The sequence below is a fragment of the Schistocerca nitens genome, chromosome 1, assembly GCF_023898315.1.
Source record: "Schistocerca nitens isolate TAMUIC-IGC-003100 chromosome 1, iqSchNite1.1, whole genome shotgun sequence".
Classification (NCBI taxonomy): Eukaryota; Metazoa; Arthropoda; class Insecta; order Orthoptera; family Acrididae; genus Schistocerca; species Schistocerca nitens.
This window is the reverse complement of record NC_064614.1, coordinates 1073797605-1073869693: the sequence shown is the minus strand read 5'-3', so window position 1 is coordinate 1073869693 and position 72089 is coordinate 1073797605.

Sequence of the window (72089 nt, the reverse complement as noted above, 5' to 3'; positions counted from 1 at the left end):
TGTTTATGAATTGTAAATTAAACCTGAATAATTTGCAGAAAGGTAGGATACATGAGGAAATGGAACCTGGATAAACTGAAAGAAGCAAAAATTTTTCTGAAAAGGGGGAGTCGAATAAAGTAGAAGATGCATGGTTAGTTTTGAGAGAGTGATGGTGCCCGAGGCTCAAACAGACATGAAGACAAATTCCAGTAAAAGAATCGTGTATGACACACGATATAATTTAATTTAGGTAATGGAACTACAACATCGGTGTCAATCCGTTCCCAAAAGCAGCGTGCTAAAATGTAATTTTTCTGGAGGAAGACTGAACATACTTTACCTTTCCTACAGTGCAAGGTCAAAATTTACACACTACACACTTCCTCCAGTCTACGCAAATTGAGCAAATCGGTTGGTTCATTTGCATTAAGTATAGTCTAAGGTGGACCGCAGTTGAATTATAAAAGCACCATTTGTTCGTTGGCGTTTCCTAAGAAAATCCCGAAAAACAATGAGTTTTGGTTAACAAAAGTGTAAGTTGTGGGATGGCCACGTCTGTAATTTCTATTCATAGCAAACCGTCGACATTTTCACAATATGTACTTTAGATGATATTTTTGGAGAATTTTGAAACTTATTTTGATACCATTATTCGGTTGGTTGGTGGTTAGTGTTTAACGTCCCGTCGACAACGAGGTCATTAGAGACGGAGCGCAAGCTCGGGTTAGGGAAGGATTGGGAAGGAAATCGGCCGTGCCCTGTCAAAGGAACCATCCCGGCATTTGCCTGAAATCACGGAAAACCTAAATCAGGATGGCTGGAGACGGGATTGAACCGTCGTCCTCCCGAATGCGAGTCCAGTGATCATTATTCGTTCCCGAGATACAGGGGTTCAAATTTACCTTATTTATGCCCGAAAATGTGCACGTAATACCCAGCCTGAGACTTAAATGTAGTTTTAACTGACATAGTGAAGACGTGGTAAGGGTTCTAGGGTCATCGTAGGGGTTCTGATGCAAACAAATTATGTTTTAGTCAGCATTTTTCACCAATAAAAACTTTATAAGGCGGTCTCTCTTGACAATGTGCACTTCACCCCTGCACAAAAATGACCAAAGTGCTATTACTGTGACAATAAATGGGTCGAGAAAGATCTTAACAGGCTCGAAGAGAACGTATAATAATTGCCAGAATTTACGTAAAACTGGAAACACTGCAACTTTGGTAAACTACTCCCAATAACATTTTTACTCTTTAAAGATACAAATCACAAGCCGTGCGTTTTAGATGAACTGGAGTCGGTGGTCAAGGAACCCGGAAGAAACGTAAAGGAAACAAACGTTCAACTGTGTGTGAAATCTTATGGGACTTAATTGCTAAGGTCCTCAGTCCCTAAGCTTACACACTACTTAACCTAAATTATCCTAAGGACAAACACTCACAACCATGCCCGAGGGAGGACTCGAACCTCCGCCAGGACCAGCCTCACAGTCCATGACTGCAGCGCCATAGACCGCTCGGCTAATCCCGCGCGGCACGTAAAGGAAACGATTTTGTATTAAACCTATATTATGCATACTGATTTGTTGTTCAACTTTGTCAAAGTATTTAAATATGTCGAAGTACATAAATAAACTGTCAGAACTTTCCTGACTTACAGAATTAGTTTTGTACAAACAGCACGCCCCACTGTAGCAGAGAAAGTATGGAAACCAGTGGAAAAATGCTCCTATCGACCAGAAAAACGGAGAATATGTTCCTCTTTAAAAGAATGTCACTGAAAATTGGCTAACGGGCTGCCTAATTCTCGTTCTGCGTTCCTCACCAAACATTTTGGCATGTTAACATGTTCGCGCTTTTTGTGCTAAAAGAGAGTAGTAGAGAGGAGAAGGAGAGAGAAGAATGAACTGCGTAGTCTACCACAACTTCAATCAGCGCATATAACGTTCATACAAATATGTGAAAAAAAAGTTCTTCCCTTGGATACTGTTCAACATGCGCGTCACACTGTGAATGCTGAATATGTAGAAAAAGCACTGACACATCATGTGAATTGCGGCACCTCGTGCTTTTGTTGATAAAACCAAGTCTCGTCACCCATGAGTATTTTTCCCAGAAAGAACTGTCCGAGTTATGCATTTCAGTCAAGTCGTGGCAAGCCTCCACGCGCCGTTGCTCTTGTTCTTGGAGCCAAGATGCACAGGAAAACTATACGTACGCTTTCTTGCTCTTCAAAACATTCTGGCGAGTGTCTCGAACACTTGATTTGGACATGTTGCTTCGTTGGGATTTGTGACACTAAAATGTTGACACACTACGGCCGCACGTCCACTGCTTAACACTCCTGCTTACATCTGCTGTTTACAGTTGTTAGTTCAACCTGCCTCTTAGATACTGCGCTGACGTCACTTGTACGCCTGCAATAAAAACTGCCTCTAATATTTTTGAATGGATGGTGTACATGCTGCGGACTGATTTTCAACATCAGGGTCGTGGACCAACATTGGCCTCATACAGCATTCGTGTGAAAATCGTTCGGTCATATATTTTGAGGGAGCAATGCGAGTGTGTATTGTCGTTTGAATGCTCCTAGGTATTTCACAATGCTGTGGCAGTTCGTGAAAACCATTTTCCCAGTACCTGCACTTTGTTTTGAGACCTGACATTCGTATCTGAACGTGCAGAGATGCATCTGAAGTAAAACCGGAAAATATTTTAATCACACGTATGTATGTAAGTTTCAAAAAGGTTCTCTACCTTTGGCACTGTTCTTGACGGTCGTACCGTTATAACTCGTATCATGCAATATATGATGCTTTACTTCGTACGTAAGGACGTGCGTTCAAACATTTCTCGGTCCAGTCAGAGGAGCACACGGAAAGATTAAGCACAATGTGCTGCATATGATTAATTACACTGTTTTCCTTTTAACCACTAAAGTTTTTATTTACCTTTGTCATTGGAGTGTAGCAAAGAAATAGATAGCTTTAAATAGCATTTACGTTAAGAAAACCAGTTAAATTATTTTAAGTGATTGATTAATATACGAGTAATATAATCATTAACAGTTATTTTAATATAAGCTAGGCGAATCAGAAGTTTTTCAGACTATCTCATCCTTGTCAAGGAATACGATTTGCTATCTCCGTTGTTTTAAAAAGCCTGTGACATATTAATCGCAAATACGTCGTGGCTTAACTGAATTCGCCTTTTTTGCGCCGGAAATTATTGAAAAATTTTCTCTTCTCATGAAAGGTTGACTGTGAAATTTTTTTCATGTCATTTACAGCGTTTGACATTGTCAATACATGTCACATACAGATGTTATTATCTGATTTGGTTCCTCTGTTTTGTCAGACTTGTATTGTGCTTGTTTGCCGCGTTTTAATCTGCTTGCCTGTGAAAGTAATAAAGTAGCGACATGAAACCTACAAGCAGTTTATTGGCATTCTATAATGTACGTTATTAACAGTAAAACAGGCAGTTTATCCAACAGGAAATTAACATTTTATGTCAGGCTCACAGAGGAACAATTTCATGTAGATGTCGTAAACGAAGAACTGGGGGAAAAACGTTTGCCCTCTTCAGCACCAGATGCACCACAAAAATCCGCCACAAAAACTAAGATAACTTTCTCAAATCATGTTTTGTGTCTATTTTAGAAGAGAATGCCTTTAATTCAATGCAGGTACCGAAAAATTGTTTCCATTCCTCAACATATGCGAGATGCATATATCACAATTACAACAGACTGATTTGTTAAACTGTCAACAGGCATTTGAACAACAAGGAAATGACTTTCCCGCACAGAAATGTATTCAACCAGAGAGCAAATTGCATCTAGTAAATAACTACCGAGTGGTTGTAATTAAAGTGCAGCTAGGCACAGGTGTCCAGTGTGGGCTGTAGCCGGCCGTTGTGGCCAAGCGGTTCTGGGCGCTACAGTCCGGAACCGGGCTGCGCTACGATCGCAGGTTCGAATCCTGCCTCGGGCATGAATGTGTGTGGTGTCTTTAGCTTAAAGTAGTTCTAAGCCTAGGGGACTGATGACCTCAGATGTTAAGTCCCATAGTGCATAGAGCCATTTGAACCATTTTGTGGGCTGTAATTATCGTAGGGCAGCGAAATTTGGTAGTTATTCTTGTGCGTTAATGTGGAACTGGTTTTTGGTAGAAAAAATTAGTTCCAATTTTGGGCACCAGATGCTAATCTGGCGCTGCGAATTTAAGAACGACGTATAGATATGTTTTTTTACGTAATGGAATAGGAACCAGACGTGGGCAGAAAACGTCAAACAAGTGAGGAAGACATAATGTTGATTTCATTATTATCCTCCGCTTCCTCAATTCGTTCAATATCAGCACTGGAGAGACGCTGCATCCATAAAACTACGAGATGAACAGTGGTGGAATTTAAGCAACCGCGGTGGAATTTGAGCAGCATGTTCTTGTGTACTGGTCTTCAGATCTGGTAGAGACCGAATGTGTCCCTTGTAAACAGATTCTTTTAGACTCCCCAGAGCCAAAAGTCACATGGATTCAGAGCAGGTGATCTTGTAGGCCATGCATCTCGTAAAACTCTGGAAATAACACTTTCGTGGAAGCTTGCATTTAGCAGATCTTTCATTGGACTGGCGACATGAAGTAGTGTCCCGTCTTGCACGAAAACAGTGATTTCCACACAGCTGCGATCTTCCAAAGCAGGAATCACATACTGTTCACGGAGGTCTCAATAACGTGCAGCCGTGCGGGATTAGCCGAGCGGTCTCAGGCGCTGCAGTCATGGACTGTGCGGCTGATCCCGGCGGAGGTTCGAGTCCTCCCTCGGGCATGGGTGTGTGTGTTTGTCCTTAGGATCATTTAGGTTAAGTAGTGTGTAAGCTTAGCGACTGATGACCTTAGCAGTTAAGTCCCATAATATTTCACACGCATTTGAACATTTTTTGATAACGTACAGACGCCACTTGTTAGTAGCCTGTTTATATGTTTGTATGTTGGCAGCACTATAGACTGTAACTAATATCACGGACAGCGCTCAGCGCCCTCGGTAAGAGACTCTGTGGTTGGACGGATTAGCAGTTAACAGTTAGCGAGTGGACGGCTTGGACATGTATCCTTTTTGGAGACTCACTGATGGTAGGACATGCATTGTAAAATGAAGATGGATGTAGGTGGTAATGTTTGGGTAGCGGAATTATTGACGACTATATAAATTTTGGAACTGAATGTCACATGAATACGGTAAAATCCGCTAAATACATTGTTTGCTCTTCAACAAAATCTTTCTTTTGCTAACCATATGCCTCCTAGTCGTTAGAGCCTACAGTATATAGAATCTTTTTATTTAGCCGACTGTTGTTGCTGATTGCTGTAATTTCTGTAGTTAGTGTTATGAATATTTTCTGTGAGGTATGTGACTTATGAAAATGTGTGGATTATTGTCACGATTTCTTCCAATACAGGGCTATTCTTTTGCGTTAATTATTTGAAGTTATGATGTCATTTTAGAACAGTGAGATTGCGTTGGGCTTGTATATTATGAGTAATAAATGGAGAGGTTAAGTTTGAGCCATCGTTGTCAGGGAAAATTCCGTAGTTCAGTGTTGAAATGGGAAAAATAAGTAGCGAGACAGTAGGTTCAGTAGCTCTCAGGAGTCAAAGTAAACACTAAGAAGTTACACCTACTCTGTTATTTCAGTAGACACAAACAAAGAAGTTTAACACTGTACACCTGTCAGGTCCTTGTAACATCATAGATTAAGGGTCGACCTGCGACAGCAATCGCACAACTTGCGTACGGGCCGCTAGACGCCGCCGCGAGTGCATTGCGATCGCAGGCGTGCGTGTTGCGTACGAGCGCAACCGTATATGAGTGCCGACGGAGTTCGGCCAGCTCTCATTTTGTTGACATCTCATTTTTGCCTATTCTCTTATTTGCTTAGTTGCTTAGCTCTTATTCGTTTATGGCTCTTGTTACTGTGCTCTCTTTCAGCCATTCTGATTGTTTTGATTTACCCCCAACTGAGAAGTGCCCATTTTGGCATTTCACTTTTGCATATTTCTCATTTTGCTAATAATATGATCCTTAGCTTTTTAGAGTTGATTTGATTAACATAATGTCATGTTCTGTTTGTTCATCTCAGCCCGTTCATATTTTGATGTTCGTTAAATACTGTAATAATTATCGGAAGCATTTCTTCCCTTAAACGTGTGTAAAGTATTCTCGATGTAGAATTTGTTCTGAGACACAGGTGTAAGGTTTTGAATATAACTTATATACGAAACTGTGCTTTAAAAGGAATTTATTTTTTCAGTTTGTGCTACATCAGACGACAATTTTGTGATATGAGGGAGAAATTTGATGGGCGAACTCATGGAAATAGTCTTAAGTGATCCCCTTTAAAAATAAAAATTTGTGTGACACTGAAAGACGTGACACAGTAGGCACTGAATATATACAGGGTGAGTCACTTAACGTTACCGCTGGATATATTTCGTAAACCACATCAAATACTGACGAACAGATTCCACAGACCGAACGTGAGGAGAGGGGCTAGTGTAACTGTTTAATACAAACCATACAAAAATGCACGGAAGTATGTTTTTTAACACAAAACTACGTTTTTTAAAATGGAAACACGTTAGTTTTGTTAGCACATCTGAACATATAAACAAATACGTAATCAGTGCCGTTTGTTGCATTGTAAAATGTTAATTACTTCCGGAGATATTGTAACCTAAAGTTGACGCTTGAAACCTCCGACGTGCAGTTGCGTGTTGTAACAAACACGGGCCACGGTCGGCGAGCAGCATCTGCAGGGACATGTTTACGATGACGACCGTGTTTACGAGTGTGGCTGTAGTGCAATGTTGTGGTTTGGTCTAGCTGTCGCAGTGTCCGCACGTAGCGCTTGTGGCTATTGTTATTCTGCATTCGTCTCCGCACGCAGACCAACTGTAGAACACCGTGTTACCAGACGTCTGTGATAGTGTAGTGTTGTAGGAACTGTGACCATGGTGTATTCGAACTCTGAAAAGGCGGAGATGATACTCATCTATGGCGAGTGTCGACGAAATGCAGCTGAAGCCTGCAGGGTGTATGCAGAACGGTACCTGGACAGAGAGCATCCAACGTGCCGCACATTGCAAAACATCTACCGCCAACTGTATGCAACAGGTATGGTCGTAGCACGCAAACGGGTCCGTAACAGGCCCATCACAGGAGAAGCGGGTGCAGTTGGTGTGTTAGGTGCTGTTGCCATGAACCCACACATGAGTAAACGGGACATTGCGAGAGCCGGTGGACTGAGTCAAAGTAGTGTCATGCGCATACTGCATCGTCACTGCTTTCACCCGTTTCATGTGTCGCTACATCAGCAATTACATGCTGATGACTTCAATCATCGAGTGCAATTCTGTCAATGGGCATTAACAGAGAATGCGTTGCAGTTCTACCTGTTTACCGATGAAGCGGGTTTCACAAACCACGGGGCAGTGAATCTACGGAACATGCATTACTGGTCCGTGGACATCCTCGCTGGCTCAGACAGGTAGAGCGACAGCGACCGTGGACTGTAAATGTATGGTGCGGAATCATTGGCGACCACCTCATTGGTCCTCACTTCATCGCAGGGGCCCAAACAGCTGCAACATACATCGCGTTTCTACAGAATGATCTGCCAACGTTGCTCGAAAATGTCCCACTGGAAACGCGTCGACGTCTGTGGCATCAGCATGATGGTGCACCTGCACATTCCGCAATTAACACTAGGCTGACCCTTGACAGGATGTTCGACGGGCGTTTCATAGGACGTGGAGGACGTATAAATTGGCCAGCCCGTTCTCCTGATCTTACACCTCTGGACTTCTTTCTGTGGGGTACGTTAAAGGAGAATGTGTACCGTGATGTGCCTACAACCCCAGAGGATATGAAACAACGTATTGTGGCAGCCTCGGCGACATTACACCAGATGTACTGCGGCGTGTACGACATTAATTACGCCAGAGATTGCAACTGCGTGCAGCAAATGATGGCCACCACATTGAACATCTATTGGCCTGACTTGTCGGGACACACTCTATTCCACTCCGTAATTGAAAACGGAAACCACGTGTGTACGTGTACCTCACCCCTCATGGTAATGTAGATGTGCGTCAGTGAAAAAGACCAATAAAAAGGTGTTAGCATGTGGACGTAATGTGCTGTTCCAGTCTCTTCTGTACCTAAGGTCCATCACCGTTCCCTTTGGATCCCTACGTAATTCGGTGCTCTCCGATACACACGATCGAACAGCGGAGGAGTGGTACTCAAGCGTCAACTTTAGGTTACAATATCTCCGGATGTAATTAACATTTTACAATGCAACAAACGGAACTAATTACGTATTTGTTTATATGTTCAGATGTGCTAACAAAACTAACGGGGTTCCACTTAAAAAAACGTAGGTTTGTGTTAAAAAACATACTTCCGTGCATTTTTTTATGGTTTGTATTAACCAATTACCCCTCTCCTCACGTTCGGTCTGTGGAATCGATTCGTCAGTATTTGATGTGGTTTACGAAATATATCCAGCGGTAATGTTAGGTGACTCACTATATATATAATTATACGTCACACCCTGTCTTCGAAGAAGACTGAACAGAGAGTAAAATGTGCTCGTGAATCCATACCAAATACTCACCTATGGCGAGTGTAATGGCTCTTTGTGCAGAACACGCGGTTTAATAGTGTCCAAAATTCGGCAGTTCTGCGTTTTCACTTTATCCTGTAGTGTAAAATGTGCCTTGTCACCCCATAGAATATTTCCTGGCAAAGTATCATGAGCTTCGACCCGCGCCAGAAACTGAAGAACAAATTCAGAACATTGCTAGAGATCATCAGGTTTCCAGTTACTGCACCCTCTGAATTTTGTATGGGTATCAATGTAAAATAGGGCGCAAAACGTTCCGTGCTGTTGACCACTGGATGGACAGTTCTAATGACACTGCATGTGCACTAGCACAACCCGGGGCAAGTGCTGTATGGTCAGTTACAGCAGTAGCAATGTCGTTAGTGACTTTCGCTGGGATAGGACTCCTCCCTCTTCCAGGTGACGCAATCATCTTATTTAAACTGTTTAATGGCGTCGGGTCTCTTCTAACATTTGTCAGTCGGTGACACTCTCCCAGTGCAGCATTGTAGTTGTTGCCGTTCACATAAAACATTTCCACCAACAGCGCACGGGCTCTCTTCTCGATAGCCATACTGTTCACTCGCATTTATGGCTTGACATTTGACAACGCGGATGTCACACAATCATAAGAAACAGTGCACGGCGCCAAAGTGTGAAAGCTGTTTACGAATTACAGAAACGTGTCCTACACAAGCTCGACGATATGCTGAAACGAGATCTGATGTGTTTATGTTCTTTTTTTTTTTAATTTTCCCTTTTTTCCAGGAAATTGCGTTTTTCTAGCGCTAGATGATAAATCCGTGTTGTTTGTTATTTTTACTACAACATCCCTCTGTTTCTCGTTGCAATCAACATTTTTCGAAAAAATTCTGAACTAAACATTGACAGTTTCTGTTTTGCTACAGGTAACGCGGTTACGATCTTAACAGACCAATATTACTAGGAAACCTACCGTAGTCTACTGTTTCATATGGTAGTCTACGGTAGTTTTGTATCACAAGAACTTATAGACACTTATTGAACGTATGGCAATGGCGAATCAGTGTACAATGAAAAATATCCCAACAAGCGTGATTCTCATTGGAAGAAATCTCTCAACAGAACTTGAGTCGTCCAAGAAGCATGGAAATACTCGACAGACAGTTGTTCGAACAGTGGAGTTTGAGGACATGGTGTTGGATCATATGGGAGAAGATTTCTACATGAAATTAATACTTCGATTGCATCAAAACATTTTAAAGATGTGGGGATAAATGATTTTGACCCTAGTGATCAGTTTTTTCGGTGCATTAGGTTGTAATGTATGCAGCAACACTGAATATCTTCACTTTGGACAGTTGCTAGAAACTTAATCTATTGGTATAAAACGTAAATCGTACATGTCAGAAACGAATGAATTATACATTTCAGACAAGTTTCCCTTATCCACAACTTAGCAGCTTTCGATTCGCTATTATCTGTTGAAACGTCACCTTAGAAAAATTGAGTGACAGTGCTGGTAAAGTTCTATGTTGTTTGATTTATAAACAGCTGAGCAAAACTCAACGTACTCAAACAGTTTTCTCTTTACTTATTCCGATCATCACTAAACTGGCATACAATATTTTTAGCGCAACGCAATCTGACTTTAAAAAATCCCTACAAAAGAATGGCCCTGACTAACAATAACCTATACCTTTCATGAACGCTACGTGGCGTTACCAACATAAAAACCTATTCAACCTACTTACACTGTATCATGAGGGATCAAGGTCTGGGATAACTTATGCAGAACATTCATGTTTGTAGAAATTTGTTCCAGACTGTTAATGAATCGGTGGTAGTTACTATTCTCGACTGACTGAATTTCCTACTGCGTATAGAATAATTTGAGGCCTCTGGATGTGTCTTCCCTAGGCTTTCCGTTGCTCGTCAAATGGAGAAGGCACAAATTTTTACTGCTTCTGATAGGAGGGAGCTGGACCATCGGCCTCGATACATGGCGCACTGTCTCTAAAGCCGTTTAGACTTTAAGCTTTTCATAGACCAGAGTATCAGGAATCTTTAGTATGGACCAGTTTTATGCACTGGATAGGCTAGCCGACAGAGCAGCTGACTTAGTGCACAACAATGTACTGTCCAAACTACTATCTCAGGATGGTGTACAGGATCCACATTTTTGCGTAACTGTCTCTGTTAGCATCCGTTAAAAATCCAAAATTTTAATACGGGAACACGAACACAACCACAGGTGCAACAACTGTAGCGCTCTATCATGTCTGAAAAGTGGTATCATACCTTAAGTGAGACTGAACCAGTAACATAAAAGCAAGTTCAGGGGAATTCATCACGATCTGCCAAGCGCGGTGAAGTAGTTGTTAAAAAACTGGAGTAGGATTCGGGAGGGCGACCAACTTCCAGTCCTGCCACCCATATTTACGTCTATTGAGAGACAAATCACGCAATGGTTCTGAAAAGGACACGTTCAACTCCCTTCCAAAACTTTCTACATTCAAAACTCGTGAACAGTATCCAGTGACCTCTTTGTGGACAGAACGTTAAACTCTAACATTCCTTCGTTTTTAAACGCAAGAGAGTACAGGAATTATCATCTTCCTTGGAACAAAGCGTACATCAGAATCCATCTCAGGGCTATACCATTTTTGCGGAGGTCATTGAATTACACATTTTCGTTACTACAAACTCCACAAGACTTCCTAGTACGTTGACTGACCCTTCTCGAGAATGCAGAAATGCATATGCTCCCCCGCCCCCCACTGCCCAGGCGATATGTTCTAAACCGCAGTGATGCTTTGTCTGCAAAAGATCACATGGACACATGGCTTCTAGTGAATATTAGTTAGCAACTAGGACGTGAAGAAAATAGCGCGACAAAACATTCTTCCAACATAGTATAGCGTAGGCTGGTGCTGGTATCCTCTGGCATGAAGTGAGATTCCACTTACAGATTCCCCTTACGTCTGAGTTCGTCACTCACAGTCGAATTATTAAATGATCGAAAGGTACATCTACATGGTTACTCTGCAATTCACACTTAAGTGTCTGGCAGAGGGTTCATCGAACCGTTTTCATACTACTTCTCTACCATTCCACTCTCGAACGGCGCATGGGAAAAAGGAACACCTAAATCTTTCCGTTCGAGCTCTGATTTCTCTTATTTTATTATGGTGATCATTTCTCCATACGTAGGTGGGTGTCAATAAAATATTTTCGCATCCGGAAGAGAAAGTTGGTGATCGAAATTTCGTAAATAGATCTCGCCGCAGAGAAAACAGCCTTTGTTTCAGTGACTGCCACGCAAACTCGCGTATCATATCAGTGAGACTGTCACACCTACTGCGCGATAACACGAAACGAACTGGCCTTGCTTGCACTTTTTCAACGTCAACTACCTGGTAAGGATCCCATACCGCGCAGCAGTATTCCAGCAGAGGACGGACAAGTGTAATTTAGGCTGTCTCTTTAGTGGGTTTGTCGCATCTTCTAAGTGTTCTGCCATCAAAGCGCAGTCTTTGTTTCACCTACCCCACAGTATTATTAATGTGGTCTTTCAAAATGTCTCTAGGCACTATAAGACTTAACATCTGAGGTCATCAGTTCCCTTAGACTTAGAACTACTTAAACCTAACTAACCTAATGACATGACACACATCAATGCCCGAGGCAGGATTTGAACCTGCGATCGTAGCAGCAGCGCGGTTTCGGACTGAAGCGCCTAGAACCGCTCGGCCACAGCTGCCGGCCTGTGGTACTTCCAATTTAAGTTGCTCGTAATTGTAATTCCTAGGTACTTAGTCGAATTGACAGCCCTTAGATTTGGGCGATTTATCGTGTACCCAAAATTTATCGGATTTCTTTTAGTACCCATGTGGATGACCTCGCACTTTCCTTTGTTTAGTGACAATTGTTACTTTTCGCACCATACATAAGTTCTCTCTAGATCATTTTGTAATTTTAATTGAGCGTCTGATGATTTTACTAGACGGTAAATTACAGCGTCATCCGCAAACAATCCAAGGGGGCTGCTCTGATTATCACCTAGATCATTTATGTAAATCAGGAACAGCAGAGGGCCTATGACTCTGCCTTGCGGAACGCCAGGTATCACCTCTGTTCTACTCGATGATTTACCGTCTGTCAGTATGAACTGTGACCTCTCGTGATAGGAAATCACGAATCCATTCACACAACTGAGACGATACTCCATATGCACTCAATTTGATTAATAGTCGCTTGTGGGAACGGTATCAAAAGCCTTCTGTAAATATAGGAATACAGAATCGATCTGAGATCCCTTGTCGACAGCACTCATTATTTCACGGGAATAAAGAGCTGGCTGTGTTGCACAAGAACGATATTTTCTGAATCCGTGTTGGTTATGCATTAAGAAGTCATTTTCTTCAAAGTGATTCATAATGTTGGAATACAGTACAGGTTGATCATGTTTATTAATTTGTTGCCCTCAGCACATCCCGAGGGACTCGTACGTTCAGCACTCGTGTACCACCTCACCGCTCCCAAACTATCAGACTGTTTCAACTATCACTACGGATCCTCTCAGTTACTTTGTGCAGTTCTATAGTTCTAAGAGCAACATCTCAAGTACTGCGTAGGGGTGCGTGCCTTAAACGTTGGTCCAACCCATCTCTATGGGTTCTTTCCACAGGGAAGGTTTTAAGGTAAATTTATATTTACGCAGAAATTTTAAGAGACGTGAAAACATGTCATGACTGGACAAAGTACCCAACCTTGACATTAAGTAATTTAGAGAAACTTTGGATAAATAGAAGTAGGAGGATCCTCTCAGTTACTTTGTGCAGTTCTATGGTTCTAAGAGCAACATCTCAAGTACTGCGTAGTGGTGCGTACCTTAAACGTTGGTCCAACCTATCTCCATCGGTTCTTTCCAGAGGGAAGGTTTTAAGGTAAATTTATATTTACACTGAAATTTTAAGAGACGTGAAAACATGTCATGATTGGACAAAGTACCCAACCTTGACATTAAGTAATTTAGAGAGACTTTACATAAACAGAAGTAGGATGGTCGCTCGGAAATTTGAATCTTGTTCCTCCCACGGTATTGTAACCACTCCTAGAACTTACGTGATCGCAAGTAGCTGCGTGCTTTCTGTCGTGATGTTCCCTCTCATTTCCATTTGCGATTATGTTCCATTCTTTTTTTTACCCCGCTGACTGCTTTTATATTTGCATTTATTTCTGTACTACTCAGCGTTCTATTCTATTCTATTTAAGAAATGTTATAAATATTATATTATTGGAGTTTTAGCTCAGTCCCCGTGATTGTAGAAAAATAATTATGAATTAAGCATGGGCCTGTGTTTTTGCAATTACACAAAGTATTGTTTTGTTTTATCAGACAAACATGTTTCATCACAGCTGCGGCGTCCTCAGTGGGTTTCTTATTAATTTCCTGAAATACTTACACATGATCGCCATACCTGAGCTTCACTGAACTTTTATCGATACCCGTAGGTTCAACTCAGCTATACAAAAACACGTTTGGTTCATAAAAACGAACTTCTCCATGCTAAGGACTAGCAAAACACTGCAATAGTAATCCCAAAAACTGGCATATGGCACGAATTTCACCAAAACGTACATGTTAAAGATTGAACAATAATCCAAAAGAAAAAAGTCAATGCAGACGCCTTTCTAACATTCCTCATGTTTGGAGATTATATGGTGTAGTAACTAAGACCTGTGGCTGGTTTCGCTTGGCAGACACAGGGCACACACAATGTAAAATAAAACGTGAAGTTCCCATGCAGTCTAATTGACAAGAAGGTCTAGCCGCAGTGGCTACACCGGTTCCCGTGAGATCACCGAAGTTAAGTGCTGTCAGGCGTGGTCGGCACTTAGATGGGTGGCCCCAGGCCGCCATGCGCTGTTGCCATTTTTCGGGGTGCACTCAGCCTCGTGATGCCAATTGAGGAGCTACTCGACCGATTAGTAGCGGCTTTGGTCAAGAATACATTCATAACGACCGGGAGAGCGGAGTGCTGACCCCATGCACCTCCTTTCCACATCCTCCACTGAGGATGACACAGCGGTCGGATGGTCCCGGTAGGCCACTCATGGGCTGAAGACGGAGTGCTTTTTTTCTGCTGTATCATATTCTTTAACCTAAAAATGTCCTATATGTATGTAAATGTACGAAAATTAAAAAAAAAAAAAAGAAGACTGAGGATAGCACAACGGTGGCGAAACAAGTTTTAGTGATAAAACGAAACATTAACGTGTGTACTTGCAAAAGTGGGACCCAACCGTAACTAATTATTGTTATAAGTACTCTTTACGTTATACTTAAAAGAGGTGTAACATCTGTGCATACATACGCTTGCCAAGTGTGCTGTGCATTAACTCTTACTTTATTCCATCCGTTGCCTCTTCCATGTACAATTTGAGATGGTTATAATTTGCATTCCTATTTGAAATTTTGCTGACACGGTCTTACCTTGCTCGCTAACTTCACTTGTGCAGTTCGGTATGCGTTAGTTCGATCATACCAGTCTATCTCTGTATTTCTCGCTGCTCTCCAACATCTAGTTCAGGATAACAGTGTCGACAGCTAACTGTGGTTCGGAAGATGGTTTTTCTATTCGCGTGAAATTGATATAGCGTCAAAAGCACGAAGGAAGACGAATTAGAAAGACACTGTCTTTCTCCTACTTTTTATGGTAAAACAACTTAATGTACAAATGAATCATTTAGATAATACACTATAGTTCATCATAGTAGCAAGCGTGCAAAGTAGTGATGTTCGTAATTAAATCTGACGAAACGTAAAACGAGAAAATGTAGGCAAGAAATAAAACAAATCTTTGAATCACTTTAGTTATATTTTGGCTTGTGGCCGAACCGATTATCGATTCTATCATTTCCATTTCGCCCTGTCTTTCGTGTTACAACCGAAATACTTTTCACGTCAAGAACAGGTTAAAGGCAGACGTGAAAATCGAAGAGAACGAAAAAAAAAATTAATCGAAGGTCGCAGCCAGTTGTGCAACTTTGCTTGATTTCCAGAATCGCGAAATAACCCGAAGCGTGCCGTTGATTAATAACAATTAGAATATAAGCCTTCCCCCAAACAGACAAGCAGCTGTCAGTACCACATCTGATCCTCCGGTCCGGTTGGGTGGGGAGCGGTGAAGAACGTGGCCGTCTAACAGAGAGGGTGAGGCAGGGAGGGTCCTCCTGAAACCCTTCCGCCGGGATGCCCATCAGCCGGCGGCCCCTGGCCGTGACAAGGCGAACGGCCGGTGCGAACCGGCAAAAATTCCGCCGGCGCCCTGCTGCTGACACATTTCTTGATCCGCCGCTAGAGAGCAGGAGCGACGAGAGGTGGGGGGATGGGGATGGGAGAGGGAGGGGCGGAGAATGCGGAATGAGGGCGGTGCCCGGCCGGTACCTCACAGGAGGAAAAATGAAAAAAAAAAAAAAATCAGCTCGGGCCGCCGTGTATATACCAACAGAATGATTATGAAGGCTGGCAGAACCACCGCCCGGGCGGGCCCGGTCTGTTCCCGGAACACCTTTTGAGAGCGGCTGAGATATGTATCAGACATCATATAGCTTTTATTTATCTCTCTAATTTTTTTGTCTGCGGCCGCGGTAGGTAGGTAAAAAAAATAATCTCCGCTTTATTAAAATACTGGCGGTAACAAAGGAAGTGTTGGTAAAACGCGCTCCGGCGAGGGCAGAGGGCGCGGTGGGCAGCTTCCGCCGTACTGCGCATGCGCGAGGTCGGGGCCGCCCGTCTCACTTGCGATGACAAGTTTAGAACTATTGCTACTGACAGTCGTACTCAAACATTTTCCCTTACTACCCGCCGCTGCGCCGCTGCTACCTTGCGCTGGCGAAGGAATACCCTGGCGAGAGCTGGGCGGGAGAGGGGGAGGGGGGCCAGCAGGGAGGCAACCATACAAAAAAAAAGGGGGAGAGTGGGAGGAAGGGAGCACCAGCACACTACGTGCAGACAAAAAACGCTAATTAGCTTTTTTAAATGATACTGTACGTGAAAGATAAGTGGCTCGACATGCGTTTCGCCAACTTTTTGAATAAATTATAACGGAAGCCTAGATGTGCGCCGAGATGGGCGCAGCTACCTGGCCGCGCGGGCATCGGCTACCGCCTGCCCCTGACAGCCCGATCTCTACTTGGGCGCCAAAGAAAAAGCCGGATTAAAATTAAATACCCTGATCTCGCCGCTGTCAACAACTCTTTTCTCTCTTGTGCGCCGCATTTAATATACCGCGGGCGTACTTCCCCTCTGCCTCTTTCTCTCTCTATCTCTCTCAAGACACTCGCCGCATTCTGGCTTTCCGGTCGCGCTTCTTTTTCCTTTCACTTTTTTTTTTGTTAAAATTGTATAATTTCGCTCCGCTACGGAGCGAGAATCCAGGACTCAGCCTCTGAGTCCCTGTTGACTGGAGAAGCAACAACATTGCTCCCAGTGTGATCACCGTCTGTGTAGGGGAAACAATGAAACGAGTGCAAAATTTCATTCCATTACTAGTGGGCAGGCAGTATCATCGTTTTCCCTCTTTTGTCAACAATTGTTCACGCACCGCTTTTGGCACACTGTAAGAGGAGGACGATTCCACTGCAAAACCGCATATAATAGGCCCGTTGGTCATTTCATAAACCATCTACATCTACATCTACATGGATACTCTGCAAATCACATTTAAGTGCCTGGCGGAGGGTTCATCGAACCACCTTCTCAATTCTCTATGATTCCAGTAACAAATAGCACGCGGAAAGAACGAACACCTATATCTGTCCGTACGAGCACTGATTTCCCTTATTTTATCATGGTGATCGTTTCTCCCTATGCCGGTCGGCGTCATAAAATATTTTCGCATTTGGAGGAATAAGTTGGTGCCTGGAATTTTGTGAGAAGATTCCGCCACAACAAAAAAACCTTTGTTTTAATGGTTTCCACCACAAAACCTTTATCATTTCAGTAACACTCACTCACCTAGTTGGCGATAATACAAAACGTGCTGCCCTTCTTTGAACTTTTTCCGTGTACTCCGTCAATCCCACACTGCACAGCAGTATTCTAAAAGAGGACGGACAAGCTTAGTGTAGGCAGTCTCCTTAGTAGATCTGTTACATTTTCTAAGTGTCCTGCCAATAAAACACAGTCTTTGGTTAGCCTTCCCCACAACATTTTCTATGAGTTTCTTCCAGTTTAAGTTGTTCATAATTGTAATTCCTAGGTATTTAGTTGAATTAACGGCCTTTGGATTTGACTGATTTATCGTGTAACGGAAGTTTAACGAAATCCTTTTAGCACTCATATGGATGACCTCACACTTTCCGTTATTTTAGGGTCAATTACCAATTTTCGCACCCTACAGATACATTTTGTAAATGTTTTGCAATTTGTTTTGATCTTCTGTTGACTTAATTAGTCGATAACCGACAGCGTCGTCTACTAATTACCTAAGACGGCTGCTCAGATTGTCTCCCACATCGTTTACATGGATGAAGAACAGCAAAGGGCCTACTACACTACCTTGCGGAATGCCAGAAACCACTTCTGTTTTACTCGATGACTTTCAGTGAGTTATACGAGCTGTGACCTCTCTGACAGGAAATCAGGAATCCAGTCACATAACTGAGACGATATTCCATACGCTTGCAATTTCACTACAAGCCGCTTGTGTGGTACAGTGTCAAAAGCCTTACGGAAATCCAGAAATACGGAATCTATCTGAAAACCCTTGTCAATAGCACTCAACACTCCATGCGCGTAAAGAGCTAGCTGTGTTTCACAAGAACGATGCATTCTAAATCCATGTTGACTGTGTGTCAATAGACCGTTTCCTTCGACGTAACTCGAAATGTTCGAACCCGATATATGTTCCAAAATCCTGCTGCATGTCGGCGTCAATATTATGGGCCTGTAATTTAGTACCTTTCTTGAATGTTGGTGTGACTTGTGCAACTATTCAGTCTTTGGGTACAGATCTTTCGTTGAGCGAAAGGTTGTAAATGATTGTTAAGTATGGAGCTATTGCATCAACATACTCTGAAAGGAACCTAATTGGTATATAGTCTCGTTCAGAAGACTTTCTTTAAAAGTGGGTATATGTATGTGCTTATGTATGTTTCACATCTCCTCCTTAAACAATGGAACAGTTTCAACCAAGTTTGGTACACGTAGCCCTTACTATTACGCAAACAATTGCTGTGTGCGAAAGAACCCTCACCCATCATAAGTCAGAAGATATGACGTCCTAAACCTGAGATGCGCGAAAAACTGCTACATCATGCTTGATGTTTAAATTTATGGCTTCTATGGTTCAAATGGCTCTGAGCACTATGGGACTCAACTGCTGAGGTCATTAGTCCCCTAGAACTTAGAACTAGTTAAACCTAACTAATCTAAGGACATCACAAACATCCATGCCCGAGGCAGGATTCGAACCTGCGACCGTAGCGGTCTTGCGGTTCCAGACTGCAGCGCCTTTAACCGCACGGCCACTTCGGCCGGCTGGCTTCTATGCTACCAACTCTATTAGCAATAAATTTCGCAGACAAAAATGGTTCAAATGGCTCTGAGCACTATGGGACTCAACTGCTGTGGTCATCAGTCCCCTAGAACTTAGAACTACTTAAAACTAACTAACCTTATGACATCACACACACCCATGCCCGAGGCAGGATTCGAATCTGCGACCGTAGCAGCAGCGCGGCTCCGGAATGGAGCGCCTAGAACCGCACGGCCACCACGGCCGGCATTTGGCAGACAGTATCCACTTATGTCACTAAGTGCACATTCAAAATTATATCATGGTACCACACGTCATTCAGGAGGTATGACATCATAAACGCTGAAATGCGTGAGAAACTCTCGCATTATGCGTGAAGTTTAAATTTATTACTTCTCTACAGACAGTACCCTCATATGTTGCTGAGTGTACGTACAAAATAATGTAATGATGTATGAGACATAGAACAGGGAATGAGACGACATAAACTCTGAGATGCTTGAAAACATGCTGCATCATGCGTGAGGTTTCATTACATTTACTCTTTACCACCAAGACACTCCTACAGTCGACTCAACGTGGGCAAATCCCTGACACATGGCAGCACTTTTGACAGCTTTCAATTGTGAAGCGCCAGCGGCTTCAGGCGAAAACAATATCCGTCTATAGACCTACTGTACGAAGAGGCGTTTCCAAAGAGACGTTAAAAAAATAGCGTTGTAGACAAGCGAAGTAGCTACGCCCAGCATACATAAACTGTCTAGGATCACCTCATATCAAGCCTGTTGCAGGAGTATATACTGTACACGATTTCGTTTCTAATAGAAAACTCGCAGAATGAATACCCGGGCAGTTTCCTGGTTTGCAAACTAGTTACCTTGTACAAGCTGATACGAAGTTGTTCAAGAGTAAATGGTACCTGAGCGCACATTTTCCTACCTCCGGCGAGTTAACCATACCAAACTTCTCCTCTGGGAAGATATGGATTACTAAAAGGTATCACAGTAAATAGAGAATATGGGCAGAAGGTAAAGTATACGATAACGGAAGAAGAAGCGTTCCAGTAAACATGGGTGTGCAAACGAACTGTGTAATTACGAGCTGCCACTAACTGCAGCTTGAAATACTGTCCTACGTTGTATAAACGTAGTTGAAATATAAGTTTTTAGTCCCCATCCGGTTGACTCAAATTTCACCAGTGGGCTACATAAGCAAGAAATACTATATTATATCAGCGTGTTACATGTTACAATTGACTGGACTCTGATATCCATTAAAGGAAGTGTTCCACGTCGCGTTCCACGTGTTGTCCTCGCATCTAAGCGAAATAGTGTACTTGTATCTCTACTGCGTTACAAATTCTTTGACGGCCGTTGTGGCCGAGCGGTTCTAGGCCCTTCAGTTCGGAACCGCGCTGCTGCTACGGTCGCAGGTCCGAATCCTGCCTCTGGCATGGATGTGTGTGATGACCTTAGGTTAGTTAGGTTTAAGTACTTCTAAGTCTAGGGGACTAATGACCTCAGATGTTAAGTCCCGTAGTGCTCAGAGCCATTTGAACCATTTTGAACAAATTCTTTTAGACGACCCCGGGTCTGTACAGTTCGCTGCTACAGGGCTTGTTTTACGTGTCCATTACGTCTTACGTCAGCAGCGAAATCTGTGGCTTGCCTTACCGCTTATCTACGTATCACATTCCCTTAGGTTGTGCAATGTGATCGTTCTCAAGCAATCCTGTGACATCCTGCCACAGCAACTGAAGGTCTTCCAAGTTTTCTTGGAAGAATTTGTGGCCTGATGAAACTATGATCTACTACAATTATCCACAGAGTCAATGAGAAACTTTGGTGGTCTGATGTCACATGAACAGCAAGTCGACTTAAACCAAATTAGACAGCAGCTATATGGGGACTTACTCGAAAAGTTTATATTTTAAAGAGATTTGTAATGGCTAAGGCAATATTTTACATTGTAGCTGTGGCGGCTCGGAACCGCACGATCGAAAGTACCTTGAAAGCGGCTCAGTCGCGGACTCGTATTAAATTCGTTGTTTTTCTTTTTTTAGTTTATCATAAAAAAGGCCATACCAAGAGGAGCCGTTGTGGAAATTGACTTTTACTTCATTTTTACGATTAATCAACACTCTCAATTGCTTTGGACGGAATTACCTCGAAATTTATTCGATGATGGTTCAAATGGCTCTGAGCACTATGGGACTTAACTGCTCAAGTCATCAGTCCCCTAGAACTTAGAACTAATTAAACCTAACTAACTTAAGGACATCACATACATCCATGCCCGAGGCAGGATTCGAACCTGCGACCGTATCGGTCGCGCGGTTCCAGACTTTAGCGCCTAGAACCGCTCGGGCATTCCGGCCGGCTTATTCGATGACCACGAATCCTTGACATCAGCTGCATTAGGTATAGATTTACCACACAATAGCCGCATATGAAAATTTCAGGTGGCCAGAGCTCGCAACCGATTTCCTGCCTGCCGCGAGGAGTCACTTTAAAAATATCAGCCATCCGCGCCCGTCCGGCACAAATTTTCATGTGTCACTATTGAATAGTAAACCTATACGTAATGATGTCAAGCGAACGCGGTCAGTGAATAAATTTCGAGTATAATGATGTGTTTATAGCACAGGAATCTGCTATCCCATACCATATCTTTTACGTACAGAAACAAGAACATAGTTTCAGTCAACGGAACATATTCATTTAACACAACTAACCTACAATACTTAGATAATGGGCAATACATGGTACAATTAATAGAGACAGGCACCTTCTTAAAAACCCGCCCAAGAAAAATTGTAGACTAAGTACTGAGGCTATCAGTGATACAATGTAGGTTGGAGAACAGGCTCATCGCAGTAGAAGAAGGATAAGCAAGATGATATTACACACACAGTAGTTTGGTTCAGCATTAGATAAGATAGCCCATCGGTGAACTGCAGTATACAGAGGGGTCCAAAAAATGTATCCACTGTTTAAAAGTTCATAACTGGCAAATTAATTGACGGAGTCGTCTCATCTTTGGTAGTGTAATAGTTTGTAGTTCCGGCAATCGCCACACAAGCGTTGTATTGCGTTGTTTTGTTTTGTCAGATGACAGTCGCCAGATAGTCAGTGTTTTGTTCTTAGTTGCACCTAGTTACTTGAGTAAACATGGCTGGCGCAAGGCTTACATTCGATGAAAGGAAGTTCAAGTACGAAAACACTAATGAGGTTCAACGGCAATGGCGAAATGAGTATCAAACAGAGCCACCGACACGTTTACGATTCGTCGCATTCGAGACAAATTTGAAGCCGAAGGCTATGTTAAAGATGTACACAAACAACGATCTGGACGACCTATAACAGTAACAAGTCCGGCTAACTCCCGTCGTGTGTTACAACAATTCACTCGCTCACCACAGAAGTCTGTGAGACAGTGTGCCCGTGAAACTGGAGTGAGTCGCTCAAGTGGTCGGCGAAATTTGAAGACAGCAAAGTGGAAGTGCTACATCCCACTACTGCTACACGCAATAAACGAGGACGACCCGTAAAATGGAGTACTTACGAGTGGTTTACTAACATGGTGCGCAACGATGAAGAGTTTGCAGAGATGATTGTGTGGTCTGATGAGGCACAGTTCAAATTCAATGGTAGAGTAAGTCGCCACAATTGCATCTACTGGGCCGCCGAAAATCCGAACTTCCATGTAGACAAAGCCGTGAATTTGCCAGGAATAAATGTGTGATGTGGGTTGTCTTACCGGGGCTTGATTGGGCCATTCTTCTTCACAGTTACCGGTGAGGTGTACCTTCAAAAGCTTCAGACATCCATTTTACCTGCCATCCGAGACCTGTATGGAGACGGAAGAGTTTACTTTCAACAAGATAGTGCCCCAGCTCACTACCAAAATCGTGTTAGGGCGTATCTCGACGAAAATCTACCAGGAAGATGGATAGGCCGTAGAGGTGCTGTGGAGTATTCACCACGTTCCCCAGACCTAACTCCTCTGGACTTTTACCTGTGGGGAACACTAAAGGACGTCGTTTATCGACAAAAGCCACGCGCATACGATGAACTTAGAGAATCCATAGCACATTCATGTGCAAATAACCAACTGAACACGTTGCAATCAGTAGTTCGTGCTGCAGTTCGGCAGCATCGTTTGTGTGTGGATGTTAATGGTGACCATTTCGAACACCTACAGTGATATCTTTAAGTTGGACTTTAAGCTACACTTTCACCAAAAATGAGACAACTCTGTAAATTAGTTTGCAAGTTATGGACTTTTAAACAGTGGATATAGTTTTTTGGACCTCTCTGTATAACAACTACAGAGCAGTGAATAGCAACAGTCCACATGGATTATTAGACAAAGAAAAACCCAAAATTGATCAGTTAAACTCACAATTCATAGAAGTATAGTAAGCAAACTCCTTTCTACATCGTATGGAGAGGAGACACCGTGAAAGCACTTACCTGGCGTGGAGTGCATCTGACTGCAGTCAGAGCACGTCGTTCACCATACAAGGAGACAAAGTCGCCCATAATAAGAAACCATAAGGTAGGTCACACATTCCATTAATTTAATTGGCAGTAGCCGAGATATTAAAATACCTTGCCTGAGAGTTCACCTTCGCGATCAACAATCGAAAATCACGTAAAATTAACCCATCCTCATTTATGAATGATCTTAAATAGGAGTCCTACATTATCATTTATTCATGCAACAGCTTAAACAATCCACAGAAGGGAATACCGGTTTGTATGTGATTCTGACACAAAGCATATACTTCCGCACGAATAAAGTGAGCGTTCACCCTGGAAGCTCCTTCGACAGCATGCATTCCACACGTTAGCCCTAGTTCCCCAGTGGTGAAAGCTTCCAACAGAAAGTGCCACTCAGTTTGTGTAAAAAACAGAGCCAGAGACAAATTACCAGATACTTTGGAACTAACTGAATACTAGCTAATCCCACCAACTCGGGTCTCTTGTTCGGGAGCCAGGCAATGCCTCCAACACACCAGAACAAACCAGTAGTGATAAAGGAGTATCACCTTAAGAACCCTTGGTGCAGTTGACACGACTTGTAGTTAAATACAACGGCCCATTGACGTGGCTACAGTTAAGACCTAAATTTCTTTCAGAGTTGCAGAACGATACACGAAATGAGGTTGGTCCTACCTCCTGAAGAGATCGATAAACTTTGTTTCGGATAAGAGTATAACAGTCAGTGTCTTGGCAACATAATCCATACATACTGTAAATGTGGTTGTATGTATGTGTGTTCCACATCTCCTCATAAACCACTGTATGGATTTCAACCAAACGTGGTACACGAATCACTTACTGTCCGTAAAGAAACACTACGGATGTAAGAACCACCTACCTCACAAAGGAAGGGGGGAGGGGGGGTGGGGATGATAAGAAGCATGTCTTACGAACTGCAAATAGCCAGACTTTATTCATCAATTATTTGAGAATGAGAGCACTTACTCACTTGCAACAAACTTTACACATAATTTCAAATCTTTACGAGGCTTTTTCTCGCTCAACCCCCCCCCCCTCTCCCGTCCCCCATAAAATGATGAAATGGGTAAGTTTATCACTTACTACATTTCCGTTGTTTATGCAGTAAAACTGCCGCATCAGGCATGACGTTTTAATTTGTTACTTCTTTACTAATACCTCTACTCATAACAAATTTGCTGACGATATTCACACACATATAACATCGTATGACACGTAGTTGAGGAGATAGAACGTCATAAAAATTGAACTGCATAGAAATAAAGCTATAGTATGAAATTCACTAGAGATGCAGATGAAATATATATAGAAATATGAGTAAAATGTGTTAAATGTATGTGAAAAATACGTGACATGTGTGTATGCGGCCAAAGCCATGGGTAAACAGCTCCTCCCAAACCCATGGATGGATTTTAACCGAATTTTGTACAAATGTTTCCTACTATCTGGAAAGAAATATTGTTAGTGTAAGAGGCAGGAACCTTCTTTTCAGGGGGGAGGGGTAGAGTGATAACGAGGAGAGAGAATATATATATTCTCTGTTGTCTGTCCATCTCCTCCTCCCCCTTCTCTCCCTCCATCTCCTCCTTCCCTTTCTCTCTCTCTCTGTCCAACTCCTTCTGCAGTTCTCCCTGACCATCTTCCATTGCCGCCTCTTCCTGTCCGTCTGCTCCTTCCCCCTCTCTGCTCTCCGTGTATCTCTTCCCCTCACCTTCTCTCTCTCTCTCTCTCTCTCGCTGCTCTCTCTCTCTCTCTACATATATCCAACTCCTTCTGCAGTTCGCCCTGACCATCTTCCACTGCCTCCTCTTCCTGTCCGTCTGCTCCTTCCCCCTCTCTGCTCTCCGTGTATCTCTTCCCCTCACGTTCTCTCTCTCTCTCTCTCTCTCTCTCTCTCTCTCTATATATATATATATATATATATATATATATATATTTTTTTTTTTTTTAAAGCTCCGTCTTTAGGCCACAAGTGGCCCTTCCGGGACCGTCCGGCCGCCGTGTCATCTTCCGAGGAGGATGCGGATAAGGAGGGGCGTGTGGTCAGCACACCGCACTCCCGACCGTTAGGACGGTATTCTTTGACCGAAGCCGCTACTAATCGGTCGAGTAGCTCCTCAATTGGCATCACGAGGCTGAGTGCACCCCGAAAAATGGCAACAGCACATGGCGGCAGGATGGTGACCCATCCAAGCGCCGGCCACGCCCGACAGCGCTTAACTTCGGTGATCTCACGGGAACCGGTGTAGCCACTGCGGCAAGGCCGTTGCCCTATATATATATATATATATATATATATATATATATATATATATATATATATATATATATATATATATATATAGAGAGAGAGAGAGAGAGAGAGAGAGAGAGAGAGAGAAGAGAGGGGGAAGGAGCAGATGGACAGGAAGAGGAGGCAGTGGAAGATGGTCAGGGAGAACTGCAGAAGGAGTTGGACAGAGAGAGAGAGAGGGAAGGAGGAGATGGAGGGAGAGAAGGGGGAGGAGGAGATGGACAGACAACAGAGAGTAAAACACCGTTACAGTATGACAACACGATTGAAGAACAACTACTGGAAGCACTTACTTCCATAAAATATCTAGAAGTATAGATAGAGAGCGATTTGAAATCGAGTGATTGCATGAAACTGATTGCGGGCAAGACGGATGCGAGACTCAGATTCGTTGGAAGAATCTTCAGGAAATGTTGTCCATCAAAACAGTAAGTAGCTTACAAAATACTCGTTAGACCAGTACTAGAATAACGCTCGTCAGTATGGGATCTGTACCAGATTGGACTGATAGAGGCTAGAGAGAATATCCAAAGAAGAACAGTGTGTTCCGTTACAGGTTCATTTAATAAGCACAATAGCGTCAGAAAGATGACAAACGAACTCCAGCGGTGGACGCAACAAGAGACATGTTCTGCATCACGATACGCTTTATTGTTAAAGTTCCGAGACCGTACGTTCCTACAAGAGTCAACGAATATATTGTTTCCTCCTACGTATGCCTCGCGGAAAGATCATGAAGACAAAATTAGAGATTCGAGCGCACGCAGGCTTACCAGCAATTGTTCTCCCGCGGACTATTCGCGGCTGGAGCACGAACTGAGGGAAGTAACAGTGGTGCACAAAGTACCCTTCTCCCCACAACACAAGGTGGTTTTTCGGAATATAGAAGTAGATGACACAGACTTAGAGGAGACAGAGGGGCAGGAGGAGATGGACTTAGACTGGCGTTCGGGGGGGGGGGGGGAGGAGGAGAGGAACAGAGAGGGAAGGAACGAATGGTCTAATAGAAATATTACATATCTGGGCGACACCAGGTACTCAGCTAATATGTTATTAAAACCAACTACTGTTTTGGTTTTGCAGCCATCATCAGATCTGAAAACGAGAAGATACGAACAAAGACTACTTAATGCAAATAAAAATGCACATTAAATGTACGAATGAAATGATAAAGTTACCTACAAATTTAGCAACACCACGTAGGATTGCAGTCAGTGCATAAAACAACGCAGGCTGAATGGCACAAACAAATGTCGGTGCAGAAACTTTTCAGAATACGGTATCTCGTTAACGAGTCGCACTAAAGTACTGCAACAAACACAACTTACATTATAATTTACCACATTTTATTTTGTTCATTTCAACTGGTATTATTCCAGGGAAAGAAGTATATGTTTGCACAAAAAATTATCCCAGTCTGTTTATTCGCTAACAAATCGACCTCTTGACAACAAATCCAGCCTGTGAAAACAGCACATAAAAAGGACTTTTCTTTTCCACAACGTTGGTGGTGCAAAAGTTACGTAGTTCGTTGGAGCGAAGAAAAGTACGAAGCGAAAGAATCAAAGCGCAGGTCATTCCCGTTCTCAGGAAGGGTCATAGCACAGATACACATAATTATAGACCTATATAGTTGACGTCAACCTGCTGTAGAATTATGGAACATGTTTCATGCTCAAGAATTATGATATTTTTGGAGAACGAAATTCTCCTGTGTAAAAGTCAACAAGGGTCCGCCAACAGAGATCTTTAAAAACTCAGCTCGCTCTGTTTCTCCGTTGTTTGACATTTTACGGTGGTGCCATCCAATGAAAAACAAAGGTACGAGCTTACGGAGTATCGGACCAAATTTGAGACTGGATTTCGTACTTCTTTGCCAACAGAACTCAAGCTCTTAACGGAACAGCCGGCCGGAGTAGCCGTGCGGTTCTAGGCGCTACAGTCAGGAACCGCGAGACCGCTACGGTCGCAGGTTCGAATCCTGCCTCGGGAATGGATGTGTGTGATTTCCTTAGGTTAGTTAGGTTTAAATAGTTGTAAGTCTAGGGGACTGATGACCTCAGTAGTTATGTCCCATAGCGCGCAGAGCCATTTGAACCATTTTTTCTTAACGGAACAAAATCGACAGGTGTACAGGTAATTTCCGGAGTACCCCAAAGAAGTGTATAGGACCGTTGTTTACAGTGTATAGAAAGGCCGGCCTTGTGGCCGAGCGGTTCTAGGCGCTTCCGCCCGGAACCGCGCTGCTGCTACGGTCGCAGGTTCGAATCCTGCCTCAGGCATGGATGTATGTGGTGTCCTTAGGTTAGTCAGGTTTAAATAGTTGTAAGTCTAGGGGACTGATGACCTCAGATGTTAAGTCCCATAGTGGTTAGAGCCATCTGAACCATTTTTGTATAGAAAGCGTCGGCAGCTCTTTAAGGATGCTCGCAGAAGACGCAGTTGTCTATAAGAAAGTAGCAACGGCGGAAGACAGAATCCATTTGAAAAATGATCTACAGAAGACAGATGAATGGTGCAGTCTCCGACAGTTGACCTTGAACATAAATAACTGTAATACATTGCTCATACATAGAAAAAAAGAATCCAGTACTATACAACTACAACATTAATGGAAAATTTCTGAAAACAGTTTCTACCGTAAAATATCTAGTTGTAACCATCCAGAACGACTTTAAATGGAAGGACCGCATAAAGCAAATAGTAGAAAAGTCAGACGCCAGACTTAGCTTCGTAGGAAGAATATTAAGAAAATGTAATTCATCTAGGAAAGAAGTTGCGCTTGTTCGACCGATTCTTGAGTGTTGTTCGTCAGCCAGTGATCCTTCCAAGTTAGTACTGATAGAAGAGATAGAGAAGAACCAATGAAGAGCGGCGCGTTTCGTCAAAGAATAGTTTAGTTGGAGCCAAAGCTTTGGAGAGCTGCTCAGAAAATTCCTGTAGCATACGCTTTCGATAGAGTACTCCCCGGGAAGTACCTGACAACACACACTCAGAAAAATTTGGAAATTTGTTCAAGAGAAAGAGCTTCACGCAAGTCAATAACCCGTTGGTCCACCGCTGGTCCTTATGCACGCTGTTGTTTGTCTTGGTGCTGACTAATAGAGTAGTTGGATGTCCTGCTGAGGGTTGTGGCCCAAATTATGTCCAATTGGCGCGTTAGATCGGCAGAATTTCGGGACGGTTGGAGGGCTCTGCCCATAATGCTCAATTGGTGTGAAATCCGACGACCATCCTAGCAAAGATGAGGTTTGGCAAACACGAAGAGAAACAGTAAAAACTCTCGTCTTGTGCAGATGGGCATTATCTTGTTGAAATGCAAGCCCAGTATGGAATGCCAGAAGGGCAACAAAACAGGGCTTAGAGTATCCCTGACGTACCGCTGTGCTGTAAGGGTGCCGTGGATGACAAACAAAGGGCTCCTGCTATGAAAAGAAGTAACACACCCGGATATCAATCCTGGTTGTCTGGTAGTATGGTGGACAACTGTCAGGTTGGTATCATACCGCTCTCCGGGGTGTCTACAGGCAGTCTCTTCTTGTTGTTGGAGGTTCGAGTCCCCCCTGGGGCATGGATGTGTGTGTTGTCCTTAGCGTAAGTTACTTTAATTAGTGTGTAAGCCTAGGGACAGATGACCTGAGCAGTTTGGTCCCGTAGTCCTTACCACATATTCATTCATTCTTGTTGTTGTGTGAGGCAGGGCGTTCAGGTGCTTGCACCAAACTGCATTGTGGCATAATGTGTGTGCCTGCAGATAATCTTGCTTTTGACGTGTGGTAGGTGGGTGTGGCGGCAGTCCCTTGCATTAGCAGATAGCTGGTCCTCTTTCTGGTGGTGGCTGTGATGTTGAGGTGCATGCGTCATATCGAGTGGTGGCGCTCTCTCTGCATCCAGAATACGCACATCCTTGACATATTGTACGTAGACATGGAGCTGGATGTAAGCTGTGCTGCCCATAGTGTACGGAAACAGCCCATTGACGACACCACAGCTGTGATAGATTCCGCGCTACTGTCGATCTCTCCTCCGTCCGCTCGACAGCCACATGATGTCAGCCGGGATTTCTTGGAGAGGAGAGGGGGCGGGGGGCTGCTCAGCTCTCCTATCCACTGCCCGATGACCTGGAAGGACAAATGGAAGCCCGCCATTTGCAGGGCTCGCCTAAAGCTTCTCCCATAGGAATCTCTGTGCCAGCGAGGTGACTGCGACCAAGTCTCCAAACAGACAGCGCCAGTAACCCGCCTTACAAGTGTGACCAGATATTCTCTTATTGTGTTCGTACTATTTTACTGAACAAAATGAACAACCACTAACACGCACAAATCATTTACTTTCTAAATATTTTCCAAAATATAAGATGAAAAAAAATGCCTGCACAAATGACAAGCCTAAGTGATTGTCAGCAGTACACCTATTACATTATAAACGTCTGAAAGGAACAGTACAAATGAGGGTATATCGGCAGTGCGAACTTTTCCTTTATAAAAACTGAAAGATGCTGTACAAATGACATGCCTGAGCGGATGTCAGCTGTGGGATTTGCTACTTTCTCACTAGCACTATGAAACCACAGAAACAATATCACATTACATTCAGTTCTATGAAGTAGTGTTCTTTGGCGGCACATGTGATCTGACGTACGAGGAATTTTGCAACCTTGTTTAGATGAGGTCGCGGATGTGGGAATACTTTTCATATTAGTACAAGTGTCTACCATTCCTACTGTACCAAACTACCATCTCATATCAGCCAACTACAGTTTCGAAATCACTACATCTACCTACTATCTCTATTGTGCCATACTACCTCCTCATTCCAGCCAACTACATCTTAATACCACCCTTTCATACGTTACCAGAGCGGTGAGATGTTCAAGGTCTACCACTGCACAAATTACACAAAATTCCTTACATAACATTTAATCACTTCCCCTCCAACATATTTCCTTCATTAATTCCCCATTTCTAATCTGTTTATTTGTTTCTAATTTTTTCTGTCACTTTCTTCTGATTACAATTGATATCTCTGTGGTACGTTATTCACTCCGTTCCCTTCAAGGTGTCTCTAAGACATCATTCATCTATATTTGAACTGAAAGAGGAGTCACTTGTAACGTAGGAACTATTACACAGCACAAAAAAGTACATACAATAAAATATTAGCATGAACGTGCAAAGATATTTACAATATCTAAAATTATACCAGTTATAATCATAGCCGTTTCTGTGTTACTTACATCATTTGGAACATATCATTAGTTCTTTTGGCAACTCTTACATGCTGTCTCCTTCATTAGCATACACCTTCCTAAATTGAGTTATTTCCTTCAAAAAACTTGATGTTTAAATCATTCTTAATTTTGATCTGCTCGTTACCATTCTTGCTCAATTTATCTCCCTTCATTAGGTTCGTTATAGGCCTTCTTCTTGATACCCCTGTGAAACAAGAAATTAACAGGAAAATAATTTTAGTACCTTAAATCACAATAAATAAGAGAAATATTTAGTGTTTATTCTTCCCTCCGAGTAGGATGCATCTCGTTGCCTACTTCGTACCACATACTTATTGTCATATTACATTTCCATCCAACCATACCATCCTCAACAGGCTCGGCTCCTACCCACAATCGACAATAAATTCTCAGTACTTACGTTCCTCACATATCGGCATAGCACTTCCTTAGCAACCAACATCATCTACAGACAGGCGTGCATACCATGTACAGGAACTTCATTAGTGTCACCATTAATATTTCCTTAAGAGCTCGAAACACTTACTAAATTATGATGTGCGTAAAGTAAAGAATGTTCCTACAGTTCGCAGTTTTGGGATTCCCACTCTCGCATTCAAAGCTTTTTCGGATCATACACTTCCTCTATTTAACCCTACATCGACACCTCAGGAAATAGGACCACCTGTTATCTTGTGAGGGGCACTGATTTTAGTTACCATATATGCAATACCAAGGAAACATAAAAAATAAATAATTCGTTGATATACAGCAGGATAAACGTAATACCAAATACACAATGAATAGACAATTACAGCGGAAAAGGAATCAGCCGTCCGTAGTCACTAAATGAAACTAAAAAGACTGAACTTCCCCGAACAGGCCATTAAGACCGAATGGTACCGACCGGTCGCCGTGTCATCCTCAGTCCACGGGCGCCACTGGGCGCCGATATGGAGGGGCATGTGGTCAGCACACCACTCTCCCTTCCGTATGTTAGTTTACGACACCAGAGTTGCTACTTCTCAATCAGGTAGCTCCTCAGCTTGCCTCACAAGGGCTGAGTGCACCCCGCTTGCCAACGGCGCTCTGCAGACCGGATGGCCACCCTCCAAGTGCTAGCCCAGCCCGACACCGCCTAACTTCGGTGATCTGTTGGGAACCGGTGTTACCGCTGCGACAAGGCCGTTGGCATAGGCACTAAATAATTTCCCCGTATATGGCTTCAAGTTGGAGATCTGTTGAACTGTGATGGGGTATCTAGACCAGAGGGTCACTGACTCCATGGGGTTCGTTGAACTGTCCTAACACGAAATGGCCCACAATAAATTTTAAGTAGTGTATTGAAAAAAAACTTTTTTTTGAGAATCACTGGGCTTTTAATACGACCTTTTGTGCAGGATACAGCTGTTTCTTTGAAATAGGTCTCTTCCCACCACGTCCTCTCTTCTCTCCTTCCGTCCTTATGTTCTCAAATGCCAGTACCATAAATGCATATCCCTATCCTTAATATTCGATTTCTTCACTGGTAAGATGGGGCAAATCCTCTTCTTCTGACATTTTCAGAAGACCTTTCCATCACAGACACATCGCACCCTGTATCAACTATACACTGAACAATGACACATTCGTTTTCAGTATTTACAATGGGATACTTTGCACTGTAGGCTGATTAAAGTTACTTGACAGCTGACGTCTGCTACTTGCCGCTATAGTGTTTCATCATCGGCTGCCGGCTCCCGTACGGTTGTAGGCGACACACAAAACGACAAATCAATTCACAAACTCTGTTAATGTGTGTGTGTTGTTTCCGCTGTGGTCATCATGTCTGATGAAACTCGAATAAAGGGACCAGACCCTGGATTCGGAATCCAGAAAGCCGGACAAGATGAACTGACCAATTGTTGTGGCAGCTTGGCTGCGGCGAATGGTTCAGGCACGACGCTGAGCGCTTTGACTGGAGGAAACCAGCGCTAGAGCGTGAAGTATTAACTGTCAAGTAAATTTAATCTGACTGTAGTCGCCTCCTCTTCCTCTTTCAACACAATCTCTCATAACGCACTAAAATCTATATACGAAACTCCCCTTTATCGTGACAAACTTTCTACTGCTTTATCGTCCCCATGACTAGTTGCAACACATGTTTGTCACTTCCTATTATTATCATCTTATGATCATTATGGTCATTATTGCAAGGATATATTCTTCGAATTTCAACTAACTGGACTGAGGAAATTGTGAGTTTTCTGCAATGCGCCTCTAGCCATCGCAGTCTGTCATCGCTACCATACACATCGTACGTGATTCATGGTCCACCTATGACTACGCTGGTTGTGAGGGAAGAAATGACCTCGTCTACCATCATTAAAATAGCACGGTCGCGCTTCTCTTTCTTGACTGTAATCGACAAGTGAAGTAGTCGCCTTTTCTCTTCCGCTACGTACATCATAGCTCTATTTCTATCACATCGAAGTTCCTGGAGCAGTGTCTGAGAAGATCTGATTTTTTCCTTAGTCTCCTTGCAGTAACAATTTCCCTATGCAATTGAGGCTGTGTGGCGACCCCACACTCCAACCGCGTGCTGATATTGTCGACGCCGTAGAGCTGCCACTGCCACAGCTCTCGCAGTGTAGTTGAGACACGATGCGCGATGACGTAGCTCCCCGTTGGTGAACGGGAGACAGAAATGCGAACTCGTACGATGGATGCTTCTTCTGGTTTAAGATTGAATGCTTCATTGCCCGGATATGCAGTAGTTGTTAAATCTTATCTCACCCGCATCGTACACACCACCAATTGCGAGGAAGCATTGTAATTATGAGTCTTCTCGTACGATGTTGGCTCGTTGCTATGGAGTTGAACCTGTATGAAGCAAGATCAACAGATAGTCTTTGATCACGTCTGAGTGAATCTACGCCGTAATGTTAAAAAAAAGTTCAAAAGTTCTCTTTTCAATTAATGAAGTAGTTATTTTGATATTGAGATTAAATTGTCCCTGCTGAACAGTCGTTGGTTAACTATATCATTGATTAAATCACTTAATAATGTAGTCCACGATTGATATTTCACTCGGAACGGACAGTTTACTGTTCCTTGGCCACTAAATACTTTATAGCTTTCGCACCACACGCACACGTAGTTGGTTGGTAAGGTCAGTTCTATTAAAAATAAGTTTCTTGACAATTAAGACAACTTGACTCTTCAGCGTAATTGTATTATCTTCTTGAAGTCGTGTAATTGTGTCCCAAAAAAATGGCTCTGAGCACTATGGGACTCAACTGCTGAGGTCATTAGTCCCCTAGAACTTAGAACTAGTTAAACCTAACTAACCTAAGGACATCACAAACATCCATGCCCGAGGCAGGATTCGAACCTGCGACCGTAGTGGTCTTGCGGTTCCAGACTGCAGCGCCTTTAACCGCACGGCCACTTCGGCCGGCTAATTGTGTCCCACACGAGACTAATTGAGTGTAGCCCTTTGATATACTATCCACTCTTCTTTTAGTTCCAACTATTTGAAAGTCAAGTCCAATATTCACTAGTTTCGTCAATAAAGTTCAATTAACCCGTTATGCACGGTTAAACGCATTTATCAGTTTCTGTCTCTGTTTAGAAAATCAGTTGCCGAAGTTCGTGAATCACGTCACGCAAGATACACTTCTCAACGCAAATCAAGTTCCTGTCTCTGTTTAGAAAATCAGTTGCCGAAGTTCGTGAATCACGTCACGCAAGATACACTTCTCAACGCAAATCAAGTTCCTGTCTCTGTTTAGAAAATCAGTTGCCGAAGTTCGTGAATCACGTCACGCAAGATACACTTCTCAACGCAAATCAATCTCGTCGCGTTCCGTACTCTCAATAACTAAGACAAGAATTGTTCTCGCTCGTCCTTACAGGACGAGAGCCAGCAAGCGACTTCTTCTGTGAAAGAGTATTGTAGGCGTATTGAATTTCGTCGTTGCGCTTACAACTCTCTTCCACATAAAAATTATCTCTGACTAACATCACCTTGGACTTAGCTTTCAAGATATTAATTGCAATTATCACTTGGATATTTGTCCATTAATTAAATCAGAGGTTTCGTCCTCCTCTTTTCATAACAAAAACTCTCAGTGATGTATAATGTTGTTGTTATCAAAAGTTCTTGGTGTTAGCTTATCGGCAAAGATGTCGTATGTGCCAACATAACTCTTCCCTACTTCATATTATGATATTCTGTCTTAATTGACTTTAAGGGGGTCATTGGGGTGTTATACTTGCCCACCGGACGATGAAGTGGGAATTTCATTTCTACTTCGAAGTCCTTACTTAGTTCGGGTCCTTATTTTGGGTTTTCCATTCTCACACACATTTACAAATTTGAACTGTACACCATTCATACATATACATCTATCTTTACAGAAAATAAACCTAATGTTCATAACTTAAATAACTCATTTTATTGCACTGTTGACGTTGCATCGTCGCACTGACGCTGCGACAGCACTGGACCGTGTGGGCTGCGAGACATGGCCCAGTTCGAAGCCTGTTCTTCCGCTCTGAACCGCTGGCGACGCTGCTACTGCATTAGATCGTACAATGCAGCGATTACGATCCGATTGTCACCGGTTGAGGGTTGATCTCTTTGTCCTGTGGTGACGTCAGCAGTAGACTGCACCACAGCTTAGTGCAGCCTGCAGCTTGGCTGTACGCAACTTCACAGTCGTAAATCTGAAACACTTATTACACTCCCTCTCTTTGTGCACACACACACCCAACACTAATGGTTCACTGTTTACTAAGGACAGTATATTTTGTGTCTGCCTAATAATGTCATTCAATAGTTTGAATAGTGTCTGATTAGTCTATGGAAACTCCTTTAGTTTATTATTCATGGACTGTTCACATTATTGTCACTTAATTGTTTTGCTTACGTCATTTAAAAAAATAGTTCTCACTATCTGGTACCTTCATGGTTACTTCGTCTCTTTCTATATCAACTTTCCCAAAAATAAGTGAGCTTTTTTTTTAAATTAATCTCCTATCCACATTAATCCTGATTGTAGTTTCCATTGTGCTTGCGTGTGTCCATGCGGTGCCTTTGTTATCACAAATCATGTGAACAATATTCCAAATAAACATTCATCTTAATTTAAAATAAACACATAATTAAGCGACTAAATTCCAATATATTATTCTTTTTTATAGTTTTATGGTTTGATCAATTAATAACTCAATTGAACTTATATTCATTAATTAATCCATCTTGACTTAATTAAGAAAACACTAACTATTACGAACTAATAATTTACTAATACAAATAGAAAATATGTTCATGATCTTCTCTTGCTTTACGAATCTCTTGATATAAATTTTTTCTTATAAACTAACTAAAATATCTTTTTAATTCAAAATGAGGATAAACTCCTTTTACTTTTCTATGTTCTTCGTCTCTGAGAAGGTAACTTCCAACATGAGGTATCAGAGTAATTCGATAAGGTCCATTATACAGATTACACCACTTCTTATTCAGTCTATTTTTCCTTGATGACTTAGAATGATTTCTTAATAATACAGCATCACCTACTTTATAGGTAATTACTACTCCTAGTCTCTTATCCAACTGATTCTTGCGTATTTTAGCCTTATGTTTTAATCTTGAGTATGCCTTACGTATTATTTCCTGGTGATTTCTTTGCTTCTGATGTATAGATGGTAAAATACCAAGCCAATTATCATTACTCTGTTTATTAAATAAGATTTAATTTGGCGAATAACCAGTCGATATGTGTGGTAGCTCGTTGTACGTGGTTTCAAAACTATCTATCAGCTCCACACATCGATGGTGTTGTTTGCCCACATACGTTCTGATAAACCTATTGAATTCTCGAAATATCCTTCTATTGGGTTCCCCGACGGGTTGAAGCGAGATATGAATACATGAGGCACTACCCATGTCTTGATAGCCTCACGCCACATCTTACTTCTAAAGTAAGAGGCATTATCGGCAATTAACCTCGTCGGTTTACCTATGTTCACTAAACAGTCGTCTTTGATTTTAATTTAACATCGGTTGATCGTAGCGGATACAATTTAACATGTTTCGAGAATAAATCATACATAGCAAATACATACTTAAAATTCGTTGGACATATGGGTCATCTTCCACTTCCCAATGTGAATTTACTTCCAACGGATCACTAGAAAAGGTGTTGGACTGCATACACGGACGCTTTGTCTCGCAGTTGGATTTTATTTGACTACCTACATATTCATTTTCTGGTTTTGTATCACTATAATATCGTTGCTCGAATGTTTAGGCAAATCGTGCATGACAATCATGCATAACTTTATTTTTAATTTATAAAATTCATCAATAAAATTATTTCACAAATCTTGTAATCTGTTACTCTGACTAATTAGTTATCGATCTTCTTAACCGTATTCTTTTCAATTTCATTCAGACGTTCTGTCATCGATACCATATCGCACTGTCCCGATAAATTAAGATTTTATCTATACAATCAATAATTTTAATTTCCTGTTTTTCTTGTTTAGGTAGTCTAGACTCGAAATTTTCCAATTTATTATGCACTTTGACCTTTTGATCGACAAATCTAGCTTCAATATTCTCTATCCGGTTATCTATTTTAACCTGCTGTTCAGCCAATTCAGAAAATTTACTATTGAAAGATGCTTGCTCTTCTGAAAATTTAATAGCTTACTGTTCGACTACTTCAGAAATTTTACTACTCAAGGTCGCTTGCAGTACTGCTTGCTGTTCGGCTAAATCAGAAAATTTACTATTGAAAGACGCTTGCTGTTCTGAAAATTTAATGTCTAATTTTACTTGTACTTCAGCAAATTTTTCGCCCAATATATTCAATTTTGGTAACATTACACTGAGTATGTCTACACTTCCAGAGCTGTTTGGTGCGACATTCATTCTACATTCGCGATCTATTTCCTCTCTAACAACAGAATTATTATCTGGTAATTCTACGACCTTACCTTCTGTTCTAAACCCCGATACACTCGGTATCGCTTCTTTATCTGGTTCAGTAAAGGTTTCACTTCCTACATTGACAATATTTCTTTTACCTTCTTCCTGTTCTGACAAATCACTAACCTCCTCCCCTGATTCGGGTATTCTCTTATCTATATCACTACGCAGTCTCAAGTTTCTTTTAGGTATCATGATAACTACAGAACACAAGCACAGCGAAATCTCAATTATAACTACGGTACAAAGTCTACTCTATGATACTCAAAGGATCACTTATTTTGTGGATTGCTTACTTTTCTCTGTAGTTATAAATTGTCGTGGCGTGGGTGTGATCACTGTCGCGTTCTCCGACGAGCTGCGTCGTTCTGCATTTAACTCACTCGAAGTCGTGGAGCGTTGGCTGCGTTGTGGAGGAGTCAGCCCCCCACGTCAACTCTGCACTCGTCGTTGAGAAGAAACGTCGGACGGTGTGACGTCCGGCGTCGTTGAGTTCAGTTCTGTGAACAAACAATGTGTAGCTGTTGCCCACAAATACCACGACGTCTTTTCAAAGATCCGACTAGCGTCGTCTTCTCGATGAGGCGAGGACTGGCGTCGTTAGGCGCTGCGTTGTCTTCCAGATGAGGCGGCAGCTGGCGTCGTCGAGCCCCAACGTTGCAGGCGCCAAAATGGTGTGTGGCGTCCCCGTACTCCAACCGCGTGCTGATATTGTCGACGCCGTAAAGCTGCCACTGCCACAGCTCTCGCAGTGTAGTTGAGACACGATGCGCGATGACGTAGCTCCCCGTTGGTGAACGGGAGACAGAAATGCGAACTCGTACGATGGATGCTTCTTCTGATTTAAGATTGAATGATTCATTTCCCGGATATTCAGTAGTTGTTAAGTCTTATCTCATCCACATCGTACACACCACCAATTGCGAGAAGCATTGTAATTATCAGTCTTCTTGTACGTTGTTGGCTCGTTGCAATGATGTATAATGTTGTTGTCATCAAAACTTCTTGGTGTTATCTTATCGGCAAAGATGCGGAATGTCACGCATATCCGCACAAATTCTATGGAAAGGGGGGGGGGGGAGGAGGAGGAAAGTAAAGTAAAGATACGTATTCTTTTTGACCATTTGACCATTTCTTTGAGGAATCCTACTGGGTAACAACATATTGAATAAATATAATTGGGCATCATTAGTATAAATAACTTGGACAACACGCGCTCAGTGCTTGGCAAAAAATGCGCTCTTAAATTTCTCATAACACTCACAGCCACGGATTACTAATTTCTTTCATGGGGCCGGCTCATCACTAAGGTGGCTATACACGAATTGAGCCTTGAAACGATATTCCCAGGATAAAGGAAGAGCTCGTTCAAATTGCTCAAGCCAAGCACACAGATGTTGTTCGTTTGACAGATGAGGATAAACTGTATACTCTAAGAAAAGGCGAGACACCAGGAAGAAATTATCTGCTTGGGACGGAAATCTGTACATGTGATGCACATGAATAGAAAAACAAATTATTCCAACTTCACAAAAAATTGGATGTTTTATTCAAGAGAAAGAACTTCACAAATTGAGAATGTCACTAATACGTTGCTCCACCTTTGGTTCTTATAAAGCACTTCTTCCGCTTGGCATTCATTGACAGATTCGTTGGATGTCCTCATTAGGAACATCGTCCCAGATTCTGTCCAAGATCGTCATAATCTCAAGATGACTGGAAGGCCCTGCCTCTAATGGACCAAACATTCTCAATTGGGGAGAGATTTGGCGACAAGGTTCTCAACTGCGAAAAGATCAGGCGACAAGGTAGGGCTTGGCAAGCACGAAGAGACGAGCAGAAATTGTTGCCATGTGCTGGCAGTCATTATCTGCCTGAAATGTAAACCCAGGACAGCTTACCATGAAGAGCAACAAACCGGGGCATAGAATATTGTCGACATACTGATGTGCAGCGATGATGCAGGAGATGACTACAATTTGGGTCTTGGTACCAAACAACTGCCGGTTGTCGGACCATATAGCGGGCAACAGTCAGGTTGGTAGCCCACTTCTCTTCACGACATCTCCAGATACTCTTCATGACATCTCCAGACACGTCTTGACTGATCATCGGGGCTCCATTCGAAGCGAGACTCATCACTGAAGACGATTCTACTCCAATGAGATTCCAGGCAGAGCACATGTCTGGAGACCTTCAGATAATGGAGGGATACCACCATCACTGTCACGAGCCACGCTGCCTCACAGCCAGGAGTGATGGTCTGTGCTGCAATCTCTTTTCATAGTAGTACTCCTTTGATTGTCATCCGCAGTATCCTTATGGCACAGTGCTATATGGACGATATTGTAAGCTCCACTTTGTTGTCTTTCATGGCAAGCCATCCTGCTCTTACATTTCAGCAAGAAAACTCCCACCCGCAAGAGTTTGGCCAGCAAGGTTTGGAGCATATGGGGGCAAGGCCCTCCACCCACATTTGGATTTTGACATCTCACTCTCTAGTTGGACAGAATTTAGCAGGATATCATTTAAGAAGACATTGAACAACTCCATCAGTCAATGGCAAGCCGAATAACTACTTGCATAAGAGCCAGAGGTGTCCATCGCGTTATCGACATATTCAATTTGTCAATTTGTGAAGCTCCTTCTCTCATAGAAATCATTCGATTTTCCTGATTTTTTTCTTTTCTTTTCTTTTCTTTTCTTTTTTTTTTTTTTTTTTGCCTGTACAGCCTATTTCCATCCTAGTTCTCACAATTCTTCGTCTCCTTTTCATGGTCTTCGTGGCTACTCCTATTATGGTCATGTGCAAGGAAAATGTGCGAGCCCACATCACACTGCAACAAAGTTCTCTCGGTCTCGTGTGTTCACTGCAAATGCATCAAGGCTTTGCAATCCTGTTTGTTTATTTCCATTTGGGATCGATTGAATCTGAGGAGTGATTGTACCTCATCACTGTTGCCTACAGTAGTCGGTTGTGTGCACTCTGAATCACTCTCAGTATGCAATGATATTTACTCCAGGACAGAAGGTAGTGCTTCTAACTCACTGGGTACTTTGAGGAGGTTGTTCTCATGTTGTGACACCTATTCGGACACAGTCTCCAGTGCCGTCTTTTGCTCGTTACACTCTCTCTCTACAACTTCACAGATGGCAGAACTGTCAGATGTTGATCCATTTAAGTGCTGACTAATGTAATACCCCTTTTCTAAAGAACAATGTTGTGTCAAACCTTTGTATAAAGACTGCAACCACAAAGTCAATGTTCATATTAGAGGAAGTTGCAGTTCCGGACAGAGACACTGGAGCCGTACACCAAGTGAAAAACCAGTTCTGCGTCGCTACTGTGGGAGGTGGAGCTCCCTTCCAGGGAAAAGGACACGGTAGTTTTGATGTCCAGGGAAGCTACGAAAGTGTATAGCATAATTCATCATCTGTTGTTGGCGTCTGACAGATAATGGACGGACTCCAGCCTCGATTAGTAGGCTTTTCACAAGGCTAGTGACAAGTAAGCATCGTGGGCTGTAGTTGTAGTAACTTCACAATATACTAACTTTTTTTGAGTTAGTTGAGTTTTATTATCAGTTAACGATTCTACAGGTTTATTTCATTATTCATTGTGTTGTAAGTCTTACTTTTCAGAATTTCTAGCAGGGAAGACGCAACACTCCGGTGTGGCAGCGATCCCCTATTGGTGGAGTTTCATTACTAATTTACAATGTCCATTCTCACTTGTACGTGCGGAACCTGCAGTCATTCACAAACCAAGTCTGAGTTTCGTTTTCAAATAAGTCATACAGTATAGAGAGACTACCAGACCATGACCTGCAAATTACGTTTCCTAAAATTCGGTCAGTCCACATCCTCCGTTGTGCCGCTCCCAACACCAATCTGAGCTCACACTCCTCATCCCGGTAAAGAAATTCTAAAGTATTTGAACTGGTGGAGGTGGAAGCCCAACGTACACTAACCACACATTCTACTTGAATTTTCTCATTTTGAGAGCAATGAAGGGCGATCTATTTTAATTGTTAAAAACCTTTCAACAGCCAAGATCACACAAAATATTTCTTTATTTAAGACAACCGGTTTCAACAGACTTTGCTGTCATCTTCATGTCTTAAGCTCTCGGTTGTAAAACATGTTCATTTTACTCTGAACGGTACGCACAAGAAGTCAAGTGGATAAAAATCAGCACAGTCTGCTGTTGTGATTTTTGCTTATGTTTGTTCATGTATAATAATTAATAATGTTACTTATTAACTGTTGTTGTTGTGGTCTTCAGTCCTGAGACTGGTTTGGTGCAGCTCTCCATGCTACTCGATCCTGTGCAAGCTGCTTCATCTCCCAGTACGTACTGCAGCCTACATACGTCTGAATCTGCTTAGTGTATTCATCTCTTGGTCTCCCTCTACGATTTTTACCCTCCACACTGCCCTCCAATACTAAATTGGTGATCCCTTGATGCCTCAGAACATGTCCTACCAACCGATTCCTTTCTTCTAGTAAAGTTGTGCCACAAACTCTTCTTCTATTCAATACTTCCTCGTTAGTTATGTGATCTACCCATCTAATATTCAGCATTCTTCTGTAGCAGCACATTTCGAAAGCTTCTATTCTCTTCTTTTCCAAACTATTTATCGCCCATGTTCCACTTCCATACATGGCTACACTCCATACAAATACTTTCAGAAACTACTTCCTGACACTTAAATCTATACTCGATGTTAACAAATTTCTCTCTTTCAGAAGCGCTTTCCTTGCCATTGCCAGTCTACATTTTATATCCTCTCTACTTCGACCATCATCAGTTATTTTGCTCCCCAAATAGCAAAACTTCTCTACTACTTTAAGTGTATCATTTCATAATCTAATTCCCGCAGCATCACCCTACGTAATTCCACTACAATCCATTATCCTCGTTTTGCTTTTGTTGATGTTCATCTTACACCCTCCTTTCAAGATACTGTCCATTCAGTTCAACTGCTCTTCCAAGTCCTTTGCTGTCTCTAACAGAATTACAATGTCATAGGCGAACCTCAAAGTTTTATTAATAATAATTATTAAGCATCTGTATGTCAATTGCCCAGATGACAATTTTTGGTGAAACCGCTTTTGCCATGATCGCGGTGTGGTGTCTCAATTCAGTTGTCACTTCTTCATGCCCAATACTTGTAGAAGAGATCGATTCACTCACCTCCACACTGATGAATCCGTTCTCTACACTGTCTGCCTGATCGTTACGTGTGCCTCGTGACAAACTATTTTACCTGCTTGTAACATAGGATCCTATATTTTCGGTACTTCAAATCTATATGCTTCATCCTTGATTTCACTCATGGCTGCTCATACTTTCGTCGTGGACTGAATAATTACACTTATCCCAACCAAAGTTCACCTACTCCCCATATAATTAACCAAAATTTTACTACACAAAGTTTAGTACACGATTTTACTACACGACAACACCCTGTAGCATCGCACACACAATCTATATAATTACCAAAACAACACATGACCTCCAAAAGAAAAAAGAAGCAAAATAACAAACACAGTACTTTTTCAAACAAGAGAACAACGCTGACAAACAGTGCTGACTGATAACATATTTGGCATTGAGTGAATACTGAAAAGTACAAGGTAGTAAGTGGCACCCTAACACCTGACTAGTTTATGGAAACACATGTGAAACACACAATCTTGAGCAGGGTTGACCATACGAAAGACTACTCTCGTATGTGAGCTCAGTCGTTGGATGTGAAATTAATCTCAGGGTGCAATGCCCTGCTTATTTAGTCATGTCTGGCTCACTCTCCACTCGCTTGTATGCGAAACTACAACATTGGAAGAAAATGTAAGGAATGAATGGTCCAATAAGTCAGTTAATCATAAATTTCTGTAGTGCGACAGATAAAAAGGATTATACTAGGCGCATGACTGGCATTCAGATTCAAGAGGAAGATGCAAATAATAGAACGTGAGGTTCTAGTTCTGTTTTTATTTATCATTACTTTTGGAGCTTATCATCATTATTATTAATGTCTTTTCGGGCTTCTTAACGGAAAGGCCGAGACAGAGAATTGGCGGTGCAATTATTTATTTCATAGTTTCTTGGTCGTACTTCTGCTTTATTGCATCTATTACACCAGGTCCTCTCAGTATTTCACAAACATCTGATACTAGATTCGTTATGAATCCAACATTTGATTAATATTATTCAATAGACAGCAATGCAAAGTCGGGGTGGTGATTTAATCAGATTCAGCCCAATTCATCAGTGTTTGGGAATTGAAATAGGCATCTCAGTCACAATCGTGCACGAGACATATACGAAGGTTACGTGCAGCAACTCATCTCAATTGATATGACTAAACTGATCGTTTGATAGGACCTAGAGAGCTTTGGGATGTAGTGGGGAGATGTGTGTCTATGTCGCCTTTGAATTCATGACTACCACATACAAATGAACTAAAATATAAATGTCATTTATGAGAAGAAAGCTTCCATATGTGTATTTAACCATCTTCCTCATTATCTTTACTTTAATATACACACCAATTAGGATTAAGGGACCGTTCGCATTCACGATAGATCACATGGTGACTAAATGCCAAAACATATCAGTTTTTTTCAAAATTTTACAACTCCAAAATTATCCAAGTTAAAATGTAATTTGTGAATGCAAGGAAAATGGAATCTCTACACAAGTAGTCTCCCTTATTTTTTAATAGGGACTCTAGCACAGAGCGTCCCGCCTAATGGTTGTTTCCCAGAGTAGTATACACGAAGTTACTTCAACCATGTGGTTTTATACCAAGATTCTCAAGAACTATGCACTGTCGTGATGAACCACCAATCTGAACTAACTGACATGTCAAGACGATACAAATTTACAAAACGTTTCTTTCTCAAGCCAAGCGCATCGATTACTTATCCATCCCTAATGAATAGTGAACCAAAAGTTTTTTCTCACAGCGCGCCTCTACTCTGGGCAGCTGGTAAGGGAGGAAAAGAGGCACTTTTTGCCAATACCTGCACCTTGCACCAGAGTAGAGCGTTCACTTCCTATTGCTGAGCTATGTCACTATCCCTACCCCAAGTAGCTGAAAAGTAAAGGTGACAGTAGACGCCAGTAAGACTACAGTACTATCTAGCTATAGAGGAGCGTGCTTCATAACATTCGCATATTCCCAATTACATAGTATATACACGCGTAGGGATAACTGGAAATAAAAACTTGCTACATCAGGAAAAAAAATATACGCATGTTTATTCTCCTTTACCATAGGATTTGTGAAGTGAAGAAAAATTAAAAATGGGAGACCCCTGTAGCTGACAAAAATATTTTGCAATAGTTGCCCACAAGTTTAATGAAAGCAGGAATTAATGTCCTTTATCACTTCTCCATAAGTAGACTAAAGCACAATTTCAAATTTTTAAACTGTATCAATAGTCCTATGAGATACTAAAACTCAAATTTTATTTCCCGTAGTAGCAGGTAGATAGGCAACTTACAACTGAGGCAGTGTGACCGCTTTTCCGTTCTGTAGTAACATGGAAAAAAACGTTCGACAGTGTAGAATGGTGCACGTTGTTCGAAATTCTGAGAAAAATAGGATTAAGCTACAGTGACAGGCAGGGAAATGTACAGTATTTACAAGAAAGAAGAGAAAAAAGGGATACGCTCGCATTAAAAAGGATGTAAGAAAGGGATGCAGTCTTTCGCCCCTACTGTTCAACCTGTATTTCGAAGAAGCAATGATGGAAATTACAGACAGGTTCAGGAGGGATTAAAATTCAGGATGAAAGGAGTTCAATGATAATTTTTGCTGAGGACATTGCTATCCTTAGTGAATGTGAAAAAGACTTAAAGATTCTGTTGGATGGAATAAACAGTCTAGTGAGTAGAAAATGTGGATTGACACTAAACTGGAAAAAGACAAATGTACTGAGACGTAGCAGAAATCATAATAGCGAGAAACACGAAATCAAACTTGCCTGTCACGAACTAAATTAAGTTAAGGAATTCTGCTAGCCTGGAAGCAAAATAACCCAAGACGAACGAATCAAGATTGACATAAAAAGCATACTAGGAAAGGCAAAGAGGACTTTCCTGTCCAAGAGAATTCTCCTGCTATAAATTATTGGCCGTAATATGAGAAAGAAATGTCTGAGAACGTACGTTTGGAGTACAGCATTGTACCGTAGTGAATCGCGAATAGTGGGAAAACAAGGGTGGAAGAGAATCGATGCCTTTGATGTGTGGTGCTACCGAAGAATGTTGAAAATCAGGTGAATTGATAAGGTAAGGAATAAGTGGGTGTTCGACAGAATCGGCGAAGGAAAGAAAGTTTGGAAAGCCCTGACGAGAAGAAGGGACAGGATGGTACGACATGTGTTGAGGCATTTGAGGCATCAGAGGATAACCTACACAGCCCTGGAGGGAACTATACAGGCTAAAACTGTAGAGGAAGACATCCAACATATTACAAGTGAGGAAGTTGGGTGCAGGTATTCCTCTGAAATGAAGAGGTTGCGACAGGAGAGAAATTAGTAACAGGCCACATCGCGCGAGACAGAAGGCTGGTGATTCAAAGAAGAAAAAAAATATAAAGTAGACCAGTAACACCTACCATCACTCCCGGCTCTTTAAAGAATCGAACTCACATGTAGGAACCAATTTCGAACGTCCGATAGTGCTCAGAGCCATTTGAACCATTTTTTTTTTACTCTGATAGGTGACACGTACGTAAGCATCTTGTCGGATCATCTGCATCCATTCCTGTCCATTGTGATTACGATGGACTTCCACAACTCCAGCAGGACAGTGCGACACCCCACACGTCCAGAATTTCTACAGAGTTGGTTCCAGGAGTACTCTTCTCAGTTTAAACACTTCCGCTGGCGACCAAACTCCCCAGACATGTGCATTATTGAGCATACCTGGGATGCCTTGCAACGTGCTGTTCAAAAGAGATCTCCAACCCTCGTACTCTTACGAATTTGGGTACAGACCTGCAGAATTCATGGTGCCAATTTCCTCCAGCACTACGTCAGACATTAGTCGAGTTCATGCCACGTGGCGTTGCGGCACTTCTGCGTGATCGCGGGGGTCCTACACGTAGGTGCACCAGCTTCTGTGGCTCTTCAATGCATGTATGTGCACCATGAATATAATTTAGACAGTCACATATGAAGTGTATGTTGCATAGGTACCTGAAAATAAGACAGTATTGTCCTGAAATCTATTTTACATGGATATAAAACAAAATAAAATAAGAAATACAGCTGTAAGCAAATTGACTTTCATTGGAATAAATAAATAGTAGCCGAAAGCCGTATGGATATTCAGAGGCACTAGAGATGCGTGCCATTAACACGTATTTTTTTCAGCTTAATAGACTCCTCTAAAGTTGTTGAGTATAGCTTTGCCTGGTGCATTTTTCAATTCTGAATTTTCTAGTTGCCTGATTACATGCAATGGAAGTTGTAGAATTAATTATTACACGGTTCAGTCACATTAATGTGAGCACCACTTATGTTCGACGTGAAGGCGCAATAATCACTCACAGACGGCAGCACAATCAGTGTTGGGTATATAAAGCGCGTCGCGGGTTGTGACGGGGTAGGGGTGGGGGGAGTTTTGGGGGTTCGAGGCCGGCCGAAATGGCCGTGCGGTTAAAGGCGCTGCAGTCTGGAACCGCAAGACCGCTACGGTCGCAGGTTCGAATCCTGCCTCGGGCATGGATGTTTGTGATGTCCTTAGGTTAGTTAGTTTAAACTAGTTCTAAGTTCTAGGGGACTAATGACCTCAGCCGTTGAGTCCCATAGTGCTCAGAGCCATTTGAACAATTTTTTTGGGGGGTTCGAGGGTGGGGGGGAAACAAGGGCGGGGGAGAGAGAGACACGGAAACATAATGTGGAAACGAAGTGATTTATCTGACGTCCTAGAGAGCATGATCGTTGGTTTTCGCACCAAGGGTGGAAGCATATTCGAAACCGTACGCACGCTGTCGTGGTTAAAGTATACAGGGCATGACAAACGACGCTACTAGAAACCGTAACACAGTCGAAAGGAATGAGCGAATCTGCACGGAGGAATATATTTTAAGTAGCTAAGGAGTCGTGCGAAGCATTTTCAAAACATGCGAGGGAGGTTTGATGAGTGTGGTAAATTTCCGTGAAAGAGTGGAACATTATTGTTGCACTTTCATGGTCGGTAAGATTATTTATACCAAGGATCAGCGCACAGTTTATTGTTGACAGCCGTCTACATTGGTCAGTGTGTAGATGCAGTTAAAAAGGGACAAAACCGTATTTCGTACCGATATTAAAAAATTTCATTTCAAGGTTTGGACTGCCGCACAAATTAAACCAGAATTGGATGAAGTTCACTCTGCGTCATCATAGAAGGCCATTTTCTTTTGGATTAACGATTTCAGACGTGGCCGGGCAGGCATCGACGACGAAGCACGCTTTCGCTCCGATCGTCAAATTGCGATCACCACAAAGGAAACTACTGACAAAATCAATGATATGGTAATGCAAAACGGCCGAATAAAAATTCGTGAGATTTCTGAGACTGTAAGCATTTCAGCTGAGCGAGTGCAAAATATTCTGCCTGGAGAATTGGCTATGAACAAGCTATGTGGGTGCCACAATAAATAACGACCGATCAAAAGCGCACCCAGTGCAACATTTCAACACAATTTCCGGCGATGTTTAATAGTAATTCGCAAGACTTTTTCGACCGATTTGTGATTTTTTTGTAGAGCCTGGATCTATAATTACACATGAGAGTCAAAAGAACAGTCAAAACAATGGACAAAGGCCAGTGAAAATGCACTGAAGAAGGCAAAATCAATTTTTTTAGCTGGTGAAATGATGACCACTGATTTTTGGGATTCTCAAGGAATAACCCTCCTAGATTACTGGGAAATAGGCAGAACCGTAACCGGACAATATTGTACTTCATTGCTGGATCGTTTGAAACTTGCGTTGGCTGAAAAGAGACCGAGGTTGGCAAGCAGGATAATGCACCGTCCCGCACATTAGCGATAACATTGGGGAATGTACGAACAACTGAGCTTTGAACTGGTTCTTCAGCCACCCTGTTCACCAGACTTAGCCACCAGTGATTTCTTCCTGTTCACTCACTTGAAACTTTGGATTGCTGGGAAGAGATTTTCATCAAATGAGGAAGTGGTACGTGCAGTTGAAACGGCCCGTTAGAAAAATTTATGAATGACTCTGCAGATAAACCTCTTACATTATTTGATTTTCAAACAGCTGAGCAGAACTGAACGTACTCAGACATTTCGCTCTTTGCCTATTCTGATCAACACTAAACTGACACACAATATTTTTTTAGCGCAACGCAATCTGACTTTCAAAAATCCCTACAAAAGAATGGCCCTGACTAACAATAATCTATACCTTTCATCAATCACTTACCTCAAAAAAAATCTTCGTTACTCGAACTACTGCAATACAGCGAGCGCCCCTACTGCCAGCTAAATAAAAGATTCAAACTACTGAAGGCACTAACTACTGATAGACATAGTTAGCAAATGAAAGATTTTGATAGAGAACAAACAATGTATTTACCTTAATAGTGTTCAAAAGTCATAATATATATATATCAGTTCATGACATCCAGTCTTACAAATTTACTGTCTCTGATGGACACACGTCCAGATCATCCGCTCTCAAAACTCCGACATCTCTCTCCCCACATCCACCACTGCTGGCGGCTCACCTCCAACTGCGCAACGCTACGCGCTGTTAACAGCCAACTGCCCAACACTACAATAGCAAATTCCAACAATGCCACCCAGCCACAGACTGCACACAACACAGCCAGTGATTTTCATACAGAGTGCTACGTGGCGGTGGCGTTACCAATATAAGAACCTTAACAGCCTACTTACACAGTCAATGAGTATTTTGCAGGATTTGACAGAACCAATTCTTTCGACGGGATGAAAAAGTTGGAGGATTCCTCTGCCAAGTGTATATCGCTTATGGGAGACTATGGCGAAAAGCAAGGTGAGTTGCTTATGGAAAAATCTTTTTTTCCTTTCTTACGAGTAACAGACTTAACAAACCACCCTCTTATACGAAGTCGATACGTAAATACGGTGGTGCAGAAACGCAAATTACTAATAGTAACAGACCTCTTTCGTGGAGATAAATGGCATCAAAGGCCGCGGTGCTTAGTGCAACGACTAGTAATCGGTTAATTGGGTCGCCGACGGGCAATTGGACGCAGGGGTCCGTCCTATGTGATGCGCCGCATTACGCGTCACTTGCCGATATGTTCCCAACAGTTGCACTCGCGTGCGTCTGTCACGGCGCGCGCATCACTTTGCCGTCATTTCCTTGCCCGTTCGAAGCCCAGTGAGCACCAAAGGAGCCGCTAATAGCCACAAACGGGCAGCGCTCCGGAGGACGCACAGGGGCCGCGACGCGACTCGCGCTGAGCGATGACAATGACGACGTCGACGGCAGGGGGCGGCTACCGGCGGCAGTAAAGCGGCGCCAGCCGATGTGTGAAATCGTGGCTAATGAACTGTCCGCCGCAGCAGGCGCGCTCCGACCTGGGCAGCGCACGGCCCCCACTGTCGGCCCCCAGACGTCGGCGCCTCGTGGCGTGCCGCGGCAGCGTCGCCTACGATACGGACTGGCCTGCCCACACCACGCGAGGGTCTCGTGGCAGTCGAGGTGCAGTTCCAGATTTCGTAAGCTGGTAGTCACTGAAATCAGGCTGGTAGGTACTCAGAGAGCGGACAGGATAAGGTGACGATTGTGGATGGGGCGGTAAACAGTTACTATGAGTTGTACAGTCAAACACAAAACTTTATTCCAGAATGAGATTTTCACTCTGCAGTGGAGTGTGCGCTGATTTGAAACTTTCTGGCAGATTAAAACTGTGTGCCCGACCGTGACTCGAACTCGGGACCTTTGCCTTTCGCTGGCAAGTGCTCTACCATCTGAGTTACCGAAGCACGACTCACGCCCGGTCCTCACAGCTTTAGTTCTGCCAGTATCTCGTCTCCTACCTTCCAAACTTTACAGAAGCTCTCCTGCGAACCTTGCAGAACTAGCACTCCTGAAAGAAAGGATATTGCGGAGACATGGCTTAGCCACAGCCTGGGGGATTTTTCCAGAATGAGATTTTCACTCTGCAGCGGAGTGTGCGCTGATTTGAAACTTCCTGGCAGATTAAAACTGTGTGCCCGACCGTGACTCGAACTCGGGACCTTTGCCTTTCGTGGGCAGGTGCTCTACCATCTGAGTTACCGAAGCACGACTCACGCCCGGTCCTCACAGCTTTAGTTCTGCCAGTATCTCGTCTCCTACCTTCCAAACTTTACAGAAGCTCTCCTGCGAACCTTGCAGAACTAGCACTCCTGAAAGAAAGGATATTGCGGAGACATGGCTTAGCCACAGCCTGGGGGATTTTTCCAGAATGAGATTTTCACTCTGCAGCGGAGTGTGCGCTGATACGAAAGGTATCCTGCTAAGGGCTGCTCGTACTTGAATGAACAAGGAAGTCTTGTTGCAACCCTTGTTCATTCAAGTACGAGCAGCCCTTAGCGGTTCGCCATCGTATTGACAACTATTCATGACGTCACCTTTCCGGCTTAGATTTTTTAAAATGTGATTTGTAAGTACTGCATCTCTTTCCAGTCAGTACAAACTTTAATTTTATTAATGTGTTGTATACCTAATATGTTTTAGAACAGTTAGTTTAATTCTGAAGACGACGCTCATAGTAGTTTCGAAACCTGGTCAATTTTGACTTAATATTTGTGACCGAGGGCTTATTTGTTTCTAATATAGTTAAATAAAGACTTCAGGGGAAAAGATGGTAATAATAAATCGCTAAGAAAGTTACGTTCAGTTTTAACTGGCTTACCTGTTGAAGGTTAACTATCATGCGTGCATGACCTGTATGATGTTACATACAAACTTTAGTAAGTTTCATCAAAACTTAAGTAATTTGTAAGGGAAAACTTCCAGAATTTCAGAGACTAGGGTATAGGGTGTATCAAAAAGAATCACCCGATTTAAAGAAAAATCATAAATGTTGTGTTATTTGAGATATGTGCGTGAACAGTGTACTATTAGAAAGAGCAAACTGTCGAGTCTTACATTGTTCCCGCTAGCTATCAGCAGGGTGCGACCTCTTCAGTGCTAGTAAAAATGGTGTCGGAACAACAGAAAGCGTTTTGTGTTCCATGTTTTGGGCGGTGCGGATCAGTAATAACTGGTCTGCGTGACCTTCGTTCTAGGTGTGGTGCAGATCGTCCTGCAGCACAGAGCAGTAGACAATGGCATGAACAATTCCGAGAAACAGGTTGTTTGTGTAAAGGCAAATCGCAGAGCCGTTCCCGAGTGTCTGACACACACTCCGAACGTCTGTGCCGAGAACACTGTTACAGGAAGCACATATCCCGATATGCTGGAGGACTTTCTTTTCCGACAGTTGTAGACTGATTCGAACGATTTCATTTACCATCAGGATGGGCCACCGCCACGCTGGCATCTGGAAGTGCGGGATTTTTTAAATCAAAGGATTACTGAAAAATGGATCTGTGGCACTGGAACAAATGATTCAGCCTTACATTACTGGCCTCCAAGGTCACCGGTTTTCCTGAATGTGAGCTGCTCACCCCCCCCCCCCCCCCCCCCAGGAAAGTAACTTTCGACCGGTTTTAGTTGAATAACCATCGATGTATAACCATAGCAGATGGAAGCTTTTATAGTGTATACACATAGGTTAACAGACGTCGAAAAGGATAGCATAAGATGAAAACCGCACTCTTAAACATAAAATAAAGAAATGTAGGTTCCAGTCTTTAGCAGTTCCGAAGGTAGTGTGCAAGTATGACTGCAGGTTATCGAACAGTTCACAGAAATAAACACCAGCGTACACGCGACGTACCAGCCAATAGTATCAGTCCATGACACCTACCTGTAATGTGCATTAACAGGTGCACATGAACGTTTTAGTGTTGGCTCCAAATAGCATCAATTTCCTTGCAACTCGGTTGCTCTTCATTTGTGACAGATAATTCTTACAGGTATCCCACATATATACACTCCTGGAAATCGAAAAAAGAACACATTGACACCGGTGTGTCAGACCCACCATACTTGCTCCGGACACTGCGAGAGGGCTGTACAAGCAATGATCACACGCACGGCACAGCGGACACACCAGGACCCGCGGTGTTGGCCGTCGAATGGCGCTAGCTGCGCAGCATTTGTGCACCGCCGCCGTCAGTGTCAGCCAGTTTGCCGTGGCATACGGAGCTCCATCGCAGTCTTTAACACTGGTAGCATGCCGCGACAGCGTGGACGTGAACCGTATGTGCAGTTGACGGACTTTGAGCGAGGGCGTATAGTGGGCATGCGGGAGGCCGGGTGGATGTACCGCCGAATTGCTCAACACGTGGGGCGTGAGGTCTCCACAGTACATCGATGTTGTCGCCAGTGGTCGGCGGAAGGTGCACGTGCCCGTCGACCTGGGACCGGACCGCAGCGACGCACGGATGCACGCCAAGACCGTAGGATCCTACGCAGTGCCGTAGGGGACCGCACCGCCACTTCCCAGCAAATTAGGGACACTGTTGCTCCTGGGGTATCGGCGAGGACCATTCGCAACCGTCTCCATGAAGCTGGGCTACGGTCCCGCACACCGTTAGGCCGTCTTCCGCTCACGCCCCAACATCGTGCAGCCCGCCTCCAGTGGTGTCGCGACAGGCGTGAATGGAGGGACGAATGGAGACGTGTCGTCTTCAGCGATGAGAGTCGCTTCTGCCTTGGTGCCAATGATGGTCGTATGCGTGTTTGGCGCCGTGCAGGTGAGCGCCACAATCAGGACTGCATACGACCGAGGCACACAGGGCCAACACCCGGCATCATGGTGTGGGGAGCGATCTCCTACACTGGCCGTACACCACTGGTGATCGTCGAGGGGACACTGAATAGTGCACGGTACATCCAAACCGTCATCTAACCCATCGTTCTACCATTCCTAGACCGGCAAGGGAACTTGCTGTTCCAACAGGACAATGCATGTCCGCATGTATCCCGTGCCACCCAACGTGCTCTAGAAGGTGTAAGTCAACTACCCTGTCCAGCAAGATCTCCGGATCTGTCCCCCATTGAGCATGTTTGGGACTGGATGAAGCGTCGTCTCACGCGGTCTGCACGTCCAGCACGAACGCTGGTCCAACTGAGGCGCCAGGTGGAAATGGCATGGCAAGCCGTTCCACAGAACTACATTCAGCATCTCCACGATCGTCTCCATGGGAGAATAGCAGCCTGAATTGCTGCGAAAGGTGGATATACACTGTACTAGTGCCGACATTGTGCATGCTCTGTTGCCTGTGTCTATGTGCCTGTGGTTCTGTCAGTGTGATCATGTGATGTATCTGACCCCAGGAATGTGTCAATAAAGTTTCCCCTTCCTGGGACAATGAATTCACGGTGTTCTTATTTCAATTTACAGGAGTGTATTTTACATTGCATGTGCGGCAAATCTAAACACTTTGTACTGAGATAATTTCCTGTCATCGTATCGTCCTTCATTTTATTCCTGTCGATCCATTCGTTTCAGTGAACACATGTTTCATGTACAGGCTTGCCATAGTACACCGATGAAAAGAAGATAGAAGTATCAAGAAGGAGTTATGCGACGTAAACGAAAGTTGGTAGATGTGTTTCTGCATCTGAAAGGTGATGTGTATTAAAATTTCTCGTCATTCGCATAACAGTGGCACTAGTAGCGCCACTATGAGGTTTCAGATCCGGTTTGTTTTAAACACACGCTCTAAAAGTCGTGAGCCTTAGTTACCTTTGGGACTGGAGGTGGTGAGTTGATGTTAGTCAAGAACGCCTTTAAGGCGACAAAGACACCGAGTTTGAACGAGGTTGTGCAATAGGGCTACGACAAGCTGGACGTTCCTGCTGCAGAGAGACTCGACAGAACGTAGCCATATGAATGCTCAAAGCGGTGGTCACGAGACTGTACGGTAGCAAGAAGACCAGGCTCTGGACGGCCAACTGGCATTACCGAGAAGCGTGTGGCTCTGGCTCATTTTACTGCATCTGCAGCAGCAATTTGTAGCAGCAGTTGGCACCACTTTGACACAACGAACGGTTATAAATCGATAAATTCGAGGACAGTACCGAGCCAGACGCTCTGTAGCGTGCATTCCATTGACCCCAAAACCACCGCCATTGGTGACTTTACTGGTGTCAAGCGAGAGCCCATTGGAGAGCAGGGTCGAGGTCTGTTGTGTTTTCTGATGACAGCTGGTTCTTCCTCGGTGCCAGTGATGGCCATATGTTGGTTAGGGGGGAACCAGTTGAGGGCCTACAACCAACCTGTCTGCGTGGTGACACATTGGATCTACACCTGCACTTAAGGTCTGGGGTGGGATTTCGTATGAGAGCAGAAGCTGCAAATCTCAATATCAATCTGGTGATTAGACACATTGTGCTGCTATCCATTAACGAAATTCAAAGAGGAGTTTCTCAACAGGTAACGCTCGCCCACATACCGCTGTTGTATCCCAACACGCTCCACAGAGTGTCAACATGCTGCCTTGGCTTGCTCATTCACAAGATGTAGCTGCAATCGAGCACATACGAGGTGCGGCTAGAAAAAAACCGGACTGATGCTGGAAAAAACATTTATTTACAATTATTTACAATTTCATTTTATTTCCTTCAATGTACTCTCCTCTTCGGTCTCTACACCGGTCCATACGAATTTTCCACTGTTCATAGCAATGCTGCAGATCATTTTCGGTAAGTCCATACATTACTTCCGTCGCTTTTTCTTTTACTGGTTCAACAGTCTCAAATCTAGTTCCTTTCAAAGCTGACTTGACTTTAGGGAAAAGAAAAAAGTCACAGGGGGCCAAATCAGGTGAGTAGGGTGGATGATCTAAGATGGGAATGTTGTGTTTTGCCAAAAACGTCTTCACTGACAACGCACTGTGAGCTGGGGCATTGTCTTGGTGAAGGATCCATGACTTTTTTCTCCACAAATCGTTCCGTTTTCTCCGTACTCGCTCACGTAGGGTAGCCAGGACGCTAATGTAGTAATGCTGATTCACTGTTTGTCCCTCTGGTACCCAATCAATGTGCACAATTCCTTTGATGTCAAAAAAAAACAATCATCATTGCCTTGAATTTCGATTTTGACATTCGTGCTTTGTTTTGTCGTGGAGAACCAGGAGTTTTCCAATGCATCGATTGGCGTTTAGTTTCGGGATCGTAAGTAAAAAACCACGATTCATCGCAAGTAATAACATTTTGTAAGAAGGTGGGATCACTTTCAATGTTTTCCAGGATGTCAGAACAAATCATTCTTCGGCGTTCCTTCTGTTCAATTGTGAGACACTTTGGAACCATTTTTGAACACACTTTGTTCATGTTGAAACTTTCATGAAGAATCTGCCTAACACTTTCCTTGTCAACTCCTGTTAACTCAGACACTGCTCTGATTGTTAAACGGCGATCTTGTCGAACAAGTTTACCGATTTTTTCAATGTTTGCATCGGTTTTTGCTGACAATGGTCTGCCAGTGCGAGTGTCATCACTGGTGTCTTCGCGGCCATCTTTAAATCGTTTAAACCACTCAAACACTTGTGTTCGCGATAAACAATCATCGCCGTACACTTGTACAAACGTTTCACTTGCAGATTTTCCTAGTTTGAAACAAAATTTGATGTTAACACGCTGTTCTTTCTGTACACTCAACATTTTCCGACGCACAGACAAAACGTCAACTACTTAAAACAGACGCCACGGGCAGACTGAGTGCAGGAGGCAGATGAAACTCGAGCAGTAGGCGGAGCGAGAGTCACGTGACAGGCCACGCGACTTTCAGCCTTATTGCATTCGTTTTATTGTTTCACCAGTACTAGTCCGGTTTTTTTCTAGCCACACCTCGTATATGACATTATCGGACGACGGTTCCAATGTCGTCCACAAGCACCATAACTGCCCCGTATAACCGTCAGTGTATTGACCGACCAAATGCAACAGGGATAGAAGTCCATCCCACAAACTGACATACGACTCCTGTACAACACTACGCACGCATGTTTATATGCATTCGTTCAACATTCTGGGGATTACACCGATTATTAATGTACCAGCATTTCATATCTGCGATGGTCTAAGTCGCGCTTACATTAACTTGTAATCTTGCTATGTTAATCACTTAAATAAGTTACCTAGACAAATTTATTCTCGAAATCTCATTACTTTATATTAATTATATTTTGGTGTTGGGGTTTTTTTCGTCAGCGTAAAACTGGCCCGTAAATTTTTATTCTAAGAGACTGACGCAGGATTGGCACTTGTCAATAAACACAGAAGAAGATGGAAATGCCCACTGTTGAATTCTATGCAGCATCGTGCGCGATTTATCAAATTGTGAGTCACACTTCAACAACTCCGTCTACGGGATAGCATAAATAGCGTTTTCATTGCTCTGGTGTAGCTCTTCCAGCGTGGACTGTTTGAGTGCGCCCACAGGTGGAAATCACAGGGAGAGAGGTCAAGAGATTGAACAGCTTCTGATTATTGTTCTCTTTTCAGTGAACATTTTGACTACTAGTGGCAAGTCCATCGACAGGCTGTACACTGTTGCTCCGTCTTGCTGAAAATATCCATACAGTCTTCGACCTTCTGTACGTTGATTTGCATATTGATTAGACAGGTTCTGGACATACCGATTAACACAAAAAGTTTGGTAAAAGGACAGTGTTAAGATGCAGACACCAGACATTACGTACCGAACACCAATTTAGAGATTATGCAACGGCTCTCCAAAGTACTGATGGGGATTTTCTGATGCATAATTGAGGATGTTCTGTGAATTGAAGAAGTGGATTAAGGACGGAAAAGATGACTGTGGTCTAACAGCTAAATACCAAACATGATGTGGAAACAAGTGAACTTTCCCGTTCAAAACAGAACCCGCAAACGTCAACAGGCGAAACTTAATAGAATTCGTGCGTGTAAAGAGATTCGCGAATCTTACAATAACTACCGCCGACATACCTTACCAAAAGATATTGCTGAAAACCTGACAAAATTCAGAATCTACATAAAATCACTAAGCGGGTCAAAGGCTTATATCCAGTCATACGTTGACTAGTCTCGTGTGTCAGTAGAAGATAGCAAAAGTAAAGCCTCCCCTGTGGAGGACATACTGTAGTAATTAGCATCGCTGGTGTAGAGAAACAACTGAAGAAGTTGAAATCAAAGCCAGGTCCTGATGGTATCCCAGTTCGATTTTCCAGAGAGTGCTCTACAGCATTGTCCCCTTACGTAGCGTACATTTATCGCGTATCTCTCGCCTAGCGCAAAGTCCTAAGAGACTGGAAGAAAGCTCAAGTGACTCTTGTATATAAGTATGTAAGAGAACGGATACACATAACTATAGCCAATACCTTTAACACAGATTTGCTAAAGGATCGTAGAAAGTATTCTCAGTTTGAATGTAATAAATTTCCTTGAGAGAGAAAAGTTTCTGTCCATAAATCAGCACGGTTTTAGTAAGCATCGCTCGTTCGAAACCCAGCATGTGCTTTTCTCACACGCGAGCCTGTGAACAATGGGTGAAGGGCAACAGGTGGATTCCACATTTCTAGATTTCCGTAAAGCACTTGACATGATGCCACAGTGCCGATTGTCAACGAAGGTACAAGCATACAGATTAGGTTCCCAGGTATGTAAATGGCTTGAAGTTTTCTTAAGGAACAGAACACAGTATGTTGTTCTCGATGAGGAATGCTCATCAGAAACAACGGCATCGTCAGGAGTGCCGCAGGAAAGTATGACAGGATCGTTGTTATTTTCTATAAACGTAAATGATCTGGCAAACAGGCTATGATGTAGTCTGCAGCTGTTCGCCGATAATACTGTGATGTATGTGGAGTGTTACCGTCGAGAGACTGTAGGAGGATACAAGACGACAGACAAAATTTATAGTTGGTGTGATGAATGGCAGCTAGCTCTAAATGTAGAAAAATGTAAGTTAATGAAAATGAGTATGAAAAACAGATCAATAACGATGGAGCACAGCATTCGTAGTGTGCTGCTACACACGGTCACGTCGATTAAATATGTAGGTGTAACGTTGGAAGGCTGTATGAAATGGACTGAACATGTGAGGATTGTAATAGGAAAGGCGAATGGTCGACTTCGGCGTATTGGGAAAATTTTAGAAAAGTATGGTTCATCTGTAAAGGATATCGCATATAGGACGCTAGTACTACCTGTTCTTGAGCACTGCTAGACTGTTTGGGATCCACAGTAGGTCAGATTAAAGAACGACATCGAAAGAATTCAGAGGTGGGCTATCACATTTGCTACTGATAGTTTCAAACAACATGCAACGATTCTACTGCTGCCAACGTATATTTCGCGTAAGGACCATGAACATCAGATTGGAGAGATTAAGGCTCATAAAGAGGTATATAGGCAGTCATTCTCGCTCGCTCTATTTGCGAATGGAACAGGAAAATAAATGACTAGCAGTGGTACAGGGCACCATCCGCCACGCACCATTCAGTGGCTTGCAAAGTATGTATGTAGATGTAGATGCAGATGCGGATCGCTGTTCATCGAAGAAATAACTTTTACAAAGAAACTACTTTGCTATTAATTATTTGGTTCGTAAGTCGTAAATTTTACATGTATGTTTCATAAACATAATTATCTGATACTTGTCACGAACATAAAAAATAGTGTAACGTAAAAAGAATTACACATTTAGTGAAAATTAATATATGTTAAAATAAATGTGAAAGTAAGTTAGTTATAACAAAGAAATTATAAGACATCGAATAATATCTACTGCATTAAAGTTCAAAATGGTTCAAATGGCTCTGAGCACTATGGGACTCAACATCTTAGGTCATAAGTCCCCTAGAACTTAGAACTACTTAAACCTAACTAACCTAAGGACATCACACACACCCATGCCCGAGGCAGGATTCGAACCTGCGACCGTAGCAGTCCCGCGGTTCCGGACTGCAGCGCCAGAACCGCTAGACCATCGCGGCCGGCTACTGCATTAAGGGAAGGGTAATATTATTATATAGACAACACTGATAGAAGTATTGTACGTATTGAGCAAATAGTAGATATGAATGACTGAAATATAAGTATGGGATTTAAATGCATAAAAATTTACTCACATAGTTGTTTGAGATTCGTAAATACTAAAAGGTAATTATTATCATCATAATGGATACAGACATAGATCCGACAAAAAATAAAAGTATTGTGTCTATGATCTAGTTTTTATGTTATTAGAACAGTGTTGCTCAACACTTACTAGAGAAATTATTATAGTATGGTTTATAAAGATCTTTCTTCCACTGAGAACGACATTTACATATAAAGTCTTTGTCTTGTTATTAAGAGCAAGTAGAGCTGTTTATGTGCTCTCTTTGGTGGTTCAGATTCTAGCAGTGTTGATGTTCGAAAAGTTCAGAGGCCTCCAGAGGTTGGGTGCAGTGCACTGTTGTATTACTGACACACTGATTCTTCAAAATGGTTCAAACGGCTCTAAGCACGATGGGACTTAACATCTGAGGTCGTCTGTTCCCTAGACTTAGAATCTCCGACCATAGCAGCAGCGCGGCTCCGGACTGAAGCGCCTAGAACAATCGGCCACAACGGCCAGCCCATTGATTCTACTGAACTTTCCGTGGCCATCGTAACTGAAGGCTGTTCAGATAGCCGTGAACGCTGCAAGACCCTGAAGACGATCCCAGTAAAGGGGTCAAAACGTCGATCGTCTGAAACAAACATGACGTTGCCTAGCAACATAGAACGTTTTACCTTCTATGTTTAAACTGTATGTTTTGATTTCGTCGTCCAGTTCGTGATTTTGTAGTTACATACAGTAAAAGCCTCATATATTTAACGTCACAGCTTCTGTATTAAAATTATTTCTTTAAATACGTCACATTTTACAAGATAATAAAAGTTTAATACTTCATATTTTTTGCAAATATCTTTTCATATATGCGATCAGGTATCTGATCATTATTAGTAAAAATCGAAACAGATAGCAATCATAAAGATTTTTCATATTAGCTGACGGTGGAAAACACAATTTTTGACTTATTTTTTATTTAAAAATTTTATAGTCATAGACTGACTGTTACATTCAACACAGATACATCACTATTTTAACGCGTCATATAGGCTTTCTTTTTGGATTCTTCAGGTCCTATCTGGCATTTCGTAAAACATTTGAGATTTGGCTTTTGTAGTATGAAGTTGATCTAGTTATAGCTGTAACATGGTGGCTCAGGGAATAGTTGCAAGGCAATAGACTTGTAGGTCGGACTTTCAATCGCTATCGGTTATTAATATTCTTCTTTCGCCTTATCAGTGATTTGTTAACATGAAACCTGCCAAGTGCGCTGCGGTTCGGAAGCCACGCCTAACTGCAAAACCTCTCGCAAAGGGCTGAGTACGGTTGTTCTAAGTTTGGAGGAAGGCAATGCAATGCCATCTACAACAGGACCGTCTTTTCTCTTCTGTTGTCGAAAGTGCAAGTTAAGGCATGGAGGTTATAGATTAACCGTATGAGCCCAGTCGATAGAGTGCTCACAGATAGCTATGGGGTGCCATTACGTTAACGATATTTTAATGCCACTGAAAGGAGACAGGAAGAATTTTCTTTAACTCTAATAACAGACAAAGGCTTGTTCAATGGTCCCCTGTCTTTGTAGTACAACAATGAGGTACTCTCATTCAATCGAGTCTGAAAATATTGACTAGTCCTTATATTTTCCTAAGTCTGTCAAAAAATATCCTTGGCCTGAATATTGTTCCAAAAACGTTGAGATCATTAGAGGTGGACCATACGTCTGTTGCTGAACAAGGACGTGGTGTGAAATCCGTTGTGTCCTTTTCAAATGAGACAACTCCTCACTCACCTCAGTCAATTTATACAAATCACTGTAGACGCTGGATTACCGGACGCGCCCTGACGCTCACTCCATCCCTATCCAGTGTCTAAATAACTGTGTCACCTTCGCGCAGTAAGAGAATGCCTGGGCTGAGACCACTTGCACATTGCAAAAACGCTACTGAACACCACAATAAGGGCATGTAGTTCTATTTTTTAGCAACGAATAATATACATACGAGGTGTGGCTAGAAAAAAACCGGACTAGTACTGGTGAAACAATAAAACGAATGCAATAAGGCTGAAAGTCGCGTGGCCTGTCACGTGACTCTCGCTCCACCTACTGCTCGAGTTTCATCTGCCTCCTGCACTCAGTCTGCCCGTGGCGTCTGTTTTAAGTAGTTGACGTTTTGTCTGTGCGTCGGAAAATGTTGAGTGTACAGAAAGAACAGCGTGTTAACATCAAATTTTGTTTCAAACTAGGAAAATCTGCAAGTGAAACGTTTGTAATGTTACAACAAGTGTACGGCGATGATTGTTTATCGCGAACACAAGTGTTTGAGTGGTTTAAACGATTTAAAGATGGCCGCGAAGACACCAGTGATGACACTCGCACTGGCAGACCATTGTCAGCAAAAACTGATGCAAACATTGAAAAAATCGGTAAACTTGTTCGACAAGATCGCCGTTTAACAATCAGAGCAGTGTCTGAGTTAACAGGAGTTGACAAGGAAAGTGTTAGGCAGATTCTTCATGAAAGTTTCAACATGAACAAAGTGTGTTCAAAAATGGTTCCAAAGTGTCTCACAATTGAACAGAAGGAACGCCGAAGAATGATTTGTTCTGCATCCTGGAAACTCCTGTTAACTCAGACACTGCTCTGATTGTTAAACGGCGATCTTGTCAAACAAGTTTACCGATTTTTTCAATGTTTGCATCAGTTTTTGCTGACAATGGTCTGCCAGTGCGAGTGTCATCACTGGTGTCTTCGCGGCCATCTTTAAATCGTTTAAACCACTCAAACACTTGTGTTCTCGATAAACAATCATCGCCGTACACTTGTTGTAACATTACAAACGTTTCACTTGCAGATTTTCCTAGTTTGAAACAAAATTTGATGTTAACACGCTGTTCTTTTTGTACACTCAACATTTTCCGACGCACAGACAAAACGTCAACTACTTAAAACAGACGCCACGGGCAGACTGAGTGCAGGAGGCAGATGAAACTCGAGCAGTAGGTGGAGCGAGAGTCACGTGACAGGCCACGCGACTTTCAGCCTTATTGCACTCGTTTTATTGTTTCACCAGTACTAGTCCGGTTTTTTTCTAGCCACACCTCGTATATATGGAGAGTAAGACACCACTAGCACTTCTTATTGTAGAGAAAGGGGGTGGAGTATAATAACATTTAAACGTAATCTTCGAACAACTAGGGCAGCTTCGTCTATCCTTGACATGCCTGTAACTTACTTTTTGGCAGCAACTACTATTGGGATAAGTCTCAGTAGTGGCATATGAAGGTGAAACAAATAATCGGAAACGAATGATATTCGAGTCTAATCTGTGGGTTTTCTGGTCGCTGGGCTGAATGATAACAGTTTTGCTGACAGTAACAGTTAACCTCTACGAACTGAGTTGTGGAAGTAACAGGAGACGGTTAGAGCATAGCGTTTGGCGCAGTCTTAACCACACTTGCTATTAACATAACTTATTGCTGTGGGTCAGCCACTCCCGTCGGAGGTTCGAGTCCTCCCTCGGCCATGGGTGTGTGTGTGTGTTGTTCTTAGAGTAAGTTAGCTTAAGTAGTGTGTAAGACGAGGGACCGATGACCTCAGCAGTTTGATCCCTTAGGGATTCACACATATTTGAACATTTGAGTTGCTGTGGGTCAAAGCCACAGGGGCTGCATTCCTGCATATCCAAAAAGCTTTCGACCGTCTGTGATGCAACGGCCTCACACACAAACTAAACGATGCTGGTCTCCTTGACAGGCTCTTACGTGTCATACACTCATACGTCACCAGCAGATGTTCCAACACTGACGTGCAGGGAAAACAATTCAACGACACGCTATTCAAGCAGGAGTACGCCAGGGAAGCATACTGTGGTCCATCTTGTTCAACCTATACATTAATGATCTCCCAGCACCACTATATAGTACGTTAGCCATCTACGCTGATGACACAGCCATCCTTGTTCAAGGTTGGAACGTAATTTCGTTATTACAGACAGCACGCACAATTGCCGAGCCTTGATTCGAACGACAGATTCAGAGAGCGTGTCTAATCAGGATACAGTTGATATCGGCTGCGATCATAAAGTATCTGTAGTTACCAGAATTTCTGCAGTACTGTACGAGACAAGCTGACAAACTATTATTATCTGTAAATTGGTACTATTCGCTGGCACACGTTCCATTAAAACAGGACCTACTGCCTTACAGATACGAAAAAAAAATTGAGGGAAACGCTTACAGGGTTGTTTCTGGAGTACTTCAGCATTTTCCTCACGAGGGTCTTAAAGATTTTCGTATGTATCAGTTATGGTGCATACAAGCTAACAGACAATACACTATATTAACAGTAATGTCATACCCCCGTCAATACACGCTGTATCTTTGAAGATCAGATCCCGAAAAGAGAACAGGGAGGTATAAATCTTGCCGATGTCGGTGTTGTCGTACATAGGGCTCACTAGTCCAGTAGCGAATAAGCTGTCTGAAACCAAATTCTTCAAGAAAATATTCGAAGCTTGATGTTTTTTTCCAATAATTATCTTAGTGCTCCGCTCATTTATGTTCACGTTTCTATTGGTTGTTGAAGAGTGAAATTACCCTTTATTTCTTTCACATACAATGATGTGTGTTTATAGAGCGTGACGTATGAACAGGTAAAACTGTGCTGCCAATCCAACGGATGTTTCATCCACTCTGCGGTTACTATTGAAGTAGGACTGTAAATAAAGTTGCTACACGTGCCGCAAATTGTCGGGCCGGCTGAAAATCCGAACAGGTGCTCTCACCACTAACTGATGGTCTGTCACTCAGCCGCTCGGCTTTCGTACACGTGTCTGACTGACTGGCTCTCAATACCGTATGCGCGGTAGGGAAATGACCGACAAGTGACGCAGATATGACGAGCAGATGAAACGTCACTGTTGCTGCGAAAATGATGTTTGACAGTTACACAAAGATCACATCCGAAAGCTGGAAAGCGAAAACCAGACAAAACATATCGATGTATAACAAGAAAGGAGAGACTGATTACAGTCCGCATGGTTGTATGTAGAAACAACGCAGCACCGTCTGTGGACGTTGTTCAAAATATCCCAGACCTTCGGAAATATTATGAAACTCTTTGGCCCCTATCTTTAACTTCAAACAGCTGGTGGTTGTGTTTGGCCACAGTACATAATGAAAACACCACCACACTGAGAACAACAACGTAAGTATACCACAGATTATATTTGTTATTTGCGGGTCACCTAGCAATCTGCCACAGAAACCTAACAGCCCAGGTCAGATAGGGCATTACAGAAATCTATAACAAACTAAAACTAAAATGATATTACACTGTTACTGCCCGAATAACGCACAAAGCAATATACAACCAGAAAGAAACGCCAAGCAAGAACTGGGTGTTAATAAAAGAAACCAGACTCCATAGACGAAAGGCCAATTCCAACAGCGGATTTGCTTCGCTCTTCTCAATACCAAATGCGTAATAGTTCGTGAAGTACATTACTAAAAATGCAAGAAAGAAGTTTGGCTTAGATTTAATTCATGAAGTAAGACTGATAGATTATTTCATAACACGCCAGGCCACCGTGAGATTAAGTAGCCACTTTAAACGTTTGTAAATAGTGATACGATTATAATTACGGCTTGGGAGAAATTTCAGAAAGCCGCTACTACTAAGGGGAACGTGTTAAAATAATCCTGCCTACAAGTTAATGGTCGCTGTAGCAAAAAAAAAAAAAAAAAAAAAAAAATGATAGGGAGCCGGAAGTTCATCTTCCGATCGTGCTTACAATTAAAGTGGCAATCAACTGACACCCATGATTTCACGATGGAACAAGCGAATGGAGAGCTTAATCACTATGATTACTAAGGGCAGCTTACACAATTAGCCATGTAGGAAATTCCAAATAGAATTTCACGAAATTCAAATATCACTAAGGGCAGATCACTATAATAAAGCAGCCAAGTCCCTTATCTCTGTACCAACCAAATAGCAGAGAACAGTAATTTAAGCTCATGAGCTCACTATGAAATTTCACTACTAGTTGACAGTGGCCTTAAGCTTAAGCTAACTCCCCCTTTTTATCTTTTCTGGCGTGCATCTGGAAAAAAAATCTGTCTGGTACGGCCCGAGGTTACGTATACGTAGAGTAACATCCATAACGAAACAACATCTTTCGGCCTACAAACGTAGTTCCTGTTTGTTTCTTTCCGTTTGATAATTTCGTCTATGAACCACTAATGCTAGCGTTGCGTCAAATGGGGAAAAGCGGCCACAGTACAGGCCGAGGTGTCTACTTTTCCCAGCAATTCATTTTTATCTGTTCACCCCAATGAGCCTGTCAGTTCCATATATCATGCACAATACTGCAGACTCACTTTTAAATCCTTTTATGTACAAAGCTATCATGCGATATTCTACCCCTTTGTGAAAATTTTGATTTAATTAATTACAGTTACAATCTTCTCTATTTTGTTATATTTGGCGTAGGAGAAAGTCCGATTGAAAACGGTCTGCTGCAGTTCCTCTTATTGTGTTAAATACTAGGTTATCATGACTCTTTGAAAATATTTACAGTAATCAGAGCATCAAACTTGGGATCCGATTTGTGATGGAAAATGTGGCTGAGACAGTGAAGAATGGCATCCTTTCCTGTAGCAGCAAAACAACTTAATGTTCGACGTAACACGCTGAAAAGAAGTGTTCTAGGGAAAAAAACAGAGATGCAGTGGGTAATAAACTAACAGTAATACAAGCTTAAGGAGTGTGTTCACTGAAGAACAACACTACGAAATCCTTATTTATATTTTTGAAATTGGAAAGAGACTTTTTTGATTTACGAGTGAAAGTTCTGCGTAGATTACCATTCCAGTTGGCAGAGCGGAACAAAATACCACATAATTTTTATACTAATAACCTCTACGGGAAAATGGCAAGATTCTGGCCACATTACTCCCTTAGGTAGGAAACAGTGACCAGTAAGTAAGCCAATAGAAAAAAATGCATGCATTTCCCACAGGGTAACAATTATTGAACTATATGAGAAAACCGTAAATTAGTTACAAACTACGGCGTGCACACACTTTATTCAACATCTAAACGTCACTATAGATATTCAGATTTAGGTTATGACGTGTTCGATATGCCTGCCATGATTGGCCACGATGTGGCGCAGACGAATAGCGAAATTCTTCATGACCGGCTAAAGTGTCGGAACATAGATGCTGTCAAAAATGAGCTCCTGAATGGTTGCTCTCAGCTCAGCAGTGGTTTTGGGGTTATTGTAGTATATCTTATCTTTAATATAGCCCCACAAAAAGGATTCGCGTGTGTTCAGATCCGGAGAATATGGCGGCCAATCGAGGCCCATGAGAGTGGCCGCTGGGTACCCCAGAGCCAGAATGCGGTCCCCAAAGTGCTCTTGCAGGACATCACTCTCCCCCTTCGAAGAGGTCGAACTCCGTCCTGCATGAACAATATTTTGTCGAAACCAGGGTTACTTTGGATAATGGGGATGGAATCATCTTCCAAAACCTTCACGTACCATTCGGTAGTCACCGTGCAATCAAGGAATACCGCACCGATTATTCCGTGACAGGACACTGCACACCACACAATCATCTGTTAAGTATGAAGAAACTTATCGTTTGCAAAATGCGGATTCTTAGTCTCCCAAATGCGACAACTTTGTTTACTGTCGAACCAATAAAAATGAAACTGGACTACAACAACAAGGTGCGAGCGCACGCGCATACTAATTCCCATCATGATCCCCAGCCAACCGTGCAGATTGAACGTCCTAACTCAAACCGTTCAGAAGTTATGACGATTTTATTTCATATAGCCCAGTCTACCATTTTTTACCCTTTCGTATTGTTTTCCTTTTGACTTACAAATATTTAGTGTTATATCGTATGATATTTAGATTCGGAATATATAAATGGCTCTGAGCAGACTTAACTTCTGAGGTCATCAGTCGCCTAGACCTTAGAACTAATTAAACCTAACTAACCTAAGGACATCACACACATCCATGCCCGAGGCAGGATTCGAAGCTGCGACCGTAGCGATCACGCGGTTCCAGACTGAAGCGCCTAGAACCGCACGGCCACACCGGCCGGCTCAAAATATATAAGCGGCAAGATTCTATCAGTACCAATGCGTTGGTGAAAATTAAGTTTCCCTTAGAGTATCCACTTTACACCACCTTCTCCTATGAGAGGACTCGAAAATTATAAAGTGAAGAGACTGATACCACATCCCCTAAATAAGTGAATATACCGACACCCTACCAACTGACACCATGTAATGAACATACTGATCCCGTTGGTGACATACGCTCAACTAAGTTCTAGGGGACTGATGACCTCCGACGTTAAGTCCCATAGTGCTCAGAGCCATTTGAACCATTTTTTTGAAAAAAAAAGTGTTACTAATCACGCAGACCTCTGCGCTCAAAGTCCTGATTGCACAATTTCCGTTACTAGTCAAAACGCCATTACAAGTCAAAAAACGTATCACTTTCCTCAACTTAAATCCCATGTAATGACCACAACAGTAAAATTATAGATATTCGGATTTAACCAGAGGTTTCTACGGTATTTCATTTAGTGTACCATACACGAACACAATCGAAAGTCTGGGAATGAACATTCTTCGACACTCCTTGTACGATACCTTTCCGAGTACAACTGTAGACGAAAACTTTTTATTGTGTTTTATTTGTTCGTCGAAAATTAATTAAATTTACTGTTTCCGAGAAAAAGATGATATACACTTTTTTATCGAATAAGGAAAAGTCAAAACAGGATGCCTTATTTCCTTGCAGAAGCAAAAATAAGAAAATAGAGACAGAGGGTGCAACAGCAATGAAGAAAAATGATATACAGTAAATAAACTAATGTTGTCTGAGGAAAATGTACATAAAAGCCTGTCACAAAAACGGTTATTACATCCTCGCACAGAAACATTTACACGACCTCCTGGATTGAATGGTATAATGTCAGAAAGGTTAAAACATAAATACGGTGCGAAGCACATGTTCGTTACACACAGTAAATAAATAGCGTTCTAAGAAGAGAGCATTTAAGCGTTTTTTGTGTTGGCGTCATATTCACAAAACGCTCCGTTTAAGCGCCTGCTTCACGCCAGAACGTGTGCGCTTCCATCTAGTGGCGAGCGCAAGAACCGCGTCGGGGACGCCCGTTTCCACTTGTTTGACAAATTCCCATTTGCAGAAGACTGGAAAACCACGAGGTAATTGCAGGACAAGCAGCAATGTTTTAAAAGCTTAAAACGACGATTACGCGTAAAGCACCGCGTTCGTTTGCTTAACTTCCCTACATCAGATGAAACGGTTTTGCAGCGCGCGCGAGGGAGTGAAGGACAGAACAACAGAGGTTTTACCTGCCACGGCAGATTACTGAGGCTTCACTTAAAATTCATCAGCGAAATAATATTTCAGGCTCCGTACGTTTCGTACCGGGCTTTAGGAAGTTTCTTTAATTTTGCTACTGTTTAATGTTCTGCAGCTGACGTCTGTAACAGCAGCCGGTGAAATGAGAACCCATTCATGTCCAGACCTGCTAAGAGCTTTGGTGCAAGTACTCATTCTGCGCAGGCATTACAGGTATTTTGTTGTTAAGTAATCTTGCCGGATGCTTTATCGTCTACTATTTGTAATATATGAACTGAAAAAAATTTAAAAGTTTCTCTTGGTTCACTTCTAGGTTAAAATCCAGCTCTGTTTGCATAAGTGACGGGCCTTACCGCATCCTGCTATTAAGCTATGAAACAGACAGTAAATTATACTTCTTTTATACTTCGAAAACCAATGACATTACGTACTCATAATATCAATATTAGACGATTCAGCAGTGGTGTTGTCGAAAAAATTGTCAGCCGCATGCCACTCGTTTGCTTAAAAATCTAGAGTTCAGTTAATTGGTAATATGAAGACAGGAATGAACAAAACGTACGTAGAATGAAAACATAACAAAACATAACTAATTCTGCCTAGACCTCTAGTAAGGTGTTCTTACCTTCATCTTTTCTTTTTTATGGATTGGTGTCGCGACCATTTTCTTCATCCTCTTGACGCTGTGGATCGCAGCAACTCAGTAATTTCTCTCCACATACGTTTTTCAGTTACTATTTCCCAATCAGCGAATGATAATTACGTACTCTATGAAATTTATTAACTTAGTCCAATCACGGTTTACGAATTATTCAAGAAGCAGAGTTTCGGAGTGAGAATAAAACGTGTATCGGACAATAAGTAACTGTGGTTCGCAAAAAGTGTTGTTTATTCATGCAATTATCCTTTCTACAAAAGTTTGACACTGCACTTTGATTTAAAAAATTCCATGTCCTGTAATATATAATTAACAACGCCACACAGGAGGTGTAATTGAGCGATTTCTCGATGAAAGTGCAATTTTCTTCCCATTATATCGGCACGTACCTATCAACCGCACCTCAACCTCATAAGCGCTGGCGACCAACTGATTCTGTTTCGAGAACTTCGTAGAACGTGCCCACAGCACGAACAGCTGTGACAATTCATTAAACATTATCGGTAGGCAAAGATAATTTTTTACTGGTGGGTACAGCTTTTCCTAGATATCTGTCGATATTTTATGGCTCGATATGAAGCAAACTTTTATTTACTGCTGGAAACAGCACAAGGTCTATGACGAGTTGCGTAAAACACGTTACAAGACTGATAACAAGAAAAGGCCGGCAAAAAACTGAACGGGAGGGGGAAACAAAATCAGACACCAGAGCTTGAGAAAGTATGTGATGTTATTTCAGAGATTTGGAAATGGAGTCAATTTTACAATGAACTTGGTACTATGTGCGCACTTATCAGTATGACGTTGCACCCACTCTGGTGTGGATTCATAGGCTGTTTCACTAGATACGGGTGTGTCAAAAAGCCGTTTCATCCTCTCCTGAGGCAAATTGGACTACAAATGTTGTGAATGGTTATTGATATCCTGAATACTGACACTGAGACAGAACTGACCACCGAGATAGTCCCATACATGTTCTATCAGGAACAGATTTGGGGAGAACCTCAACATCACGCAGATATTTCGTAAGAACGTGTACCATATGTTGATGAGCGTTGTCCTGTTGAAAATAGCACCGTGATACTGTCTCATGAGAGGTAACAAATGAGCACGCAAGGTATCCGTGACGTAATGCCGTGTCTTCAGAGTTCCCTCAGTCACTACCAGTCTTGATCTGAAGCATAACAGATGTCTCCCCACCATTATGCCACAACAAAGCTGTGCCTCTCCAAACATTGGCATTGGAAGTATAGAACCTCTCGCCAGATAGACGCGGTATTCGCGAACGGTGAACACCTGGGGTAGTGGAGAACCATGATTCATCATTGAACGCTACGGGTCATTCCTCAGTAGTCAAAGCGCAACTAAAAAAAAGTTTGTGTTGATGTATTACAGGCAGCCTATCGTCGATCAATAAGTCCTTCGACTGTTCGTGGTCTCTGATGCGGAATGATACAGACTGTTGTAGGGAGTCCGTAGTTGTCCCGGGTGGCGCAGATGTAAAGGTGATTACGACGTGCTTGTTGCACAATATGGCAGCCCACGCTTGTGGTCTTCAAATGTTGTCTACCGCTGCCATTACAACGAGTGTCCTTGCC